The 72,089-nt window shown below is 44.3% G+C and overlaps 1 protein-coding gene across 4 annotated transcripts; it reads right to left on the bottom strand.

The window, feature by feature from the left end:
* Nucleotides 1–1,966: 1,966 nt before the first annotated feature.
* Nucleotides 1,967–51,571, bottom strand: LOC147617255 (DEAD-box ATP-dependent RNA helicase 8-like). 4 transcript variants are annotated; one of them, XR_015262405.1, is made up of 12 exons: nucleotides 51,443–51,519; nucleotides 51,073–51,230; nucleotides 41,345–41,579; nucleotides 41,047–41,107; nucleotides 40,662–40,896; nucleotides 39,615–39,853; nucleotides 4,154–4,405; nucleotides 3,874–4,054; nucleotides 3,612–3,700; nucleotides 3,451–3,524; nucleotides 3,013–3,363; nucleotides 1,967–2,481 (listed from the first exon to the last, which is right to left on the bottom strand). XR_015262405.1 is itself a non-coding variant. In XM_086776887.1 (11 exons), exons 2-10 carry the CDS (start codon nucleotides 41,497–41,499, stop codon nucleotides 3,285–3,287), a joined length of 1,365 nt encoding a protein of 454 aa, XP_086633013.1. In that variant the 5' UTR covers nucleotides 41,500–41,579; nucleotides 51,443–51,571; the 3' UTR covers nucleotides 2,158–2,481; nucleotides 3,272–3,284. The 4 variants fall into 4 exon arrangements, 1 of the variants encoding a protein (XP_086633013.1); XR_015262404.1 differs by lacking the exon at nucleotides 51,073–51,230 and having other exon boundaries at nucleotides 51,443–51,571; XR_015262406.1 differs by lacking the exon at nucleotides 51,443–51,519 and having other exon boundaries at nucleotides 51,186–51,230.
* Between the last annotated feature and the right edge of the window lie 20,518 nt (nucleotides 51,572–72,089).

Here is a 72,089-nt window from a genome sequence, read left to right on the forward strand (position 1 = left end):
ACCAAATTTGCTTTCTAGAGCGCTCTATTTTGCAAGTCTTCAACTCCAATACACCTTCAAGAGAACATTGAATACACCAACAATATCTTCATCTTTTATAGGATTTGTCATTTGGAACTCGACCAATTTGCAAGTCTTAACTCCATGTATTTGTCATCTTCATTTCTCTCTTTATGTGTGAACCTTAAGCTTTTAAGCTATGTAAGCAAAATTTTATTATCTTCGATTATTAACACCAACTTCTTTTTAATCTAAAAGCCATCTATTTTGCTTAGTGATGAGAACCGATCTATGAAAAGTAAACACACCCTCTTGGAATGGAAGTTTCCAATGTCCATTTTGGAACAAGAATAGTGCTCTTGATGGAAACACTAAGATTCACAACAAAAAAACTCGTTTATGCAATTTTATATCCAACTTCCACCATTGAGGATTCAATACTATGCTCTATGGTGCATTAATGCTATATGTTCCCTCGGGAAGGGGAAAGGTGGGAATGATAGGTGGGGTGTGTGTGTGTGTGTGTGTGTGTGTGTGTTGGGGGAGGGGGAGTGTGTTTGTTAGGAGATGGGGGCATTTGAGCAACCTATGGGAAGCTCAAAGCACTGAGAAACTTACTAAGCTAGGGAAAGGTAAACTTAACCCGACACTTAAAAAGAGAAACTCAGTTGGTGGCTAACGGATTTGTTGCATAAGCATGTCCAAAATAGTGATGAAAACCAAGAAACCTTGTAACCTCGACCTCGACCATGACTATACGACAGCCATTACCAAGGCCTATATCAGATTTGTGAAAGCCATAGGCAACACATGCATCCAAGCTTGCCTTCCCATAGTTCAGACATTTTCTCCACTTGCTTATCTATGAAAGCTCTTGACGCTTACCTTTAGAAGTCTTCTTGATGACATGCAACCAAAAAAAAGTTGCATTCATCCATATCAATCACTTGACCATGTACAACTCTTAAGCATAATGTTTTTTGGCTGGCCATTAACCTTTACAACTATCCACATAAGAGTAACACTTTCATAGTGCACAATACACACGAGTGAGCTGTTTTTGTCTTGTTTTCTTACCCAGTCTGTGTACCTTAAATGCACATTTATGGCACTTTTAATTCAAATAAAAACTATAGACATTTTTCTCAACATGATCTAGGAATCAATGCCCAAATATGGTCTAAATGCCATAATAAAGTATGCCTAAAACATCCCAAAACTGATAACAAGTCTCCCTACCAATTAAACAATAAATAATCGCTAGGTTCTGACCGCTGCCACCAAATTCTGCAATTTATGGTGTAGTCCATCATTGCAAAGACCAGTTTTTTCCATTTTTTTCCGTGTACATGCATAACAAAAAGCAAAAATTTGGGCATATAGAAGTTCAGTATTTATAAGAAGGGTAAAGTTAAAAATGCATTATTTTGTGCATAGACAAGTCAACATTTACAGGGGCAAACAAAAAAAATGATTTTCTAAACAGGTAGAAGTTTTGGAACAAAGGTAAAAGTGGCAACCTCCAATCTGAGCTAAGCCTCAAATTGAATAAAATTTGATCCCTTCAAGTCTAATACATAGTAAGCCTTACATTCTAGCCTCCACGAGACATCGACCCCTTCAAGCCTTACATTCTAGCCTCCACGAGACACCTCAGCTCTACATCTTAACCTACAGTTGATCTGCACGTAATTTCGATCCTCACAAGCAACCCTTAGCTCCAATTCCCTACCATTGAGCTCCTTAGATTTGCTACCACGAACCTTCTAAGCCGAGGAAAATGCAACCCGGAACCACACTAACATTAACACCACAGCTACAACTTACATTATTGATCTAAATTAAAGTCGATATGACCTCGAAACACTCTCATTATTTGGCATCTGCTAAACCCACGACCCCCTCATAAATATCCCTTCTCATAAATGGATGCTTAGGAGGGTTTGAATCTGCACCATCAAAGATAGGTCTAATACAATCAAATTGACTGTAGTAATATGCTTTAGTCTACACACCAGCTATTTCAACATGCATCAAAATGGCTTTAACCGTGTTTGTGTACAACGTGCACAACACTTACCAAACACATCACCCAGCATTGTGTGCACACTAGAAAGCTGCAGTGTTTGGCATAGCATGCACATGCAAGACACCAACTGGAAAAGACAGTTTCATGCCATGTCAACTAACAAAGTTAATCGTCCGTGCATAAAGATAGCGTGATCATTGTTCTTGCTTTAGCATAAATCACCAGAAACACCAGAGCAATGGAAACACATGATAGTTCATTTGTCTGCCAGCTTCTCTGCCAAGCAAAGAATCTCCATTCCTGCAGTGGCGACACTCGCATCTTGTATACACCAGTGGCGACACTTGCATCTTGTATACACCAATGCTTTTCACCAACATGGAGCCTTGCCTTGCAAGGTGGAGTGCATGTGAGCAAGAATTTTTTAAATGCCCCCAGTATATGATACACAACTGCAATCAACAGAAAGAACCAGCCTCACAATGTATTCGCTAAGTGCATGTATGCTGGAAACTTCATGCAAGAAGCAATATAAGAAACTATACATACATGCAAGCACGCATGCATACATACATGCAAGCACGCATGCATACATCCATGCATGTATGCATGTATTCATGTGTGTTTCTGTATGTATGCATGACTGCATACATGCAACCATATATCCATGCATACATAAATGCATGATTCAAGACATGCAGGAGGATGAATTTGATGCACAATGGATGACCCATTCTGCATGGTGCATCCTCCTTGTGCATCAAGGCCGAACAAAAGATGTTTGGCACAAGACCTTCCATACAAGTCTCCAGCCTACACCTTCACAAATGTAGGATACATAATAGTCACACAAGCACGTGTGTGTGTGTGGGGCCGCGCCGGGGGGGGGGGGGGGGGGGGGGGGGGGGGGGGGGGGTGGTTTTGGGTTGGATGGGGGGGTGGGCAGGGCATGCATGAGAGAGAGAGAGAGAGAGAGAACTCACACGAAGCCTTGATATTCCTTTCTTAGGCGAGGAAATACGATACCACCGAAATAACCTGAAATCCTGGCTATATGTCCTTTGGAAAAGAAAAAGAAAAGATGGAAACTCTTAAAGCAACTAGGCAACTCAAACTTTCTACGTCAGCTACTTCCCATGTAACTCAACTTTCAACCCATGCCGAGGAGTTCTTCATACAATGTACATAACTATTGAGCCAAAGTGTGCAAACCCTAGTCACAACCCTGCAGCCCTCCCTTACACCAAAAAAGGGCTCATTGACAGTATATCGCCTGATCAATTTGAGGTGGTATAGGCTTAATCTCGGTACCCAATTCTTGCTCAATCCTGTATCTGCAATTTATTAAAAAATATTTATGTAACTGCAGAGTAAATTGCAAAGCATCCCAAAAAAACTCCAGGGTGGAAACTTAATCTTACAAGTTGAAACGGTCCTCATAGGTGATTAGATTGACGGCTAGTCCAAGATGTCCAAACCTTCCAGAACGTCCGACCTGCATACAAATTCTTATGTGAAATCTCATCCAATCGGCAAAAGAGTATCCTATGCTTGCAACTACCATGATATCAAGGTGGTTTACCCGGTGAAGATAGGTCTCCGAATTTTTCGGGAAGTCAAAGTTGATAACCACATTAACAGCTTGAATGTCTATGCCCCTAGTAAAAAGATCTGCATATAGAAACATCAACCTGTCATTTACACATGTAGCTTCAACTAGTGATGAGAGATAAGTATAGAGCACACAAACCCTACCCCCTCCCTCCCTCCCCCCTTTCTCCTCCTCCTCTCCCCACCCGACTCCCTTCCCATCGTGTCCTTAGGGGGAGGGGGGAGGAGACAACCTGAACAAACAAGGTTCCGGCATGCGCCGTTCCGGAAGTCGTGAAAAACCCTATTTCGGTGTGACTGTACCATCTTTGCATGAATGTAAAAGCAAGAATATCCAAGCTCCGTTATCTTCTTCGCAAGAAGCTCTACACGATTGACGGAGTTGCAGAATATGATGGACTGATTTATCTGAAGCTGCAAGATGAAAAACAGACGACACTATTACCAAAGGAAAAGACACACAAGAATAGATTAAGGTAGCAAGATCAAATCAAAGCTGTCTCCATTACATACCTTAGAGAACAGAGTGTTAAGGCAATGCACTTTTTGCCTTTCCTCCACAAAAGCGTAATATTGAGTAATGCCCTTCAATGTCAACTCATCCATTAGATTGATGACATACGGCTTTTGAAGAAACTTATCCTTGAAGGACTTCACTGTCACAGGGAATGTTGCTGAAAACAGTAAGATTTGCCGATTCCGTGGAAGGAACCCGATAAGCTGCTCAACAAGAGGTTGAAACTCTGGAGAGAGAAGTTTGTCTGCCTGTAATTTATAAACAGTTGTCTACGTGAGAAATAATCTCTCTCAGGATACCCCATACAGGTACACCGATTTGTCTCATAGGCCGAGTTCAGTCTTTTGGAAGACGTTAATAAAATCTCTCTCTCTCTCTCTCTCTCTCTCTCTCTCTCTCTCTCTCTCTCTTTGTGTCACCTGAGCCTATTCGAACCTGTGTCGCCTCTCTCTCTTCCAACCTGTGTCGCCTCCCTCTCCTCCTCTCTTCGAACCTGTGTCGCCTCCTCCTCTCTTCAAACATGTGCCGCCGCCTCCTCTCTTCGAACCTGTGCCGCCTCTCTTCGAACCTGTGCCGCCGCCTTCTCTCTCTTCGAACCTGTGCCTCCTCTCTCTTTGCTGCCCCCTCTTCCTTTCTCTCTCTTCGCTGTCCACCCTGTGCCTCCTCTCTCCTCCTCTTGTCGCCTGTACCTGCCTCCCCACTTGCAGCTGGCCACCTATGGGGGCCACCAGCTGAGGACCAGAATCAGTACTAGAAAGGGGACCCCTTCAGTCCAACATGGACGAAGAGGAGATTGTCACCGAACTCAGAGGAGCCGCTGATGCTGCATTTCATACACCGGTAAAGTCCCCTTCTGTTAAGAAATTTTATGTGAGAAAAGGTAGGGAATGGACACTGGGCAAGTATTCATCCGGGAGAACCGGTCATCCTGACGGGGCGCGGCCTATGGGACCTTGAAGTTATCGGTGTGGAATTGCAACGGAGCCCTACGGGTAGATGTAGGGTACTTCGAGGACACTTTCAAAGGCCAGGATACTGCCATGTATACAGAGACACACCAATGTGCAGGGAGTAAATTACCAGAGGTTCCTGGGTATAGATGGGAATCAGTATGTCGACCCCAACCACGCATAGCAGGGGGACCAGAGGAAGTGGGGGTACTGTTAAGGGAGGACTTACGGGAGGCAGTACATGTGATGCATAGAGGTGCAGACGCAGGCTACATGTGGATCAAAGTGAGCACAAATAGACCTCGGGACATTTACATTGCAGTATGCTACTTCCCACCGGCACATTCCAGATACGCTACGCCGGGAGAATCACCATATATGACGCTGTACGAGGACATCATGAGGTTTGTGAGCTTGGGAGATGTACTACTAACGGGGGACTTTAATGCACGTACAGGCCAGGAACAATCAGCTCTCTATGCTACGGATGAACCCATGTACCGCGAGGTAGCAGCAGACGAGATAGCGATGCAGAGATCTGCCCAGGACACAGGAGAGGTGACACAATATGGGAGACACTTCCTAGCTTTGGGGAGTGTACATGGGCTAGTTATCTATAATGGCCTATCCCCTTGGCTAGGTTCAGATGCTCTCACATGCTGGAATAAAAAGGGAGGAGCTAGTACAGTGGATTACCTGATGGGCTCACCTACCTTGATACGTGATATACAGGATCTCTCCATTTCGGGCAGTCCCATTGGGATAGCAGCAGACCATGCATATTTGACATTTTCTGTGACTTGGTGGATATGTTAGAGGCACACCACCCTCTAGCCATACCAGATACCCAAGATATCACTTTACTCGGGAGACCTCTAGGGTATATGGCAGTGCAGTATATGATGGTCTGTTCGCTCTTGGCCCGAGCAGTCCACTTGATGAGCTTACGAAAGAGTTGGCAGATGTATTACATGGTTCAGCAGCATACGCTTTCCCGTATACCCCCCCTCTTTCTACCCCTCCTCGCCATACGGCCCCACAGAATGGTTGGTACGATGATAAATGTCGCGAGACTCGTGACTGCTTCCAGCGGGAGATCACCCTTGGCATCCACACACACAGACAGGCTAGAACGCTCTTCAAACGCCTTGTGCGGAAGAAGAAGCGGGATTACCTGGCCAAGCTTGAGATGGAGATATACCAGCTATTTTTGGGGCAGAACAGCAAGAGGGCGTGGAAGATGTTCCATGAGCGACAACCACCCACACCTATCACAGCACCTGAGGCATGGCATGAATATGCAAGAACTTTATATGAAGTACCAGGGCAGCCCCCCATCCCTCATCCGTCAGCGACTCACCCAGATCATAGTACTTTGTCACCATTCGGATGGTTTTGGATGCTATTGACAGACTACGTAATGGAAGAGCCCAAGACCAGGATGGTTTGGTGGCAGAACATTTTTCACATGCCAGAGATGTATTGGCACCACTGCTAGTACACATGTTTAACAGGGCCATTTGCGAAGGTTTCCCAGATAGTTGGTCGGCACATACTATTGTACCTCTATTTAAAAGTGGTGACCCCATGATACCAGGGAACTACAGGACCATCATGATTGGCCATTGCTTGGCCAAGATATTCGGATCTAGTTTGGATCGAGAGCTGAGTAGATGGGCTGAGACACATGGACTCAGAGCACCTGGGCACGCAGGTTTCAGACGACGTTTCACTACTTTGGATCGAACCTTGGGAAGACTAAGATTATGGTCTTCAATACCGCACAGGCCTGGGTGACTAGATCCAACCATCAGTTCACTTTTAGAGGTGAATTAGTGGAGTACACTAGATCATATGTGTACCTAGGAGTCACATTCACAGCGGACCACAGTTCTCTATGAGGCAGGCAGCAGAGGCTAGATTGGCACGTGGATATGCAGCCCTAGGGGCACTAGAGAGACAATGTGCCTACATTCAATTTCAAGAGCCGCGCACCAAACTCTGGTTGTTTGACACATTGGTCACACCTACACTCTTATATGGCTCACCCATATGGGGACCCAGCCTCTACCACACGAGGAGGGAGCCGCTTGTCGACCAGGTCGGACCAGAGAGAGATTTCTATGATGGATGGCAGGTACTAGAGAAACCACTAGTGACTATGATCGCACGCATGATTCGGAGCAAACCATCAGTACCTCATGAGATTGTCAAAGCAGAGATAGGAGCCGCACCAGTGGTTACCGAAGCCCTGTTCCAGTCATCAGTGACATTTTTGCAAAGGATATGGGAGCTTTCCAGACAGAGATACCCACACCTAGCACTTATCTCTTCCAAGCAGTTAGCACCAGACGGCGATACATGATGTTGGTACACCCAGATGTGTACCTGGCTGAGATTACATGGCATGACGATTGATGCACTCCCTCCATTTGATTATAGCCTGGACTGCCCTTCTTGGACGTTAGTTGCTCTGAGCGGAATAGGGTGATCAAGATGGACATCGTGAGGCTAGATGCAGAAAGGACATGGTCCAGCCCCCCCCTACCACTAGGCACGAAGATGGCCCACTATCGGGACCATTTTCTACATCTCTCCCCCGATGGCTTTGTGACACGGTCGACATACATGGACACCCATCTCTCAAATGACATTCGTAGTGCCATTGGACAAATCCGCACTTCATCACATCAACTGAGGGTAGAGACTCGCAGATACAAGGGGATGAAGCCAGGAGACCACATTTGTTAGCTATGTCACCAAGAAGTGGAGTCAGAGGAGCACTACATATGCCGATGTACTGTGTACTATGAGATACGAGGGAGTCCATTACGACATGTGATGGAGTTTGAGGATCAGAGGTGTTTAGGGATTTTCTTATTGGAGCTCAAACGCCATCGAGAGGCTCTCCTACAAGCCAGGACAGCACACCAGGATGCACCCTGCCAGCGAGCCATGACAGATTTTTTCAGGGCCAGGACCACCACGGCAGATACGACCAAGACTTCCACTACCCCCTCGACGAGCCAGACGTCCCATAGACGTCCTTCAAGAGGAGTCACCCTTGACAGAGCCATAGCACTTTGTCGAGCGAGACGCCCATGCTTACCAGGACCTCGTCCACGGCCACTTCATCACCGGTGGATTAGAGCCATCATCACCCGCCACAGGAGATGACTGCCCCGCCACTTTAGTTTCTCTATCTTACAGCACCCCAAGAGAGAAATACTGAGATGAGAAGATTACACCAGTCTTATGCTAGTTGTAGATATTATACACTTTTGTTGTACCTCAGTAGGAGTATTTTCCTTTCATAGTTGTTTAGGACTGTTTCAGTCCTTTTTGTCTTCCTTTTGATGAGACACCATCAGCTGTGTACTATGTTTTGGTCTCATAGGGCCCTTTGGCCTTCACAAACGTTAATCTCTCTCTATCTCTCTCTCTCTCTCTCTCTCTCTCTCTCTTTGTGCATGGATCATGATGGGGCAGATACACGTTTCATCTTATCGTCTAGGAGAGCAGATAGTATTTTAAGTTTACAGTAGTGATGTGTGAACTAGGAGTAATAATTCTCCACACGGGGCACTTTCTACCTTTGTATATCAAAAGGTTTTTCCCCTCGTGTGTGAACACACCCTTATGGTGTGTTAGTGACCTTCAAATGTTACATCTTGTACTTTGTACCTTATCTCATTCTCTCATTATTGTGTGTGCATTGTGCAAGCTCACTCTCACTCTCTTTGTTCACTGTGAAATCTATGCTTCATTGCTAAACGTAAATCTATCCCTAAACCCAACATTGGTATCACGGCAAACGATTCAGCCTGCCCTGTTTGAGCCATGCGCAGCAGCCCAAATTTTTCCATACACATGCGCGAGCCCATACTTGTCTGTACATCCTCAAGTGGCATCCATACAGTCGCCTTACCTTGCTGTCCGTACCGCCCATACTGCCTATGTAGCATTTCCATACACCACCATGCCTCCATCCATACACCTACACCTTTGTCCGTTGTAACATGCAACCAGTATGATTTTCTTAGACTTCGACTGGAACCATGTTTCCACTTGTGGAGGAGAATTTGCTCGGACTTGATAACCTCTAGACTCTGCTTCGTCAACCACTTCCGGCTTCTGCTCATCCGGAACCTCTTGCAAAGATGATCCAACACAAGGCTTCAACCATGAGACATGGAAGACATCATGTATAGTCCAATTGTCTAGTAACTTCAGCTTCACGGAAACATCATTGAGCTTCTTTACAATAGGAAATGGACCAAACCTTTGGAAAGAGAGCTTGGGACAAAGATTGCCCACTTGCTTTAACTGTTGCTCCATGATTCGAAAAATATCCAAGCTCCCTCCTTGTAGTTGACATCTCGTCTAGACTTGTTGGCTTGCGTGGTGTAGGCTTCCAAAGCATGATGTAGGCTTCCTGTGCTTTGGCTAGGCGTGCCTTCACGGACTCAATAATCTTTGAAAATGTTTACATGGTCTTGTTGGCCTCAATAATCTCTGAAAATGTTTACATGGTCTTGTTGGCCTCCAATGATAGCGAGACCATCCTCGTAAATAGTGACCGAATGCTGCCTCATAAGGAGTCCTACCAATAATGGATAAATGAGTGTCGTTTAAGAAGCCTGCACCAAAGGAAGATACCGATTTCAACTCCTTTTCATGACAATATGATTTGAGAACATCAAAGGCCAACTAATTATAAATTTCTATCTGACCATCTGTTTGTGGACGAAATGCACTAGACAGCTGCAACTTAGTCCCAAATTTATCAAATAATGCTCTACAAAAATGTGAAGTAAACTTGGGATCTCCGTCTGAAGTAATTGTCCGAGGTAAACCACAAACGGGGTAGCAAAGTCGAATAAACAAGCACGCAATATCTTCTGATGTGCCTGCTTGCATGGAATGAGCATCCAAAACTTATTGAACCGGACAACAATGGTCATACACTCTGTTCCCATAGCTTGGAAGAGGGCCTATGAAGTTCATGCTAATATCCTTAAAAGGTCCCTCAGAAACAGGTAAAGACTGAAGCAACCCAACCTGCTTCGAATATGGATAATGGAACCTTCACTTTTTGGCAAATGTGGCATGCCTATTATACTGGTAGACGTCCCTTCTCATCTTTGGCCAATAGAATAACTGCTCCAACGGTAGTGCAGTCGCCTTGTCTGTGCTGCCTTTCGATCTCAGCTGGGCCACCTAAATCTGTAGCCCCACTCTGAAGAGCCCATCTGTCATGCAGCTTCCATCACTCGGCTCCGTCCATCTGAAGTACACTCTGCTCGTTGCCTTGTCCTTGCTACACACATGCACTTACGGCAACTCTCGCTTCACATTCTGTGCCATGTGTCATGCACCACCACTGTCTACCCAGCATGCCTTTTTTTTCGTCTACCTCGCCGACGACTCTTCTCTCTGGGCTACTCTCAAAACCCAGCCCTATTGGCCTTCCACCCCACGAAACCCTTCCACTCCAATGGCCATATCTTCTAATGCTCCCTTCGCTGGCTAGCCCGGCTTGCACACACTTGCACCTCATGTTCGCCTCTCCTGACTGTAGTCTCGCCTTCTTCCACCATCAACTCCACATTGTGTAGTAGACGGTGGCTAGCATGCTTCCACATCAGCTACTATATCAAAACTACATTATCAACAACACGTGTACCTGCACATATCACATCAGCAATCAATTTGGGGCATTTCAAAAATCAATCAAAAATCATCTAATTGAAGTCCCTCCATATACGAGAAATTGGGGGACAAAAACTGCCTAATTGAAGTCTCTGCAAGAGAAAAAAATTGGGCCTTTTTTAATTCGAAGCCTTCATCGTCGTTTTGAAGTCCCCATAGTCCATTGGGCAAAGTTGATGACTGATCTGTTGTGCCATCAATTCTCAACGGGAGAAGTCCTTCAAACATGTTAAGTGGGCCTGAAGGTGGCTGTCCAAAAAATTCAGCCAATGGTTGGTCTGAATTTTCAACAAACACATCTCTGCTGTCCAAAATCCTTTGTGTGGAAGGATTAAAGAGACGGCATCCTTTACCAGTGCTTTAACCCACAAATATGCACTTAGCTGCTTTGTCATCAAGCTTACCTCGCAATTGCTGAGGTACATGTGCATAAGCTATACATCCAAAAACTCTAAAGTGTTCAACTTTAGGTTTCCTTTCATGCTAGGCCTCATATGGCGTTATGGTTTTCAATGCTTTGGTAGGTGTAGCACACATTATTGCATCCATCCATAATTTGTGAGACAAGCCTTTGCCTTTAACCATGCCTCTAGCCATTTCCATCAAAGACCTGTTCTTTCTCTCAGCAACACCATTTTGCTGAGAAGAATATGGCATCGTGCATTGATGCTTTATGCCCTTTTCTGCCATAAAAGCTATGAAAGCAATGGACATGTATTCCACCCCTTGATCTGTATGGAGGGGAGGGTCTGCACTTTGCAACCTGTTTGATTTTCAGCTTGTGCCACAAAATGCTGAAAACATGCAAATAAATCAAATTTTGGATACACCCAAGTAAATCCGTAGTAGTCATCGATAAAGGTTACAAAGTATAGATGCTTTCCAATAGGTGGGGTCCGCATAGGACCACACACATCACTATGCACAAGTTGTAATTTCTAGACAGCCCTTGTTGATCCATCTTTTGGGAATGCATTTCTGTGCATTTTACCCAATATGCACCCTTCACACACATGTTTTGGTGGCAGTTATACATGAGGCATGTCTGGTACCATTTGATGCCTTTGCAATAGCATCAATATGCCATAATTCACATGCCCAAACCTGGCATGCCACAATTCTGCCTCTTGCATGGAAGATGTAAGAGTGGTAACCACATGAGCATCATGCTCTCTCCTGTCAAGCTGATATAACCCATGGTACAATGTGCCGAAAGTAACCAATGCATAGCCACCTTCACAGTCTTTCACTGTGCATTTGTCGTCCTCAAAGTTCACTGCATATCCTCTTTTTGCAAAAGAGGAGACGGAGAGCAAGTTCTTCTTAATCCTTGGCACATACAATATGTTGGGGTAAAGGCATTATGCCCACCCTTAGAGTGTGTACTAGCCCATAAGTTTTATAGTACATAGTACACTTAGTACTTCTAATGTACTAAGTGCGCTATGTGTACTAGTGCAAATATACATGTGTGACAGGGGAGTCACACACTCATACTGTGAGTTGACTTATCCCCACATGTCTCTCTCTCTCTCTCTCTCTTCATTTTGGCCTTTTGAAGACGTTAATATATCATTTCATTTCATTTCATTTTCTCTCTCTCTCTCTCTCTCTCTCTCTCTCTCTCTCTCTCTCTCTCTTCTTCTCTGTGTGTGTCTCCCACATGAAACCCTAACTCTCTCCCTTCAACTGGTATCAGAGCTGGCAGGTTGAGGATTGGTGTGTTGCTTCTGCTGAAGCTTCAATGCACGATTGGAGCTGTTGATCCTGAGGAACTACCGTTTGCTACCCTTCAACCCCTGCGTGTGCTGTACGGACCTGCGTGTGGGGTCGCCTGGGTGTGCTGCGTGTGCAGAACTGGTCACCTGTGTGCAGAACTGGCCACGAGTTGCAGCAAGCCGTTGGGCGTAAGACGCCTGGCCACAAGAGGGAGTGATTGTAGCGCTGGCCACTAGGCGGAGGTGGCGGCAACAAACAGGGCCTGGCCACAAGGCGTAACAAAAGGGCACGTTTACGTGTCCCCGTGGAGGTCCCGTCGCGTGTAGCACTGGCCACTAGGCGGAGGCGGCGGCAACAAACAAGCCTGGCCACCGCAAGGCGTAGCAACGCACACCACAACGGGCCAAGCTGGGCGAGCACAACCCGCCACCATCTGTGTGCAGTCCGCCAACTTCGGTGAGAGCAGGTGCCTCCGATAGTGCCTCTATCACAGAAGGCTGCTGCTCCGCCCGCCGCCGCATCTGGTTCCGTCCGCTCTGGGAGCTGCCCACATGTCTGTGTGGCCCAACTGTACCTCCGCGATGTCAACTGTACTGCGCAATTGATCCCAAGCCCCGTACCTGTTCAACCGACAGCTCCTCGTGCTCGCCCACCTGCACGAACATGAATACAGCATCAGCACACGAGTCATCTAATACAAAGTCTCCCTTTTTCCTGCAACAGAAATCAAAAATTATCTGAGGTATTTGCTTCAATTTTGGGATTTGTTTGTCCATTATCATCAATTGAGCAGGTACAGGTCCTAATGGCTCAGATTTGAGCACAATTGGCAACAATTGGGTGACATTGGTCACATTCCGGGTCAATTTGCAAGAAATTGGGTGTCAACATTTGGGGCTTTTGATGTAATTGTGCCATTGGGCATTCATACATGCTGTATGTTGTGAGCAATCTCACATTCGGGGCCAAATTGCAGGAAATTGGAGTGCACATCAAAGGGCTTTTGTGCCAATTGGGTTGATTTGCATGCAGGCACTGGCATTTGATGCTTTGGGCAATGTGTTGATGCCTGTCAAGCACTCAATGTGCCATTAAATCAAGGGGCTTTTATGTATTGGATGTATATGTGGCCAGGGGGAAGCATTGTGAAGACTCTCGATGCCTTCATGTGCATTAATGTACCATTCATGATCAGAAATTGATCTTGAATCAAGGGTTTTCAAGATTTTGTGCTTGTTGAGCTTGGCAAAGCAGCAAGGAAGACTTTCATGCCTTGAACCCTCAGTAATCCACTTGCAGTCAAGGGGCTTTTGCTCAATTTCTGTCCGGGACTGTTGTATGCACTGGTGGGGACTGTCAAGGTCTGATTTTCACTCATTTGGACAGCCAAGAGAGCATTTATTGCTGCTGTACTTGTTGGTATAGATTTGGTACAACTTTATACAAGTTTTGGCATGGCTGTACATTGATTTGAGTGAGGAAAAGCTTCATTTTCAGCTGCTGTACTTGCCGGTACAGATTTGGTACATCATTGGTGAGCACTTAGTAATGTTGTACAGTATTTTGGAAGGGGAACAGAGCACATCTAAGGTGCTGTCATAAATCTGCAGCAACAAGATTTTGGTGATTTTATCACATTCAGAGGGAGGATAGTTGCATTCGTACTTCCGCAGTGGGAGATAAACTTTGGGAGAACAACTGTTAGCACTTTGTGTGCTTTTGGTGCAGTGTTTGCACATCTTGCAGGGAGTCAGGCATTGACTGTGGCAAAGGTTGCATATTGCTATGGCAACAGGTGAGAGCTCTTCATTGCTTCACATCAAGAAGCTTGAAGGCTCACATAATTATGACATTTGGCAAACCCAGTGCTATAATGTGTTGCTCCAGAAGAAGCAACACAAGCCCATCAAAGAAAGGGGTGTAATGCCCGCTTCTCTTACTGCTGAAGAATGGGAAGATATGGATGAGCTAGCAAGATCCACCATCATGTTGTCTGTGTCAGACACTTTACTTTTCAGCATACGTGAAGAGAAGACAGCTTGGGGAATGTGGCAAAGATTGCAGGACTTGTATGCCCAACAAAGTGTCACAAGCAAAGTGTATTGATTGAAGAAACTCATAGGTCTTCAAATGAAGGAAGGGGCGTCTATGACAACCCATCTAAATGAGTTCAATGGTGTTGTCAGCCAGGTCATCAATCAAAAGTTGGCAATGGACGATGAGTTCAAAGCCACCTTTCTCTTATGCACTTTGCCAGAGAGTTGGGACACATTCAGGACAGCCACTAGCAATTCAAATGCTATGCTGTCATATGCAGATGTGGAGGGTGCTCTCCTTCAAGAGGAGATGAACAGGAAGAACAACTCTGTTGGAAAGTCCAATGCAATGAATGCACGTGGGAGATCCCAGCAAAGGGGTAACAGCCAAGAACGGGGAAGGAGCAAGTCCCGCTCCAAAAAGGACTTGGAATGCCATTATTGTGGCAAGAAGGGACATTTCAAAAAGCAATGCTACAAATGGAAGAATGATCAAAAGGAAAAGGGCAAAGGAAAAGACAAAGACAAAGATGAAGCCAAAGATGCAAAGCCAAAGGGCAAAAGTGGAGTCAAGATTGAAGAAGTCAATGTGTCACATGCAGGTGACAGTGAGGATGAAGTCCTATTCACGTCTTCACTTGATGCCCATTCACTCCTTGCAGGAGATGGTCATGGTATGCACTCGTGGATCATTGACTCACGTGCCTCCTTTCATGTCACAGGTTGCAGAGACTTGTTTGTCAGGTATACTGCTGGCAATGAAGGAGTAGTTTAGTTGGGTGACAACCATGCATGCCAGATTCTTGGCAGAGGTGATGTGAGGCTTGTGTTTTCAGATGGCTCACAGCTTATGCTCCATGATGTCAGGCATGTGCCTGAGATCAAGAAGAACCTGCTTTCTATTGGACAGCTTGATGATACTGATTATGTTACCACATTTGGTCGTGGAAAGTGGAAGATTAGTAAGGGCTCACTGGTTGTTGCCAGAGGCTCTAAGGTGGACACTCTTTACTTCATGCATGCTGGTGTTTGTCACCATGCTAATGTAAATGCAACCGAGCTGCCGGAAATCTCTGTGGGGCATAGCCGGTTGGGACACATGAGTGTCAAAGGAATGGAGCAATTGTCTTGTTTTGGTTACTTGCCTTCTCTAAAGTTCTCAAGTTTTCAGTTTTGTGAGCATTGTATATATGGCAGGCAACTCCAGTGCCCCACAAGAAAGCTCTTGGACAGAAAGATGCTCAGTTAGAGCTTGTGCATACAGATGTATGTGAGATGCCTCAGCTTTCTTTGGGAGGGGCTAAATATTTTGTGTCTTTTATTGATGATGCCACACACAAGGTGTGGGTTTATCCTCTTCGTTTGAAGAGTGATACATTCTCACTGTTTGAGAAGTTTGTTGCTCATGTTGAGAATCAAACTGGCAAAACACTGAAGGCTTTGCGTTCCGACAATAGTGGAGAGTATATGTCCAAACAGTTTCAGGACTTTTGTGATGCTAAAGGCATCAAGAGGGAGCTCTCTACTCCTTAGGATCCTCCACAAAACGGGACAGCAGAAAGGATAAACAGGACCATTCAGGAGAAGGTCCATTCTATGTTGTCACATGCTGCGTTACCTCATGGTTTTTGGGCTGAAGCTGTTATGACAACCGTTCATCTTATAAACAGGTCACCTAACACGAGGCTTGGTGGGAAAGTGCCAGAGGAAGTATGGACAGGGAAGCCTCCGTCATACAAGCACTTGAGAGTGTTTGGTTGCATTGCGTACATGCACATACACAGGGAAATACGCACCAAACTTGATCCTAAGTCTCACAAATGCATATTCCTAGGATATGGTGACAGAGGTGAAATGGGGTATAGAACTTTGGGATCCCGTGAATAGAAAGATTATACGCAGCAATGATGTCATTTTGATGAAACATGCATGTATAAGGAGCCTGCAAGGCAACAGGAGCCTGGCAGAGTCATCTTTGATGATGATGGACATCATGGACAACAACCAAGGGCTGTAAATCAGCCATTACAGCATCAAAATCAGCCCTTAAATGGTGCTGAAAATGGTCCAAACGGACAACCAAAGATGGCAGAAGATATCCCTATGGATATCCCACAGTTGAGGAGATACCGGGCATGATCTTTCAACCTTATGGCATGGAACAGGAGCCACCAATAGGTGATATGCAGGCTGGACAGCAACCTGCAAATGATGGTCATTGGGTACGGAGGTCCACAAGACACTCCAGACCCTCTGACAGGTTTGTTCCAGGGGTTGACTACTTGATGCTCACTGACTGTGGAGAGCCCTCTTGTTATAAGGAGGCTTTACAGAGGGCAGACAATTGGAAGTAGCCGTTTCTGCCCGTTGGAAGTAGCCGTTTTCTGCCCGTTTTTTTGGTTGTTTTCCTTCATCACTCTTGAGTCCTTCTATAAAAGCCTCAAGGACCAAGCCTCTCCTCCATCTACTCCAAGCCTCTCCTCCACCACCCTCCATCTACTCCAAGCCTCAAGCACCAAGCCCCTACTCCAAGCCTCTCCTCCACCCTCCTCCACCCTCCTCCAAGCTCCTTCCATCCCACTTGAGCCTCTACTCCAAGTTCTCTTCCTCCAAGCTCTTCCCATACTTCATCTTCTCTACGCTCTCTCCTCTACTCCACGCTTTAGCCCTTCTCTTATCCATCATGCCTCGGGAGAAGCATGAGGCTTTTGATTTGCATTGCCTCAATGTGGAGAAGGACACCAAGAAGTCCAACTCCCATCATTGGACATGCCGATATTGCGGCAAGTCATACACCAGTGGAACAACAAGGCTTCTCCAGCACCTTTCGAAGATTGGGGGACAAGTTGCCCCATGCAAGGAGATTCCGCAAAGCATTGCCGATGACATTCGTGGAAGATGAGCGGCGGCTCAAATTCAAGTAGAGGAGCATCATCAACACGCGCACCAGCACCACCACCGGCACCACCATCGGCACATGATGAAGCGGCCACCGGCTCTTTCATTGGTGTATCTTCCACTGCCACTTCCACGGATGCACGGTCCGCCTCCGCACCGGGCAAAAGGCAAAGGGTGGTGGAGCGTGAAGGGGTGCAACCCTCTCTCCACCAAGTCACGGGTAGTGTGAGAGGTTCGGTTGCACTCCTTAAGGAGCGGCAACGCCTTGCGGAGATAGAGATTGCTCGCACCATTATTGAATGCAATCTTGCCTTCAATGTACTCCAAAAGGAGCAATGGAAGAAGATGGTGACGGCAATCGCAAATGTGGGCCCATGTGAGGGGTGGATGGGGGTCTCTTACATGGCTATGCGCACGAGGAAGATTGATGAAGAGAAGGAGAGAATTGATCAAGCCCTTGACCCGATTCGAGCCGCATGGACGAAGTATGGATGTTCTATTCTCACAGATGGATGGAGTGATCAAAGAAAGCGTAGCATTATCAACATCCTTGTGTCTTGCCCGCTTGGCACATACTTCTTGCGTGCGGTTGACACCGAGAGAAGGGGGAGAAAGACTACCGGGAGTTTCATCTACCGCCATATTAGGCAAGCGATCATAGAGGTAAGCATTATTTTACTTAAGTGTGGCTGATTTTGTCATTTGTGCAAAGCCCTCAACTCATATGATTTATCAACCATGTAGGTTGGGGCTCAAAACGTGGTGCAAGTCATCACCGACAATGCATCAAATTGTCGACGCATGGGCCGCTTGCTTGAGGAGGAATTCCCCACCATTGTGTGGACTCCATGTGCGAGTCATTGCATTGACTTACTCATGGAGGATGTGGCGAAGCTCGGCTGGGTGAAGAGGATTGTGCAACAAGCTACATCTATTGTCAACTTCTTCATGCTAAAGGTGAAGGTGCTTGCTATGTTTCGTGAGCATAGCAAGCTTGACTTGAAGAAGCCATCGGCCACCCGCTTTGCCTACATGTGGCTGGTTTTGGAGCGTCTATACGATGTGAGGCCCGCCCTTCGCCAGACAGTTGTTTCCACCATGTGGAACGATTGGGATGAGCACGTCACTGAAGAGGCCAAAGCCATGCAACGCTTTTGCCTAGAGGAGAGATTTTGGACTAGAGTCCGAGCAATTGTCATTGTTATGACTCCATTCTATAGGCTCTTGCGGATGACAGATTGCGAGGGGTCCACCATGGGCCTTCTTGTCCACTTCTTTAGAGCTGCCCTTGTGGAGTTGGAGGCTTGCACAGACATTACATCTGAGGAGCGAGCACAAATCATGGAGATTGCACAGAAGAGATGGAGGTGGATGCACAAACCAATCCACGGGTTTGCAGCATTGGTACATCCAGCCTACAAGTCTCCAGTAGTTTGCACCGATAGGGAGCTTCGACAAGATCGGGATGCATATATGCTTCGAGCTGTGCCAGTTGATGAGCACAATGCCTTTCTAGAGGAGTTGGGCTGCTATGTTGATCAGAGAGGTCAAACCTCCTTTTCGTCTCCCACTTGCTGGAGGAGGGAGTCACTTGTGAAGCCCCTTTTTTGGTGGGACAATTTTGGGTATGGACTAGAGCATCTCCAACCCATAGCCTTAAGGGTCCTAGCCCAGGATTGTTCTTCGGGTGCATGTGAGAGGAACTGGAGTTCCTATTCTCTCATACACACGAGGATACGCAATCGACTGAGCACACGACAGTTGGAGCGGTTGGTCTACTGCCGCACTAACTTGCGCATGATGCAGGGCATTCTTAGTATGGGTAGTCCCAAGCAAGTAAGTGACAAGTCTAGACTCTAACTTGTCATGACTCATAACTTTTAAGTTTTGTGTACACTGTACAGACTCTAACTTTTGTGCCTTAATGTGTAGGTCAATGTTGACACTTTCACGTTGACGAGTGAAAACTTTGCAAGTGTCAATCAACAACATGATGAGGAGGAGGAGGCAATCTTCATGGAGCTCTATAGTGAGCTTGTGGCAGCAGATACTCACAGCACCAGGAGTCAGCATAGACGGGGCCGAGCAGTTGGAGTTCATAGGCCTCCGCCTTCGACATCGGCAAAGGGTGGCCTTCGCACATATGTGAGGCGGGGATCCTCGAGCTCCAATCCCCGCCTTCATGATGATATTCCATTGCCCCCTCATGATGATACCCCACTGCCTAGAGAGCCCTTGTTTGATGATGATGGCAACCTACTTAGCGAGAATGATCCCCAGAGTGTCTCGTCCACCTTCGAAGAGTCCTCTTCAGAGAACTCTCTTGATGGACACTCTAGTAGTGATCATGTTGATCATGCAGATGTTGGTGATGATGTAGACTTTTGATATGTTATAGCTCTCTAGGCATTGGGCATCTATCTCCTTCTAGCCCATCGATGATGTATTGTAGTATGTAGTATCATGTATGTACGCATGTTGGCGATCGCCCATGCCATGAGTTTTTGGCCTATCCTTTTGTAGCAATTTTGTACTCTAATGGCATGATGACATTATGTTCATGGTTCTACTATTTTGTAACTTCTTGTCTACAATTTTTAAGTTTAGGAAGTATTTTTTTTAAAAAAACGTACTAATATCGTACCGTACCTCAAAAATTTTTAAGGTACCAATTAGTACCGTATTTTATCGTACCGTACCGTATCGTACCTTTCGTACTAACTAACCATGCCGAAAACCAATCACCCTCACCCTCTGCAAGGTGCAACCTCTGAAATCCTCCATGGGATGCTCTGATCTCTCTAATCTGCCATGTAATCCAATAGAAAAAGTGAGCAGACAATTGTCCTCATCTGCTCCATAGACCGCCACGAGAATATTGTGTCTGGTGAACACGCCTAGCCATATCGAGGGGGTCGGGTCTGGAATTGGAGTCAGCCACTCCGGAGGAATAGCTGAATCAATGTCAATGCTGAGCTTGTCTCTACCCCGGATCCCTGTCAAGCCTCTCTCCTGCTCCTCTTGAGGTAACTGCCTATGTGCAACCCAATCTCCAAGAGACCTGGCCGGTCCCATGCTCAAGGCGCCCCAAGATATGCACGGTTGGGCCCCTAGCATGTGGCCACTGGGTAAACGGATCAAGGGGTTCCAGATCAAAGGCTGCCGAACCTACTCCTCTAAGGCCACTGGAACAATCTGTCTGAGGGCTGGCCTAAGATGATCCCAAGCACGAAGTAGATTGGCTGCGAATCTATCCTCAAAGGCAGGACTAAAACCACAGGCTCACATCTCTGTGAAGATCCATCTAGTGCTCTACAGCCACGGGCCTCCAAGGCTCGGAGTGCGGGCTGAAATCCGGGCCAAGAGGAAATCCTTCAAGGCTCACCACCGGGTTGGAGTCCTCTGACAATCAACTTGCCCAACAGGGCACGGTTCTGTATAGCTAGATCAATGAGACCTAGCCCCCCTCTGCTACGTGGCTGAATGATCACTCTCCATGCCAAGGTCTCTGCTACGTGGCTGAATGATCACTCTCCATGCCACCTTGGCCCTGGCTGGCCTCCCATCACTTCCGGCCCACAAGAAGTTCCGGATTAAACGTTGTACCTGGCCAATACAAGCCCGAGAAAAGGCCCAACACGAGGTGATGTACCATGGTGGCAAGCAGTACCTGGTTCGCCACCACCACTCTACCTACAAGGGATAGCCTCGCCGAGCTCCAATATAGAAGCTTCTTCCGAATACTCAGAAGAAGCGGAGCGAGCTGCTGCTCAGGAGAGATATCAATGCCAACCTGGCAGCCGAGGTATCGAACTGGAGTGCCCCTCGAGATCCACTGGAAAGCCTCAACTGGTCACCAAGTCGGGGTGGGTGCTGAGCCTACCCAAAAACCACATGACTTGTGCCAGTTGATCTGCGCTCCTGATGCATGGCAGAAAATCTCCATCGCCTTCGCGAATCTGTGGATATTCCCAGTATCTCCAGCAAGATAGGCTGTTGTGTCATCTACAAACTCTGAGTCCAGCAGCTCCTCCTACGTGCGGAGGGGAAGGCGCAATCCCTAAAGTCCAGTCTCCAGGGGGGAGAGAAAACTACTCATGGCCTCGACGACAAATAGAAAGAGGTACGGTGCTAGAGGACAGCCCAATCGAACCGAGCGAGAAAGGGGGAATCTATCGCCTCGGGCTCCTTGAATGAGAACCTGGCTATGAGATGCTGAATAAAGTCCTGAGACTCCGCGAATCCACTCCATGGGGAATCCCATCCGGCTCATAGTGCCCTCTCGAAAGCTCCAATCCACCCTATCATCAACTTTCTCAAAGTCAAGGAGTAGCACAATGAGGTCCTACTGCGCATCTTGGCTGACGTTGTCGCCTCCCAAAAGGTAAAGATGTTGTCCAGAATACTCCAATCCTGAACAAACCCAGTCTGAGTGTCATGGATCAAGTCTGGGAGGGAAGGCTAAAGTCGCATGTTGATGGCCTTTGCCAAAATCTTGTAGGCCGTCCCTAGAAGGGTATTGGGTCTCCACTGCCGGATCTCCAATCTATCACCACCCTGCTTGGGAATCAAATGTATCAAGCCCTCTGTGAGCCTCTCTGGCATGGCACCTGTGAGCATAATCTCATTGAAGGCAGCGCGAAGGCCATCTTCCATGAGGTCCCAATCGCAAAGAAAGAAAGAAGCAGAAGGCCCATCCGCCCCTAGACATTTGCCCCTGGGAAATGCCTTCACCGCCTCCGCCAGCTCCTCTAGAGTGAAAGGGGTCAATAAGAAAGACCGAAGGGAGGGGGAAACCACCTCTCTCATGTGTCTCCAGACTCTCTCGCGCGCATCCATCACCTGGGGGGATTATGGGGCACCATAGGAAGAGACCGGAAGAAATCCGTGGTGATGGCTCTCACCTGTGGGGGATCGGAAACAATAACTCCATCCTGGCCACGTAGCCTGCGAATACCGTCTCTCCTCCTGTGAGGGCCGGCTATCTCAAAGAAGTCTCCAATAACTTTGTCACCGGCTTGAGTCCAGAATGAGGCCCTGGCACGGTATCTATACTCCACCCTCCTCTCCTCAATGGACCGAATCTCCATGCGGGCAGCTGCAATCTGACTCTCAATCCACGGGCTGTCCAGGAAACTCTCCTGAAGACGCTGTAAAGAGGCTAGGCCCCTCCTCATACTCCTCTCCTGCTCCCGAAATCCCTCCAATCTCCTCCGGGCTGCCTCCTGTAAGAAAATACTGACCTCCCCAAGGCCCTCATCCAAAGTGCACGTTGCAGATCCTGAGGAAAAGTCTAGACCCGCCCATATCTGCTCAATCCGGCTACAAATCTCAGAACCTGTCCAGCTGAGAGAGGTTGGGGCTAGTGCTCCGCCTATCCGATCAAGCAAAGCTGAAGCCTAAGACTCCCAAGGCTGCGCCCAAACTCTGGAAGATGCCAAGGGTCCTATCCCCTAAGAATCAGTATCATCTCCTCCCATGCAGAGTACTACACCCCTGAGACAGTGGCCATGCCACCTCCAAGTCTGTCCTTTGCTGCCTCTATCATGTTGAAGTCACCGCCCATGCACCAAAAATCAGCCTGGGGAAGGGCCTGTCGGACAGTGCCCCAAAAGATAGCTCTACCTGCAGCCGCATTCGGGGCATAAATGTTGAAGAAGCCAATGCTATCCTCTCCAATCAAAATGGTAACCCACTGAGCACGTCCTGGAACTATGACCCCGGATCCTGTCAACAGACGGCAGAAGCTGCTCATTGAAAGAGAGAGACACTCCTCCCTACGTCCCTGAAGGGTCGAAGAATGGAGACCAAAAAGTATGACTCCTGCCTGGTAGAATCTTCCCGCAGCTGCAGGTACGCCCCTCAGTAAGATGGTGCTCCTGAAGGAAAAGAACATCGATAGATCCCCCCACCATAGCTCGATGCAGCTCTCCTCTAAGGACACCTCGTCTCTGAAAGCACTGAGGCCCCCCTAAGCCCTAAATGTTCCATGAGACAATCCTCATGTCAATCTCTGTGTGAGGCGGAACTACCGGAACTGCCCTCCACTCGAAGAGTCTTGGGCGCAGGCTTAGACGGGGAATAGTCACAATCTGTCCTAGTGCGGAGTCGCGCCAAGTGGGCATGGATCCTGCCCTCCACGTATTGCCACTCTGCCCGAGCACGCGAGTGTGCATACTCCGTGCTCCATCGATCACAATGGAGGTATCTATAAGAAGGGGGGAGAGGTACTGCGAGAGAGGTATGCATAACACAAAAAGCAGCACCTCCAAGCTGGAGGTCACCATCTCCCCTCCTTGGTCTCGGTGTGCTAATCCACCAAGCTCCATCCTGGCCAAAGGCCATAGATGAGTAAGAACGTCTGTGATCCGGAGATCCTATAGATGATGTGATAGCTCAACCGCCTGATCCTGTATGGTAGCGGCCACCGACTCTGGATCCCACTCTATCTCCAGAGTTGGGCTCAAGGGGAAAGAGAAGATCATCACGCCATTCTCTGGCATAGAGGGTCTAGAGTGGTGGAAGACCACACATACCCGAATAGGGGCTACGGTCTCCTCAAACTTGTCTGTCCCTTCCATCGGAAGACATCGGAAGAAACTATAATCCCTGGTTGCCCCAAGATCCTGGGGGCCCCACCTGGAGACTCAGGTGGGAAAGCCCTCACTGGTGAGGCCGCAATGGTCATCTCCACCGGCCCTGAGAAACGATGAATCAGGCGATGAACAGTACTCGCCGGCCGTCTCCTCTCCGGGTCGGGGGGGCTGCAGGGGGCCGACGGAAATGCTCTGGAGAAGCGCAAGGAGGGGGGGGATCGTAGGCACGGAGAAACAGGAAGGGGCAAATGGAGTGACTGCGGGAAGTGTAACTTGGTTGAACACAATGCTAATCAATACACTTAAATACACTAAGATTTGATGGACACTTGCTCAAAATACAAGAAGTAAATTGCTGAATTGACAAGAGACACACAATGAGCCGGGACGGCCGACCCCTCCCTAAAATAAAGTATATTGATCTTGGGAGAATCAAGTACATAGTGTCATGGGCATTTCTAACCAGATTTCCATACCAATGCATATGAATACAGTACAAGTGGTTGTCGATGTAGACTTGCAACCCACACTACCCTCTCAAGTGCCCATGTTCCCTACCATCTGCTCTCTATTGTTCCACCAACACATGGTAGCAACAATCTGCAAGAGAGCACATAGGACAATAGAACACTACACAGGGTATGTGATCTTGTAATCCGACTCCTCCCTCCTGCTACTTGCTCCCATATTTAAGCATAAAAGCTTACCAATATCAAGTAGAGTCGATGACAGCGGAAGTCTTCGCGCGATGGAAGTCCTTGGAGTGTTGAGATCTTTGCTTTGTCGACTTTCTTCGCGACAAAAGTCTTCAAGAGGATGGAGGGAACCTTGGGAAAGCTTCCTCTATGGTTCAACTTGAGAAAGGAAGGCTGAAATTAGGGTTTTCAGCAAAAAGACCAAAAATTACAACAAAAATGAGAGCTGTTTTGCTGAATTTCAGTCATTGGGAGTGAGTAGGAGAGTGATTAGCGCTTGGAAACACTCTTGGAAGCTTGGAAAACACCCTAGCAAGTTGGGTATGGCTATGGAGAGCTTGGAAATGGAGAGAAATGGTGGAAAAACAGAGTTTTCAGCCTCCAAAAATCTTCATGAAGAGAAAACACGAAGTTTCTCTTAATAAGTAAGTGAATTGGGGTCCAATCAGGTGAAGGGACATGGGGAGATGCCCATTTATGAGTAAAAGGGGAGGATCAGGTCCTGGACATTGAGTCTTGTCCGCCTCGGGACTTCAGTGAGTGTGAACTTGGAAGCGGTCATAATTTATAAGTGACTTTTGGGCGCCCAAACTTTAATGAAGTGGGAACGCACTCACTTATAAATATTGGCGAAGGGCTAAGGGCTATTTGAGCCTGGGTAATACTTACCACCTGTTCACATGCCACACAACCATGTCAGCAGACAGTTTCACACGCACGGTTCACGGGCGACGGACGTCCCCTTACCCAGAACTACACATTGGTCAAGCAAGCATGAAAACTGCATGCAATTTCAATTTCAAGCAAGCACATAAAGATGCTATGCAATGCAGCATTGGTATGGACAACCCCCGTTCATGAGACTATACCAAAATAGACGTGCTCCAGGCAAGTACACGAGGTACCAGACCCAATGGAACACCAATCCACCAAGCATTTCCGGGCATGTACACGGAGGCACAAGTAACAACGAAAAGCCAAGTCCACAGTATCACATGAGTGGCATCAATCCCCAGCATAAACAACTGCCCCATGGACACCAGTCCAATGTACATACATGATAAGAAAGCACGGGTGAACCAATTGGGTGGCCAAATGGTGACAGGAAGAGTCGGAGGCGAGGGTGGGGGAGGGGGGGAGGCGACGGGGGAGGAAGCGAGGGGGAGTGGGAAGGTAGAGAGGCTGGAGAGGGATGTTGCTGAGAGGTATCCATCGGACAAGAAGGTTGCTGGGGAAGGCTCGATGAAGCGAGGGTGGGGTCAACCTGCCCCACTGGGCACTGAAGGCCAGAGGAGAAGTCATGACGAGAAATCGGCTGCCATCTTGGGCGGGGGGCAGGGGGACCCTCTCCGTGACTGTAGGGGACCCACTGTCTGCAGAGGCGAGACCCGGGTGCTGTGATAAGTGCTTGAAACGGTTCTCTAACCGAACCGAATCCTCCTACATGTTGCCATCCTAGCGCGCACGGCGGCGACGCTCAGCTCTGGTGCTCGGCTGGCGACTAGGGCGGGGGCCAACCGTCTGCCACTCTTCGGCTGATGGGTCATCCATGGTCGGAGCCTGGTGCTCCGCAGCCTGGGAACCTACTCCTCCCTCGGCCCCCTAATGAGGATCTGAGTGGGAAGTAGGAGGGGGAACCACCGGGGCGGTCACCTAGTCTGATGCCGAGGGCAAACTCTGGCCAGATGACCCATCTGTTCTGCAAATAAAGCATTGGCCTGGAAGGCCAGAATACTCCACTCACTGCATAATGGGATCGCCCCGAAGACTAGAAATAGATATCATGCGAGGCACAGAATCCGGCAAGGCAATACAAATGCGGAGAGATGGAATCCCGACTGCTCGTGCAAGGGCTAAGGCAGCGGCAGGGGGGGGGGGGGGGGGGGGGGGGGGGGGGGATTCCATCACTCTCCCGATAGCACCACCAATCACTGGGAGAAGAGGAAGATATTCCTTCCCAAGGCCTGGAAAGAAAATTGTTACGGGAAAGCCTGAAACTCCAGCTAATGGGTCAGATTCTGGGTCGAAGCCATGCTGCCACCGTGCAAAGAAGGCCTTGGCCGTACGTAGTGCAATGGGGCTCAGCTACATGACAAGATCAGACGCCGCTAGTGAGTCGAACTCAACCTAGTAGTAGCTGTGCCCCATAGGATGAATATCTGCGATCTTTACTGGCGCACCTAGGAGTCTAGCTTGAAGAAGATCTATGAGTTGGCCACACGCGGGCCAGCTACCGACAATCTTGCATACCAGAGTGGAGGCCTCTAGGGATGCGACAATTGTAGCGAGAAGTTGCAAGTCCACTTCGGAAAACGAAAGGCAGGTAACGGCAGCCTCGGTCGGGGAGACGGAGCAGCTGCCATGGAGTCCTGGGGGCGAAGACCAACAGAGGCCAAAACTTGCCGAGACAATGAAGAAATATCCACAACCTGAGGGCGCAGTCGAAGGAACAAGGACGGGCTAGAGATGGTGGAGAAGAGAGGAAAGGGAGGGGCGGAGGGCGCAAAAAGGAAAAGTAAAGAAAAAGAAAAAAGAAAAAAGAGAAAAGAAAAAGAAAAGAAAGAAAAAAGAAAAAAGAAAAGAAAGAAAAAAGAAAAAAGAAAAAGAAAAGAAAGAAAAAAGGAAAGAAAAGAAGAAGGAGGAAAAATAAATAAATAAATAAGAAAGAAAGAAAGAAAGAAAGAAAGAAAGAAAAGAAAAGAAAAGAAAAGAAAAGAGAAGGAAAAAGGAAAAGAAAAAGAAAAGAAAAGGAAAAGAAAAAAAGAGAAGAAAAGGAAAGAAAGAAAGAAAGAAAAAGAAAAAAGGCGGTGAAGGGAAGGGGGTGGAAAAAGAAAAAGGCAACAAAGGGCAAGCTAAGGGAGAGGAAGCGGGGGGGGGGGGTTGGGGGGGGTTGGAGGGAGGGAGGGAGGGGCAAGCGAACCTAAACGGAGAGGGTGGCGGAAAAGAATAGAAAAGAGGGAGGGGGGGTGCGAGGCGTAGGCAGAACCACAAGAGGGGAGGGTAGAGTAGGTCACACTACGGCGAGTCGTCGTAATATTAGGTAACTGATTTTATTACTTTTTTTGGGGCTTTTGTGCATACCTTGCTTCATTGCAAGATTCAAGTGCAGGCAACCGTGTAGGACAGCATTAGGGTGCAAGATTCAGGAAACATTTGGGGATTTGTTAGATTTCAGGGATTTTCAAAAATTGCACAATTGCATTTACAGGACAGAGAAAATTGGGGCTTTCGTAAAATCATTGCTTAATCGCAAAATTGAAGCTCATTGGGTACACAGATTTTTGGGGCTTTTATCAATTATGTGCAATTGACACATAAATTAGCCCATTGGTGCTCAGAAATTTTGGGATTTTCAGCATTGCAGCTTGAAATTTAGGGCAAAACATTTGCACAAGACATTGTGGTTGCCTGGGATTACACTCCAGTGCATTTTGGATTTTGCCTACAGGTGCTTTTTATAGCATATTTGGTTGCACGTGTTTGCATATCTCTTGGTGAAGAGATTTGAGCAAATGGCTGGAAATACGATCAACATATTCGGGGTTTTGTCCCAAGAGGACAAATTGGATGGCAGTAATTACTCCCTATGGAGTTTCATGGTTCGAAATCTACTTGTGGCCAAAGGATTATGGGGTTATGTGTCAGGTGAAGATGTACGCCCTGTTGACATAGCACCTAACACACTTGGCCGTGGTGCTCAACAAGCAACAACACCCACTCCTCCCTCACAGGAGCAAAAAAGATGGGATACTCGAGATGCCCAAGCGATGACTTTGATTGCTTTGTCAGTAAAGCGATCAATCATAACGCATATTCAGGACCTCACGACAAGCTTGGGATGTACTTCAAACCATGTATCAGGCAAAGAATGAGACCAGGGTTGCATTTCTCAAGAAAAAGCTTGAGAACTTGGACATGAATGAAGGTGATAGTATGGCTGATCATCTTACGAAGATCCGGGATCTTCGAGAGCAGCTGCTCAACATTGATGAGGTCGTTTCCAAAAAGGAGTTAAACACTATCATCTTTGCCGGAAACCTACTTGAATTTCCACACATCACTCACTCTATCTATGCGGGGTAACCCTGAACCAATCTTGTTTGAAGAGTTGGTTGGTTTGTTGCTATAGGAGGAGCAAAATCGGAAGAACAAAGTAGCATATGTCTTGAAAATGAACATTTTTCAGGATTTTTCAGGATTTTTCCAAATATGCAAGCATCATTCTCTCAAAAAAAAAATCCAATGATATCAATAGCATTTTTCCCAAGCTATTTTGATAGCATACATCAGTCCAAGGGCTTCCAGCATGCGTGGTGATGGGGCTTTTGCTGCCCAAGACAAGGGCAAGGGAAAAGTCAAACACAGTTTTCAGCCAAAGGCTGATTCTTCGGGACCGCCTTCACGAAAGGCTAAAAATGATACAGGCAAGCCCAAAAAGAAGGGCAAATGTCCCTACTGCAAGAAGCCAGGTCATTACTTGAAAGAGTGCAGAAAGAGGCTTACAAAGGAGAAAAACGAAAGCGGCATGGCTGTAGATTCTTCTTCATCACCTACAGGAAAAGATGATGCATCAGTAAATCTTGTGCAGGATGAGTGGACTTTCATCACTTTCAGTTATGATGCATCTTTGGAGCATATGTCTCTCAGTGTCAATGAAACACACGACACAGGGGGTATTTTGATAGTGGCGCTTCTAAACACACCACCTCTCGGAGGGATTTGTTTAAGAAGCTTATGGCTGCCCCAGAAGGCAAACGGGTAACATGTGCAAACAATTCTTCTTCTCCAGTTCAGGGTATTGGTGAGGTGATCCTCTCAACAGCAGATGGTGCAGACTTATATCTTTCAAATGTATTGTATGTGCCGGGGATTAAGAAGAACTTGTTATCCATCTCGTCTTTTACTAAAAGAGGATATGTAGTCAACTTTGAGAACGACAGATGCTCAATGAAAGACCGTGAAGGTGGCTATGCATTGGTCACTTCCGGCACATTGTACCATGGGTTATATCAACTTGACATGTTTGATAGGAGAGAGCATGATGCTCATGTGGTTACCACTCTTACACCTACCAAGCATGAGGTAGAATTGTGGCATGCCAGGTTTGGGCATGTGAATTATGGCAGTTTGATGCTATTGCAAAGGCATAATATGGTACAAGATATGCCTCATGTAGAGCTGCCACACCAAAACATGTATGTGAAGGGTGCATTTTGGGTAAGATGGACAAAAATGTATTCCCAAAAGATGGATCAACAAGGGCTGTCCGAAAATTACAGCTTGTGCACAGTGATGTATGTGGTCCTATGCGGAAACCATCTTTTGAAAAGCATCTATACTTTGTAACCTTTATCGATGACTACTCCAGATTTGCATGGGTGTATCCCTTGAAGGCCAAATCTAATGTATTTGCATGTTTTTAGCATTTTCTGGCACAAGCTGAAAATCAAACAGGTTGCAAAGTGTAGACCCTCCATACAGATTGAGAGGGGAATACATGTCCATTGCTTTCAAAGCATTTATGGCAGAGAAAGGCATAAAGCATCAATGCATGATGCCATATTCTCCTTAGCAAAATGGTGTTGTTGAGAGAAAGAACAAGTCTTTGATGGAAATGGCTAGATGAATGGTTAAAGGCAAAGGATGGCCTCATAAATTCTGGATGGAAGCAATAATGTGTGCTACACATGTGTTGAACAGATGCCCTACCAAAGCATTGTAAACCATCACGCCATATGAGGCCTCGCATGAAAGGAAACCTAAAGTTGATCACTTTAGAGTTTTTGGATGTATATCATATGCACATGTACCTCAACAAATGAGAGGTAAGCTTGATGACAAAGCTACTAAGTGCATATTTGTGGGTTATAGCAGTGGCAGTAAAGGCTACCGTCTCTTTAATCCTTCCACACAAAAGATTTTGGATAGCAGAGATGTTGTATTTGCTGAAAATTCAAACCAGCCATTGGCTGAATTTTTTGGACATAGCATGTTTGAAGGACTTCTCCCATTGGGAATTGATGGCTCTTCACATCAGCCATCAACTTTGTCAAATGGACAGCATTTGGGTACTCCAAATCAGCCCATGAATGAGCTCATTACACCTCAAGAGCGGACAGCAACGGAGGAGGCTAGAGTTGTGCCTCGTTGGCTGCTCCATACTTTACAAGAGAGCAAACTTGTAGCTCCACTTGGTAGCAGGACACGGGCTGGTTCACGTAATGCAAGAGAACACGCAGATGTTGCTTGCATGAGTACACTTTGTGATGTAGATGAGCCAGATTCATTCGAAGAGGCTCATGAGGATGAGCATTGGATGCAAGCCATGCAAAATGAGATGGATTCTATCCATAAAAACAGCACTTGGGATTTGGTAGACTTGCCTACTGGCAAGAAGCCCATTGGCATAAAGTGGGTTTACAAGCTAAAAAGAAAGTCTGATGGTACCATTGACAGGTACAAGGCCAGGCTAGTAGCCAAAGTATGCAAGCTTCGAAAAGTACTTTATGGTCTCAAACAAGCTCCTCGAGCTTGGTATGAGAAGATCCATACTTATTTGACCACGCAAGGATTTTGCAATAGTCCAACGGAGAGCACCCTCTATGTGAAAGAGGATCATGGTACTTTGATTATGCTCATTCTTTATGTGGATGACATGTTGCTAACTGGGAATGGCATGGATAAACTTTCAGCATTCAAAGCTAAATTGCATTCATCATTTGAGATGACAGATTGGGATTGTTGCATTATTATTTGGGCATACAATTTGTGCAGACAGATGTTGGGATTTATGTACACCAAACAAAGTACATTCAAAAGCTGTTGCACAAATTCGGGTTTCAAGATTGTAAGCCCATCTCCACTCCGATGGAGCCAGAGCTGAGCCAGGGCTGAATTTAAGCATGCATGATGTTGGAGAGCCTTTTGATATGAGTGTTTACAGCCAAGCAGTGGGTTGCCTCATATATTTATGCAACACACGCCTAGATATTTAGTTTGGGGTTTCCAAGTGTAGCAAATTTATACATAGCCCAGGTACAAAGCATTGGCAAGCAATCGGATCTTCCGCTATCTTCAAGGCTTCCTGGATCTTGCGTTGGTATATCCCAGGGGGAGCAGCTTGCAGTTACATGCTTACAGTGATTCAGATTGGGCTGGTGACTATGATACATGACAGTCCACCAGTTGAGTACAGGGCAGCCTTTACAGCCACAGTAGATTGTCTATGGTTGAGGAGATTGATGACTGATCTTCGTGAGTGCCAACAGACACCCACCACCATACTCACTAACAGTCAGAGTGATATAGCTGTGGCATGAAAAACAGTGTTTCATGCACGCACTTAAGCACATAGAGATTCATTATCACTATGTCAGAGAGAGGATTCATGAAGGGGAGATCACATTATCTTACTGCTCTACACAAGACAATGTTGCAGATCTGTTCACGAAGGCGTTGCCTCGAGAGAAGTTTGAAGCTTTCCGCAAAGCTTTAGGCTTACTCTCCAAGGACACTTTTCTCCCTTTGGGTTTCTACCCTCAGATATTAGGTGTTAAAGGACACCACACTTATTTTATTGTATTATGATATTATGGAGTCAACTCCTTTGCTCCACACATCTTGTATCTATCTACTTTGTGTAGCAATCACCATCTCTCTCTCTTTTGAGAGCTTGTTGCTATATACATGTGTGTGTGTGTGTGTGTGTTCTCTGTTTCTCTGAAACCCTAATCACCCAACATCGTGCACAGTCGCCGGATGGGGACTATGCGAACAGCAGGCTGTGATACAAATGTTAGCGCAGATTAGGGTTAGGGTTGCACACAGAGACACAGAGAATCAATAGGTAGCAAGTACAAAGTGGATGGTGATTGATACTCACACACCAGATATCCAAGGGGAAAACCCCAAAGGGAGAAAAGAGCCCTTGGTTAGCCCATGTTCACATGTGGCACTACTCATAGCATATATGCTAATAATCAAGGAGGGAGCAACAATGGACCACTTGGTGTATCACAGGGAGTTGGCATGTACCATAGTTGGGCTAGGACTTTGGGATACCGGAGAGGGTGTGGGTGTACCAAGAGAGTAATCTAGTGGCGCAACACGTACTGTAAAGAAGGAAGGTGACCTCTCTGGGTAAAGACCTATCTTGTGGAAGAGGATTTGGCCCACCGGTATGGAGAGGCCCATGTACGGGTATCATTGCAGAAGGAACGTGTAATGATGCAAGTGAGCCTCGGCAATAGTCACCACAAATATCCACACGTCGAATTGGTGAAACTAGGAGGTCGGTGTGGCTACTTGACCTCTGGGCACAGGTACGGGAGAAGGCATTGGAATAATCGCCGGAGAAGGTGCCCGAGGAGGAGAGTCTTGGAGGTAGCTGAACTCGTAAATCTCTTCGGCCATAAGCCACCACATCAAAGGGGTTCACTGAAAGATTGCTCCCGAGGTATGTTGTGACCAAAAGAGAGTGAAACTGAATTGTTTGTGTTTGAAGGATCCCGGCTACTGTAGGTACTCCAAGCGCAAGGCACGAAGCAAAGGCTGTAAATGATGAAGAATCGTAACCTCTGCATTTTGGAGGAAAGTCATTACATGTGCAGGCAGTAAGTGATCACCACTGAGAGAGCATGTGCAGAAAGAGAGAGAGGGGGGATGGGGGGGGGGGGCACGCTGAATCGCTGGCAGATGAGCCACGAATTAATACACAAAGGGCTGGCCATTTGTTCTTGCATGTGCGCAAGTGGCCAACGTTGGTTTTTTTTTCTTTGTTGATACCCTGATAACGACGGTGGACTGGGTGCTTCGTTTTTTGTTTTGTTTTTTATGTTGTTTAGGGGCTGGCCGTTAGCAGCATGGCTGGGCGTTGGGTTTGCATTTTTTTTGGTTCTTTTTTTAATGATGTGCACGCTAGCCATGCTGGTTTGGCTCGGTAGTATAGGCCAGCTAAAGTGTGAGGCCGTAATGCTTTGTTCGAAGCATTATTTTTAAAAAAACATCAAAAGGCATGTCTTTCACAGAAAGGTGCTGACTTTCAAACGGCCGATTCAGCCAAAAGGGGCACGATGCATGTGCGTGGAAGACAGAAGAAGATCCTAAGCAGGCATTGTTCAAGGCTAGAGACACCCGGTGAGGCTACAACTTGCCATCTCTCTTTTTTTTGTGTTGTAGAAAATTGGGGAAATTCAAAAATCAGGTAAAATTGGGCAAAGGGACCAAAATTGAATGAGGCATGCTCTCCCGCTCTTCCATACAAACCCTGCTAAGGCTTTTTTGGATTAAGGCTGACTGATTTTTAGGGTTAGGGTTTGGCTATGGGCATCCTACAAGTTGGAGTTTGTTTGCTCTGATACCACTATGAGGACTTCACAGCCTATTAGTAATTTATAAGACATAATTAAAGATATAAAGTGCTTTTGTTCCCAAAGATACCTTCTAGCTTGTTCTCGCCATTGATTTGAAGTCGATATGATGTATGAGTGAATCTACAAGTCCAAGGCTGATGATGGCGATTGCCCGTTGATTGTGTTGCCTCCAGGTTTTCAACTCCGGTCCCTACGTTGAACGAGCATAATCTCCCATAGTCCTTCCCTCATCAAAACTAACTGCATCTTGGTCTGCCATGTCAAAAACCCAGTTCTCGAGAACTTGTCCATAAGGTAGATGCTTGATGAAGTGGCCCAATCCATTTTGGAGAGCGTACAAGAGCTAGAAGCAAAAGCACGCCGGAAAAGACTTTGCAAAGGAGGAGAATTAGGGGGTGTGGAGAGAAGAGACGGAGAGGGCTATCCTTTGTGGTGGAGAAGCCCTTCTCTAGAGTCAGGTGGCTTTGGGGCGGCAGTGCTTTAGGCGACAGACAGTAGGCTCTGATACCACTTGTGGGCTGTTACGGTTAGCAAAACAATTGCTATGGAGGCTTAAAAGGATACATGGTGATGAGTGTACTAAAGCGAGAAAGTGAGAGATCTAACAAACTGAACACAGAGGGGCTCACTGATTGCACAACTCAATGGTACTTTGATTAATGATATTGAGCTTCAAAGAGTAAAATGCTTTTATGTACATTGATACCAAACCCAATCTCCTTCCTCAAAAGTAAGAGTTCTTCTATGTTTGTCAATTGCTTTCTTCTGTTTGGCTTGAGTGGCTTGCCATAAATGATCTCAAATGGAGCTTTACCTGTAGAAGTGTGTATTGTGTTATTGTAAGCATATTCTACCAATGGTGGGTATGGACAATGGCCCAAATCCATCTCGGAAGACGTAATGAAAGCACCCCCGGATCTCGTAGTACACTAGGTATCGACATATGTAGTGCTCCTCAGTCTCTAGCTCCAGCTGACAGAGCTGGCAAATCCGATCCTCAAGGGCAAGGGAGAAGGCTCCATATCGACCGGTCTCTATCCTCGGTTAATGTGAAGACGTGCGGATCTGGCCAATAGCACATCTGACTCCATGAGAGAGGTGAATGTCCTTGTACCTCGGGCGGACAACAAAACCATCACGGGATAAGTGGAGAAGATGCTCTCGGTAGAAAGCCATCTTCGTCCCTAGTGGCTCGGCCAATGTGATCCATCATGATGATCTTGTTGAGCTCACTCTGGCTCAACTCCAGGAAGGGGGAGTCCAGGCTGTACTATAAAGGTGGAAGGTGGCCCATATGCATACCATGTAGTTGTAACCATGTGCTAGTCTGGGCATACCAGCACTCCATGTCGCCCTATGATGCGAGGTGTCTGGACGACTCTAGTGTGAGTCTAGAGTATCTATGCCTTGAGAGGCTCCATAGCCTATGTATGAAAGTGACAGTCTGGAAGAGGGCCTCGGCTACGATCGGTGGGGATCCCATCTCTACCCGGACTATCTCACATGGTACTGATGATTTACTTCTGATCATGCCGGAGATCATCATCACTAGTGGTCTCTCCATCTACTCCCACCCATCATAAAACTCCCCTCCACTCGAGGCTGGTTGCTCTGTTGTAGATCCACTCATAGTTGTTTCTCGTACTAGTAAGAGCCCATTCGTACCGTACGGTTCGTACAGTTTCATACGTTCCCCCCCTCCCCCCACCTTGAGAAAAAAATTCCCAATGCTAAAAAAAATATAGAAATCCTACTCAACAAAGATCCCAAATGCCTGCAATACTTCGCAACTTTCGTGTGCACTCAATATTCCATATGGGGTTACTGAGAGACCTAAAAAATCTGGCAAGGTAGACTGGTAGTGTACACTTGATTGGTAGGATGAGAGAATCTTGCTATTACATCACTTGGAGATCCCTGGCATAGGTAGCCTAGACAATCAGATCCTCAAGTTATGTACGAGGGAGAAGATTTGGACATGGCCATTTTGATCTAGAGAGGAGTCCCTAAACCTATCACCCTAGATGCACTGCTCGTATTTGTGCAAGGATGGTCCCTTAGTCATAAACGCTACACTGGGAGACCTTTTGTATTGCATTACGGGAGACTCCTGGCCGAGCCTCTATCACAAGCGGAGGAGTGGATCCATAGTTGTCACGGTACGAAAATACGATACCGTACGGGAATTTTTGGTACGATATGAAATTTTTGGATACCGTATGATAAAATATCGTTTTTTTTTTAACACTTACAAACTATGGAGCTTCAAGCTTGAATGTGAGGGAAGGTTGGGGGGGGAGGAGTCCCCAGATGGGAGCGCCGTACAAAAGCACTGGTGTAACCAACGTGTCAAATAACCAGAGCTTCGTCTGAGGCTCATGAAACTGGATGTGTGCACACTGGCTCTCCAGGGCTCTGAGTGCAGCATATCCGCTAGTCAATCTGTCCTCCGCTGCCCTCCTCATGGTAAAGCACAGCCAGCAAAAGTGACCCCCAGGAAGACATATCTCTTGACTCTTTGTACTCTCCCCACCATAGGTGAACTCAGGCAGCCGATCAGCCCACTGCTGAGAGGTGTTAAACACCATTACCTTGGTCTTCCCAAGGTTCACTGTAAGGTCCCTATCCTGGCAGAAGGTCCGTAATGCATCCAAGTGTCTCTGCAACCCCTCTGGTGTATCTGAGGTAAGTACAATGCCGTCGACATAGAGCAACAGAGGGATCAACACTCCTCCCAAGCCAGCTCCAGGGCCTCCTAGTCTGTCAATGTAGTCACAGATCTCATCAATGTATAGCCTGAAGAGTGTGGGTGATACCGGGCAACCCTGCTTCACCCCAATAGTGCTGGTGATCTCCTCTAACATCCCGCCTCGAGCCCGGACCCGGCCTTTGACTGACTCATTCAATGCTAAGACTCCCCATCTCATCTCAGCGGGCACCCCCATGTCCTGTAGCCTCTGCATCAACCTCCCGTGTGGTACTGTCAAATGCCTTGCGGAAATCCACAAAGCAACAATATACTCTCCTCCCATGAGCTCTGCCCTCCTCGATGATGGCCCGAAGCGTGAAGATGTGATCCAGGGTAGAGTATCCCCTCCTGAACCCTGCCTGTCCATGTGCCCGATGCTGATGTGTCTCTGCCCATTTGCTCAACTCATGCTCTAGTACCGATCCATAGAGCTTGGCTAGCACGTGGCCAACCATGATGGTCCTATAGTTACTCGGAACCGTAGGATCACCCGCTTTCAGGATCGGTACTAGAGTATTCGCTGACCAACTGGCAAGAAAACCTTCGCAAAGGGCCTGATTGAACAGGTGGACTAAGAGTGGCGCAAGCACGTCCCTCGCATGCGAAAGGTGCTCTGCCACTAATCCATTGTGATCCTGGGTTCAGCCATTCTGCAACCTGTCAATGGAGTCGCGGATCATGCCGATATAGAAGGTGGAGGAGGTGAGTCGGCTCTCTGGTGGTCGGGGGAGAGGTGGTTGTCTGGGTATCTGGTAGAGCGAGGTACCACAAGCATGCCATGTCTCCGATGATGTAATAGGTGTTTGGGCTCTGGGTGTCTGGAAAACTTGCCACGCCTCCTTGCTGTCCTGTCCCAAGAAAAGATGGTACAACTCATGCTCCAACTTCGCCAGGTAGGCTCGCTTCTTCCTCCGCACGAGGCAGCGAAAGATCACACGCACCTGGCAATGTGTACAGATCCCTTGTGGTTCCTCTTGGATGAGGCAGGCACGGGTTTCCCGGCATTCATCATCGTACCAGCCTTTCTGTGGGACATTCTTGCTCGGAAGTGTGACGAATGGCCAAGTGTGAGGGAAGTACATGGCAGTTGACGTGTGGAAGAATTAAGACGAGACAACGGTCACCACCTAGGCTCCTCTATAGAGAAAGGACCAGGGGACTGCATAGCGATCTAGCCAGCAGGATGTGTTAAAAGACCATGACCTTAATTTTGCCGAGGTTGACCGTGAGGTCTCTCTCATCACAAAATCTCTCCTATGCATCAAGATGTCTCTGTAACCCCTCTGCAGAATCGGAAATCAGGACTATGTCGTCTGCATATAGCAAGATGGGTACCACCATCTGAGCCAAACATGAGCCTGTCCCCTCCAAATCTGTTCACAAAGGATGTGCTCTCATCTAAATACAGCCGAGACAGTGTAGGAGATAGCAGGCAATCCTGCAAGACACCTGTGGATGTCTCCTGAGAGCCCTCCTGGTGCCCAGACTCTACCAATCACGGTCTCATGTTAGGCCATCACTTCCCATACTACATCCGATGGAAACCGAAGCTCCTGTAGTAGGTCCAGAAGTTGGAATCTAGGGACCATGGGTTCTTGTTTGTGTTGGAGGTCGTGAGAAACTTCTTCGTGGTTGAGGATACAAGTCTATATTGAGGGAGATGGAGGAGATGCTGAATGGAAGTTTGGGGATGACAAGGTGCTCAGTTAGAGGGGGAAGAGGAGAGAGATCTTTTGTTTGACAAAGGTGCCTGCAACAAATCATCAAAATTCAAGGGCCTTTGCCTGAGCTCTCTCTCTGTGTCTCTGTGTCTCTGTGTCTCTCTCTGTCTCTTCTCTCCATGCTACCATTGAGGAGGCGAGGGTGCAGAAGGAACATGTATATTGCTGTTTTGTGGATTTTCGAAAGGCCTTTGACTCAAAGCACAAGCAGGCTACCCTTCCAGACCGGGTAGGATATGCCAAATCCCCCCCCTCCCCCCTCTTTTGAATGAGGACCTGGTTATGCACAAAGGCATAAAGAGTGCAACATCTCAGGTCCAAGAGGGAAGAAACCCATGTGCAGCATGGTGCCCTTGAGGAAGCCCCATAAGCCACTTCAAAATCTAGACGAACGGTAAACTCCCTGTAGTTGTGCATGGGAGGTGGCTTCCCCAACATGACTTTCATCTGCATGATCTCATTAAAGGCAGTGCAGATACCTCCCTTCATTGGCTACCAATAAGCCACAAAGAAACCCACTCAGAGGCCCTTATTCCCAATACACTTTCTGGATAGGCTAACCCACAGGGCCTCTAGACATACCTCACCAGAAAAGTCCTGCTCGAAGAAGGCAGCTCTCACGGCTGGATTCTTGAATCTAGAGGGCCTCTAATGGCCTTCTTGAAGGCTGCTCTCGAAGGTTGGTAAGCATCTGTCTTGTATGCGGCCAAAACTCCAGATACACCTCTCTAAGCTCCTAAACTAAAAAATTCTGCAATTTGTTGCTCCTCAGACTCTAAGACAGCAAAGTGACCACACTGCTTTCTTAATCTTCAGAAATCCTCATCCTTTGATGAGGGTGACGGGGACAGGGTGCTCACCCTGGGACTGTGTCAGACCCCAGATCCCCTGGCCGCCCATAGCACAACACAACAAGAGCAAACTTCAAAAGCACCAAATAGGACCACTTGCTTGCAAAAACAACAAAAAAACAATAGGTCCAAAAACAGGAGTACACACAATAATCATACCTCATCCATCACCAGCATTGTACACTCACTCAAATTGCACACCCCTTTCTTGGTCAAGTCTAGAACCCTTCCAGGAGTACCCACAAGAATGTGGACTGGTTGATACAGCCGCATGATATCATCCTTCAAGCTTGTCCCACCTGTTGTAACCATGACCTGAATGCTCAAATGTTTGGCAAGCTCTTTACACACTTGTGATGTTTGCAAAGCTAGCTCCCGGGTGGGTACTAGCAGGAGGACTGCAAGCGAAGATTTAGTTTTTAGAAAAGAGGGTAGTTCATATTCCCAATAAAAACATTGCAAAGGTTTGATCGAAATTTTGAAACACAAAAACACTCATGCATACACATGCTTATGCACTCGCACTCACAAATGCATACCCATATTCATACATATGCATATGTACATACATGCATGCATACATATGCATATGCATACACATTCACATTCACATGCATATGAATTCATAAATACATGCATACATACACGACAATGTAATGAGTGTATGTATATTATGTATATATTATATGCATCGGTACATACAATTGAGTATATAGGTGTGTGTGCGCGCACACGCACACGTGCTTACATTTGTCATATGTATTTAAGTATATATGTAAGTAAGTAAGAAAGTGATAAGTGAGTATGATGCATGTATGTATACATACATACATACATACATGTATACATGCATATGTACTTACATACATGTATACATACATATGTACTTACTATACACATATACATATATCTATAAATGTATGTATGTATGTACGCATGTATACATGCGAACATACATACATAAATGTATGTATAAGTATGTATATATGTATGCATGTATACATACATACATGCATACGTACGTAGTTACATACATATGTGCATTCTCACATGCATACATATATACGTATATACATAAATGTATGTATGTATGTGTATATATATGTACGTATGTTACATACATACATACATACATGCCACACTAATGTACTCATGCTTCATGACAAATGTTGCAACTCAATACCATCAAACCATTTGAACGCTCACCTTGAATCACATTTTTGCTTGGATCTGTCTTCTCAATAGCTGGAATACAAAAAGCTGCAGTTTTCCCAGTTCCATTCTTAGCTCTTGCTAGTATATCACTTCCTGTCAAAGCAATGGGTATGCTTTCCTCTTGGATAGGAGAGGGCCTCTCAAACCCTTTCTCATAAATTCCCATGAGCAACTCACGCTTTAAAAAGTAATCCTCAAACTCATTGCCCTTTGTAGCCGTCACATCCTGCATCACCAAAAGAGCTTTTAGCCCCCTTACGGTGGGTCCTTGCTATTGCACCATGCTGCCCAGAAGAGGGAATGAATGCACACACGTCGACACCTTTAACAAAACTGAAAATGTAATAATAGGAAGAAAGCAAGTAAAAGGCCAAACCTCTGTCCTGTAGCGTGAATCCTGAGGAGGTAATCTGATTTGTGATTTCCAATCTTGCAAACTGGAAGGAAAAAAGAGGCCATGAGAGGAAGATAGCCCTTTTACAAAATCATTGAAAACTTACTTTATGACTTTCATATCCTCTAAGAGGAGAAGTTTGGAAGGTTTTCAGGCAGCCCCAAAACAGACCCAGTTAGGCACCCAGGACCAGTCAGAGCCTACAGATAGGGCTCCTACTCCCCCATTTCAACTCAAGAATGAACTCCCACAAAACATCACTTAATACAAGAAAACTGACCTCAAACTTGTCTGCCCTTGTGCCTGAGCATTTGATGTACTTGGATTTGATTGAGGCTTCAATGCCATGGTAGTCATGTTATGCCCATGGCTTGCTCCTTTTGGTCTGAGCTCATATGGAGTACGCACTGGACGGTTATGTGTGTCCCCGTACATTGGGTTACTTACTTGGGCTCTCGTAGCAATTCAAGAGTATCTCCTAATACAGGCGCCACTGCAGCAATTTTCAAAAGTACCTGCAAAATCCAAACCTGACATGCTAAGGCTAGCATTATAGAGTAAATGCTAATAAATTGCAACTAATTCTTCACAGAAAAGCATTCGAGGACATACAAAAATCAGTCCTCACATTATCTGACATACTACGGTTTTGTGAGCAGCTTGAACACACTAGCAAAGAGGTCAGTGCAATGGCATTCCCTCCACACAGGCTAAGGGAGGCTCTTTTATCAGTAAAGATTCTACCATTTTTGCCTGCCAAAGAGCCCAAAGAGGAGCACCCAGGTTGCAGCCAGACCTAACAGGAAAATAGCATCCTGCCCCCTTATTGAGTGCCTCGCAGTTTGCTATTGGGTGCCCCTTCAACCAACCCTTCCTTGTGCTGCAACCTTGAGCGTACATCAACCTGATCCTGTCTATGAAACTAAACCTATGATGTGGCATAATGAGATGGTGTTGAGATTCGTTTGTCTTTATTTTTTGCAGGAATGTTTTGACAATTATGGCAAGGTCACAGCCCTCCAGAGTAGGATATGCCAAATATACAAATGAGCTTAATGAGGACAAGCAAGACTAGAGGCGTAAGGTCTATCTGTCTAGGGTGCAGGTGAGTACACAAAAAAGATAGCAACAAAAGACTTTAGAGAAGACACTTGCACAAACAGAAGCGTAACTCTACTATTGTACTGCATTATGCGATGCACCTATACTATACAATCAAAATTAGCAGCCTTTGAATATGCTCCCCACACGCTGCTCAAGGAGGAGGCCAGTGAAACTACACCGACTAGGTGTGAACATCCTTGAGCACCATCTTGTGAACAATATGCTCGTCAACACTAAAATAAACTAGCCACAATACACATAATCTGAAACCGGCCTCTGGTAGTAACCAAAGTGCGGTAGACTAGCAGTCATCCAACCAATTGTAGTCCAGCCAATAAAACAATTATATGGGAGCTAGAGTGCTCCAACACATGAAAGAGAACGACACCTGTTGGCCCCAAAGCTTGGCGCCCCTTTCGGTATTTCTTTATTCAATTTCAATGGAAAAGTTTAAATGATTACAACATGGCCATTCATGGCTCGTATGTCTACAAGTCCAATCTGCCAATCCTCTGGACACCACTAACAAAATCCCAAAGACCTTTTACCACAAGCATATTTTTCAGCATAAAACTCCACAAAGAGTAGTTCGTGCCGTCCAATTTGTCTTCCTTAGACAAATACGTGAATACATCACTCTGCTGTTGATTTGCCATTATGCCAATGCACAATGTTGTACCTGTGTATCAAAAAACCCAATAGCAAGAACCCTGAAAGCAACTGTACTCCACTGAATACAGTTAACCCAAATATGCCTGCACTCTCAATCCTCTGAATGTGCAACACAATGCACCACTGACTGAGTAGAACAGCAAAAATGGCTTACACAGTGCCAAAATGCCCAAAAATTGCCCAAAGTTACTGTACCCAAAACCTTGCAAGAAACCTGTAGAGTTTTCTTTGCAAGAAAGTCTGCATGTATCTGCCAGAAGATTTTCACAGAGAAAATAAAAATGCCCAAAATTCAAAATATGTAGTGCTTACCACTACTGTACTGAGCAGTTTATGGTATTTCTAATGAACAACTGTACTGTGCAGGTACACAACAGCTACAGTCGAGGTATTGTACGGAAGCAGGTACGGAAGCAGTACGGAAGCCGGTGTGCAGGTACATTGACTGTACGGCTGCAGTCGTGGTTTGTACGGAGCACTGTACGGAACATGCGACCAGAGCAGGCGACCAGATCAGGGCGACCAGGTACACAACAGGTACAATAGGGAAACAAGTACTATCAACTAGTACTGTACGGAGCTGGGCGACTGTACCTGCAGCTAACGGATACAGTACAGAACAGGCGATAACCTGTACCTGTGGTGCAGCTGGTGGCGGGTACCACTACGGACAGAATATAGAGCAGATACTCGCGCAGGGCAGTCGTACAGAACAGTACAGTAGACCATGTGGAGCAGTACGAGCAGGGCAAGGCAGGCCAACCTGGAAGCTCTGATACCAAATGAAGGCTTTCAGCTGTTAGGGTTAGGGTTTTGGAGGTACTGCAAACACAAACGTGGGGAAGCAAAGAGAGAACACGACTCTTGTTGTGTATTCAGTTGATAATGTGAAGTACAATAGCCACATAATAAAGTGACCTAAAAGAAGTGTTCACATGTCCGGTCATAAAATGTGTTGTGTGGACAAAACACTTATAAACTGTTTATAAGTGAAACTAAGCTAAACTGGGGGAAAAAACCTCCACTAACTGAAGTAAAAAGTGTCCCAGTAATCTACTGATGATCACTAGTACTCCTATGGGTGCATACACAGCATAAAACCCAACAAAATTCATGAGGGCAACATGTTTGTTAATTATGCTCTTATGTATACAATTATTAATGGTCCTTCTCATCCCACTCTATAGACGAGGCTCTTTCACATTTGCCTTGGCGTCATGCTATGCAGGCAGAGCTGGATGCTATCGAACGGAATGGCACTTGGATTTTGGTGCCTCGGCCTCTGCAGCATAAGGTGATTGGTGTGCGTTGGATTTTCAAATCAAAGTTCCGAGCTGATGGCAGCTTGGACAAGCACAAGGCGAGGTTGGTTGCCAAGGATTATGCTCACCGCCCTGGTGTCGACTTTGATGAGACCTTCGCTCCCACGATCCGGATGACTACCATTCGTATTGTTCTTGCACTTGCAGGACATCATAGATGGCCTGTTTTCCAGATGGACGTCAAGTCAGCTTTCCTGAATGGAGAGCTTACACAGGAGGTTTATATTGATCAGCCGCCAGGATTTGTTGTTCCAAGCAAACAGGATCATGTGTACCGGCTGAAGAAAGCTTTATATGGTCTAAAGCAGGCTCCGCGGGCTTGTTACCAGCAGGTTGATGAGTTCTTTTAGAAGCTCGGCCTGCGCCATTCTCATGCGGATTCGAACCTTTATATCCTCCTTGAGAGGGGGTTGATTGTTATCATTGTGGTCTATGTTGATGGCCTCATCTTTACAGGTTCTTATTCTGTGCGGATCCGTTCTGTTATGGATGCTTTGGACACAGAGTTTGAGATGACGGATCTTGGCCTCTTGCATTATTTTTTTGGCTTTGAGATTTGGCAGACCTCGAAGGGCATTTTCTTCTCTCAACAGATGTTGGAATTAGGGTTGCAGGAAAGCACACAAAGCTTGGAGAAGAAGAAGCAAGAATGCACACAACACAAAGTGTATTAGATTGTGTCAATGTACAAAAGATAAGTTAGCCCTAGAATAATGGGCGTATATACAAGCCGGGGGAAAAAACCTCCTAAAGAGGGAAAAAGTGCCCCGGCGGTCCTAAGTGTGTTCACACACATCACTGCCTATATATATGGCAACAAATCCCCCTTGGGAGTGATGGTGTGAACGAGAGCTGACACTCATGTATAGGGGAGTGCCATGCCCGAAGTAGATCAATCCACAAAGGGGAGCAAGCCCAAAGCTTTGCGGAAAGCTTCGAACTTCTCACGAGGAAGCGCCTTTGTGAAAAGATCGGCGAGGTTGTCCTGTGTTGGCATATAGGCCAAGCTGATCTCTCCTACTGAAAGTCTCTCCCTAACATAGTGATAATGCACCTCAATGTGCTTTGTGCGAGCATGAAAAACTGGGTTTCTCGCAACTGCCAATGCACTCTGACTGTCGGTGAAGATAGAGGTGGCAGACTCCTGTCCAACACCCAAGTCAGCCATAAGCCGTCTGAGCCACACACACTCAACCGTAGCTGTGAAAGCTGTCCTGTACTCAGCTTCACAACTCGAAGTGGCCACAGTAGGTTGATTCTTGCTCAACCAAGATATGCATGAGCTACCGAGCATGAAACAAAAACCACTTGTGGACACTCTTGTGTCATAGCAACCAGCCCAATCTGAGTCCGAAAAAGCATGTAAATCTGGCAGCAACGATCCCCCCTTGGGATAAAACAACCCAAGATGTATGGTGCCACTCAAGTAGCGAAAGATGCGTTTAACTGCCTTCCAATGCTGAGACCCAAGGCTATGCATAAACCTGCTCACCTGTGAGATTGCAAACTGAATGTCCGGCCTCGTAATGTATACATAAATGAGGCAACCAACAGCTGTCTGATAGAGTGTGACATCAAAGTGATCTCCAGCATCATGAAGACTCAACTTCAAACCTGTCTCCATTGCAGTAGCAATAGGCTTGCAGTCTTCAAGGCCAAATCTCCGCAACAATGTCTCAATATACTTTGTCTGACACAAAGCAATACCTCCATCACACTACTTAAATTGTATCCCCAAATAATGATGCAAATGCCCCAAATCTGACATCTCAAAAGAGGCATTCAAATCAGCAATATGACTCTCCTTTGGTCCTGTGAGCAGCATGTCATCGACATAGAGAGCAATGATTCGATGTACACCATCCACACGTTTAACATACAAAGTGCTTTCTGTTGGACTATTCTGAAACCCATATGCAGTCAAATATGCATGTATCTTTTCATACCAAGCTCGTGGAGCTTGCTTTAAACCATATAAAGCCTTTTTCAACCTGCACACTTTGTTTTCCTGCCCTCTTTGAACAAAACCACGAGGCTGCGATACATACACCTCCTCATGCAAATCTCCATTTAAGAACGCAGTCTTTATGTCCAACTGATGTACATTCCAACCATTATGAGCTGCCAATGCACAAATGCTACGAATGGTAGTCATACGACAAGTGGGAGCAAAGGTCTCATCAAAATCAATGCCCTTTTCTTGAGCATAACCCTTTGCAACAAGTCTAGCCTTATAGCGATCAACACTGCCATCTAGCTTTCGTTTCAACTTAAAAACCCACTTACATCCAATGGCCTTTTTACCAATAGGCAAATCACACAAAGACCATGTACCATTCTTCATTATAGCATCATATTCACTTTGCATTGCAGCCAACCAATTTTCTGATTTTTGTGCCTCATCAAATGAAAGAGGTTCTTCCTCTTCACACATACTAGACACAGCCAAAGCATAGCAATCTGATGCATAAGAGGCATGCTGAAAACCTGAACGAGTACGACTAGATATAGGTGCATCAATTTTACTATCACGCAAGGTTTGCACCAGCCATTTAGGCATACCTCTAGCCTGCTCATTTTCAGCCCTATCCTCAGAAATTACATCCTGTAAATCTGCATCAGAAATAGGCTGATCTATGATGTCGTTTAAAATCTGCATAGACTGAATATTTGCCTCATTAGGACTTACATTTGAATTCTCACCTGTAAACAGAGGCAACAATGTATCAAATACATCCCGCGAGGTCACACTTGTCTCTTTGGTACATGATAACGAAGGCTGCACAGCATCTTCCACAAAAACAACATCTCGACTAATCAAGATACGCTTTGACTGCGGATGATACAATCTGTAACCTTTGCTCTCAGCACTGTAACCAACAAAAATGCATTTGACAGCCTTATCATCCAATTTTCTGCGTTGTTGCACAGGCACTAAAGCATAGGCCAAGCAACCAAAGACACACAAGTGACCAATAGAAGGCTTCTTGCCATGCCAAGCTTCGTATGGAGTAATAGACTGCAAGGCCTTAGTGGGACACCTATTGAGTACATATGCAGCACACATGACAGCCTCAAGCCAAAACGCATGTGGCAAAGCTTGGCTCTTGACCATACATCATGCCATCTCCATAAGTGATCTGTTTTTCCTCTCAGCAATACCATTTTGCTGAGGAGTATACGGCACTGTACATTGGTGTTTTATCCCACGACTAGCCAGAAATGCATCAAACTCTTTAGACAAGTACTCCCTCCCCTCAATCAGAACGGAGGGTGCCCACAGTAAAATTGGATACATTTTTAACCATAAGAAAAAACTGTTTGAAGCACAAAAACACTTCGGACTTTGCCTTTAGTGGATATACTCATGCATGCCTTGAGTAATCATCAATGAAAGTCACGAAGTACAAGTGTTTACCAAATGATGGAGTTTGCATAGGCCCACATACATCACTATGTACAAGTTGCAATTTGCGAGTGGCCCGCACAGAACCATCCTTTGGAAACGCAGAACGCTGCATTTTGCCCAAAATACAGCCTTCACAAACATGTTTTAATGGTGCCTCAAGAGGGAGCAATGAAGCAACCATATCAAATTTCTGCAAACGCAGCAAACTAGCAAAGTTCAGATGACCAAAACGAGCATGCCATAGTTTTGCATCTGAAACTGCCTTTTCATCAGAAACTGCATTTGCTGAATCTTCCACACACTTGTCATAAGAATTGAGCCTATACAGCCCACGAAACAAGGTGCCAGATGCAATAATCGTATCACCAGAAGTCAAATCATGAACAATACATCTGTCATCCATAAATTTGACTACAAATCCAAGTCTAGCAAGCGCAGAGACAGACAATAGATTCTTCTTTATCCCTGGCACATACAAAGCATCTGAAAGTGTGAAAGCACTGTCATTTGCAGCAATAAGCATAATTTTACCAATGCCTTTCACTGGGTAAGAAGATTATTGGCACATGTGACAGTATTCCCATTCGGGACAGCCTCAAGAGAAGTGAACATATCACAATGCGAGGTAATGTGCTTTGTAGCACCTCTGTCAAAATACCATACATGAGAGTCAACAGCAACTGCCAAACATGCATCATGTACAGATGGGTCATACTGACAATACACGCTAAACGCCCATTCTGTATCCTGCACAACATTTGCAGAATCTGCATTTGTAGAAGCATCCGCTATTGTGACTGCATTTGACTCTTTCTTCTTTGCCTCTTTAGCCTTTAGCTTAGGGCAATTCTTAATGACATGATCATTTGCCTTACAATAGTTGCACCTGGTCTTTTTCTTGCCTTTATCAAGAGCCTTCTCAGACTTATTGTTGCTACCTATGGAAGGAGAAGAAGTTACAGACCTACTAATAGAAGAAGAAACAATGGAAGGGACTGCCTTACCACTTCTTCTCTGCTGCTGCTGGACAGCAATAAATGCTTGATCAACTGCACGCTGCCTGGCCCTGTTTTGCCTGGACTGCGCTTCTTGCAAGAGCTTGTTGACTAAAGTATTATACTTGACAGCATCAGGTCTGCCCTCAGTAAAAAGTCTCCACGTGGAAGCAAAAGTCTGATATGTCTCAGGTAAAACATCAAGAACAGTCTGCACAAGAGAATGATCAGGAATAATCTCACCTGCAGAAATCAACTGTTCTTTGAGATCTTTAATATCAGTAAGAAACACATTCATGTCATCATCTTCCTGCATAATCTTCAATTCTAGCTCTTTTTACAGGTAAGCGATTTTTGCCTCGTTACGACCTGCATACAAACCAGCTAGAATATCCCAAGTCGGAATTTTAATTAAATGATTAATTTATCCCTCATAAGAATTCGTGACTAGTTTTGAATTCAGTTAAGCAAAATACTCAATGAATGAAATTCAATAAAGTAGTAATTGAAATATTACCCTTCAAGAAATACTTCAGGAAGAACCTCTCCAGACTCAAACTCTAAATCAGACTATGACCAAGACGTAACTCCTTCGTCAGTTTCAAGAATAGACGATGTGACCAGTTCAGTAATCCACACACTCAAATCACCCACCAAATCTGAAACTAAGTTGAGACCTTTGATTTTGATCTGAGGATCAAGATTACAGAATTCAAGAAATTTTGCTTCGGAATCCAGACCTGTGATCTAGAAGTATTGGGATATAAATTTAAGAAATACCAATTGTATTCAAAAGAAATTCAAAACTGAAAACTTGCATAGAAACCCTGTTTTCTTAAAGGACTGTCTTACGCCACAATGCTGGAGGAAGCATTTGGTATATGTGTTTTTCTAAGGGAAGTTCGGTTGCAACAGCTGACAGGGAGTGTTCAAAGGACGGCTCACACGGCAAAAACCTGCCCAGGTCTTGACCAACCTGAGTATGGTGTAAAATGGTGTGCTTCCGGTACGATGGGCGAGGGCCGACAAAGCGGTCCTGAGTGAAGTGCCATGACACCTAAGGAAGATCCTGAAGGATAAATTATTGTTATCTGTTACTTGATCTCGTTGTTGACCTGCTGGTCTCAACCGAGAGTCCAGAGTGATACTGTTTTATGAGAAACAAGGATTGAATGAAAATTTTGAGTTATGACATCTGTAACCAGTAATTGTTTGTCAATGGATTGTTTTATAAATTAAAGTTTAAAGAAGAGTGTGTGAGTATCTGTATTCTAAAGCAAAAGTTAAGAAAGGCTTTCAATTATGGGTGGGTGAGTACTTGTCTGGTTCTACTATTCCAGTGGTTGGGCGGTGGCTAACCCATGGACCGGATGGGGTTAGGCTGGAATCAGTAGAGTTTTAATAATAAAATTGATTAATAAGAATACGCTTAGAACTCGAGTAGTTAATTAAAATCCTGAAGACTTTTCTAAAGAATAAATCAACGGCTGTGCCTGATTTAATTAGGAAAAAAGCGTTGGTTCCTTCAAAGTTAAGTTTGTAATAGTTTTCCTTATATCTAGTCTTATCAAATGAAGGTAGTTCAGTATCTTGATCTCGTTAAAAGAATTCTTTAAGAAAATAAAAATGGTGGAATCGTCCCCGCTTTTCGGGCATGGGAAATTTTCTCGGTTTCGATTTTCGGAATGACCACCAGCTTAGTCTCGTGCCCGGACATTCGAGAGTGAGGCCCCGAGTGAGAAACCCTGCCCCACGCAAGAGGAAGCTACTTCCGCTGCTGCTGCTACCATCCGAGAACCCGGTGCGCAGAGGGGACAGTGGGATCTCACATCTTTTCCAACATTTACCTCTAAATACTTTTTTATTCATTTACCTACACCTTGGTCTTCATCTTCCTTTGCCATTAGATCATGCCCTTTCAAAACATGGCATCCCCAAGCCTCTGCTTGGCACCACCCAAAAACAGCTGCCTGCCCACCTTTTACAGGAGCTGTCCTTTCAAAGATTGAGAGCCAACCTGGTTGTTGTCCAGCCAGGCCTCCCTTTCGTAGGGTATGCAAAAGCTGCTAGGTCTCCCCACAAACCTACCCCTTCCTAGCCACCCATGCTGCCATACGAAGTGCAGGCAATATTGAAGGGATCTACTGGTGATACTGCTCGAGACCTGACTGTTCCTGCAAAAACCTACTCCCAATCCTGATGTTCTATTACCACATTTTCAGGATACATTCGCTTTCTAATTTAGCTTGTCCACAGATAGACTGTGCATCCAATTTGCACAGGCATTGACAGTGCGCTCTCGTGTCTTCTGGCACATGGAATTTTCTGGACTTCCAACCCAGTGCTTGTATGCCACCGGATGAGACACCTTGCGTGGCTATGTCACCAGCAGGTGCCAACAGACATATGCTGCCCTACCGCAGCACCGCTGGAGGGCACCCTCCTCCACCACATTTAAATCAGAAAAAGAGGCTTTTATCAGAGATCAGCAGCACAAAGGCAGCACCTTGAATTGTTCCAAATCATGGGTTTGCTTCTGCAAGGCGCTCTCTCAATACATGGACGTTCGGCTGCCTCGAGTTTTACCCATGATGGGCAGTCGTTGTTGGAGAATCTTACCAATCGGATCGGGTAATGATCCACCAAAGCTTGATTGGAGAAACTCTGTCCAAGAAAAGGTGGGTTTCAATATTTTTTTTCTGTTGGGTTCATAGATCATGTCTTCGTGTCAAGCAGAAAAGAGCAGAGAGCGAAACCCTAATTTTCCTTTTTGCACAGAGGAAGACGATAACAAATTATGCGGGGAATTGTAAACACTGGAAAATGATGCAAAGAAAACACGAAACAGAGAGAAAACCTAAGATGGGGGAACCAACCTTCGAGAGAATCCATCGATATAGCCAGACCTTGCCAGAGAGTGCAAAGCATTCCCTCTCTTGATTGGAAACAAAATATTCCAAATTCCAAATTAGCTTTAATAACGTATATAAAATTCTCTACAGTAAATCAAATAATAATAATATGAGAGAGCATCTCTCAAGGCACTCATAAAGCCTTGGTATATATACTTAGGTAACATACTTCATACTTTGGACTCCATCATTCATCAAGCTACTTTTCTAAGGTTTCAATTCAATTTGGCTCCATCGGCTCTCAATTGCAATTACTTCAAGCATGATGTGCTTCACTCACATGGGCCTTTGGTGTTTGGACCTTCCGGTGTCGTGAATTTTGGTCAATTGAAAATTTTGGCTAGCGTTTGAAAGGGTGCTAGCACCTCTTCATACTCGCACATTTTGTGTGCCCTTATATTGGTGTGCCAAACTAGGTTGAAGACTTAGAAGAGATGCACATGTTTGTGGTTCTCAAGCTTGCATGAAATTTAACTGGGGGAGGAAGAAATGGCATGAGCAAGGCAACTCGTTGAGGAGGAATGGTATGTAAATACATGCTATATACAAGCCACAAGTGGCTTAGGTAAATCCAACTCGTTGAGGAGGAATGGTATGCAAATACATGCAAATACATGCTATATACAAGCCAAGTGGCTTAGGTAAATCCAAGTGTTCTATTCAGTCTCTATTTGAGGCTCCATTTACCATAGGTTTGGTAGCATGTAAACTCTTTGTAATGCTCAACAACCCCAAGGGTTCAAACATTGGTGCCAAACTAGAGATGCAAGTGTTTATGTTTTGTCAAGCTTGCATATGAAAATTCAAGTGGGGGAGGAAGCAATAGCATGTGTTAGGTAACTCTTGAGAGGAGAAATGGTATGCATGTGCATGCTACACAAGCCAAGTGGCTTTGGGGAAAGAAGTGTTCTCTTTGTAATAAGGTTCAAACGTGGCAACCTTTGTAGGGGTTCAAACATGGCAGCCTTTGTTATATTCTTGTACACCATAAGAAGTGTTTCATTATCTTTAAGGGACTATAGCCATTTCTACTTCTCCATTCCCCAACACTCCAACAACTCTTTCTTGTTATGTGCTATCTTGTTATCCATTCAACCTATGCAAGACCCCTAGAGGGATTTTGTTGTGTCACTAACTTCTTGCTGTACCCCTTCTAATTGAAGTTGTTTATTTGCACTCTTTATGAATTTCATACATCTTCTCACATGCTAACCTCTCCTTGGATTTGATTGGTTGATTGGTTGATTGAGGTTAAGGCATACCTTGTTTCTTTTCCATCTCGAGTTTCCAATCTCGAGTTTCCAATTTCAAGCTTTGACACATCTCTTTGCCCAACCATGACTTTCATCTAATCTTTCTAGTTCACCTTCAAAAGCTTCTTCCTCTTTTCTTCATCATTGGCTTTGGTTCGCGACTCTTTTTACCTTATTGATATTTGCTGTTTTTTGCCTCTTTTGAATGGATAAGGGGTCCAAGTTACCCAATTAGTGTTAATGACAGTGGCTTTAGTGTGCTCACACTCATGTAATGGTCCTTAAAGAGATGTTATACACCACAATTATGGGCATAATGGGTAGGACAATCTTTGAAGGGTTTAAGTCAAACGCTTTGCAATTACCACCACTACATATGCTCTTCCATTATCCTTTTTTATTATGAACTATGATGCTCCATAGATTGACACAAAATCCCATGTTTATTTTTGTGTAATATAAAACCTTATCTCATGTATTGTCTCCTTGTCCATCACCAACTTCATACTATCATATTGTCATTCATGTTAGAAATATAAGCCCAACTTGTCCCTTAGCCCATAAAACAAGTGTGCATAGGATGAAGTGTTATCCTGAGCTCAAATCAAAGCATGTAGCATCACTCCATCCATCCACATGTCAAGGGGCATCCCTACATCAAAGGGGTTGTGGAGCATCTTTAGGAGAAGCATCTAGCTCATCTACATCATCCGTGATGTCATCTAGGATTGGATCCAAAGGCTATATAAAGCCCATGTGTAGCACTCACATTGTGAATGAAGCAATGCAGTTATTTTTCATATTATGAATAGCTCAAATCTCTTCCCACCTTGATTTCTTTCATGGTATCAGATTCAATTATGTTTCCACGGCCCTCGGTAAGTTATTTTATTAGTTACTTAGCATATTAATTAAGTTTTTAATCACCCACCATTTTAGTGGAGCCAAAATAGGCTTTTTCCAAAATTGTACCCACCTGCATTGGAGGACTTCCACTGCCTTCTACAAGGTAAATCGCGGCACATTTTCTTCACAAGATATCTCTCTCTGCTCAGGGCACAGGTCGCCATCATCTCAATTTATCAGATTCGCTGCTACACAACCCGGCATTACTATTTCCCCCAAATTGTCGCTTATGAGAAGGCGGCTGCTCTGCAGAGCCTTGTTCTCTCTCCACAAAAGGAATTGCAACAATTCCTCTGAGCCACACATGCACCCCAATGTGCTCTAGCTTCCCCTAAAATGGCTTGCCAAATGGTGCAGCCAATCTCCAATGTGCCCAGTTGATTTGCAAGGGGGGTTCTACTGCAGTTTTTCTACATAAGCATTTTAATGCTTGGTGGTAATGATCTTGCTTAATCCTTTTTTAATGATCATAATAATGTTATCTCATGCACAAAAGGTCTTTGATTAAGCATTATCACATCTCTATCCACGTAGATAATATGTGTGTATGTGTGGTTATGAAGCTTAAATGCCACCTCTTGTAAAGGGATTATAGACACTGCCCTGAGTATATCTTCTCAGTGGGGTTGTTGCCATATATATATAGGCAGTGATGTGTGTGAACACATTTAGGACCACCGGGGCACTTTTTCCTTCTTTAGGAGGTTTTTTTCCCCGGCTTGTATATACGTCCATCCTTCTAAGGCTAACTAATCTTTTGTACATTGACACAATCTAATACATTGTGTGTTGTGTGCATTCTTGCTTCTTCTTCTCCAAGCTTTGTGTGCTTTCCTGCAACCCTAATTCCAACAATTGGTATCAGAGCAGGCATCGGCTCACAGGGCTACACCGCCAGCATCCTCCGACTCACGTTCTCCGATTGAGGTGAGCTTTCACGAGCGCTTGCAAGTCCCTATACCCTACAAATATGCCCGTAGGGCCTTGCGTTCTCAGAAATCGCATCTGAGGTCGTTTCAGGCTCCGTTTTTGCATTTCAAGTTCTGCACAGGTGTTTTCGTCATTTTGTGCAGAAATTTTGACAGTGCAATTTTCTGCAAAACAGGCATACGTATTCTATTGTGGACCGTGCTACATAGCACGAGTTGTTCTCTGTTCAGTCTTTGCTTCATTACAGGTAGCTTTTGCATCAGTTTCAGTCAGTGGCCATGGTTGATAACAACAATGATGTATTTCGCATGTTGTCTGCTGAAGACAAACTGGATGGAGATAGCAACTACCCACTTTGGGCATACATGATGCAGCATGTTTTGGTTGCAAAAGGAGTGTGGAACATTGTGCAGGGTATGGATGTACGTCCAGGTTCTGTGGATGTAGGATCTGTTGAGGATGTTGCAGGTTCTAGCAGCTCTACTGTTGCTGCTGTTTTATCCACTGCTGAACAAGCTCGTTGGGATGGTAAAGATGCGCAGGCTCATGCCTTGATTGCACTTTCTGTCAAACGTAACATCACCCCACATATTCGTTCAGCTAAAATAGCAAAACAGGCTTGGGATATTCTAGTTGGTTTGTATGCAGGTCGTAACGAGGTAAAAATCGCTTACCTGCGTAAAGAGCTAGAATTGAAGATTATGCAAGAAGATGATGACATGAATGTTTTTCTTGCTGAGATTAAAGATCTCAAAGAACAGTTGATTTCTACAGGTGAGATTATTCTTGATCATTCTCTTGTGCAGACTATTCTTGATGCTTTACTTGAGACATATCAGACTTTTGCTTCCACGTGGAGACTTCTTAATGAGGACAAACCTGATGCTGTTAAGTATGATACTTTAGTCAACAAGCTCTTGCAAAAAGCGCAGTCCAGGCAAAACAGGGCCAGGCAGCGTGCAGTTGATCAAGCATTTATTGCTGCCCAGCAGCAGCAGAGAAGAAGTGGTAAGGTAGCCCAGCAGCAGAGAAGAAGTGGTAAGGTAGCCCCCTCCACTGTTTCTTCTCCTATTAGTAGGTCTGCAACTTCTTCTCCTTCCATAGGTAGCAATAATAAGTCTGAGAAGGCTCTTGATAAAGGCAAGAAAAAGACCAAGTGCAACTATTATAAGGCAAATGATCATGTCATTAAGAATTGCCCTAAGCTAAAGGCTGAAGAGGCAAAGAAGAAAGAGTAAAATGCAGCCACAATAGTGGATGCTTCTACAAATGCAGATTCTGCAAATGTTGTGCAGGATACAGAATGGGCGTTTAGCGTGTATTGCCAGTATGACCCATCTGTACATGATGTATGTTTGGCAGTTTCTGTTGACTCTCATGTATGGTATTTTGACAGTGGTGCTACAAAGCACATTACCTCGTATCGTGATATGTTCACTTCTCTTGAGGCTGTCCCTAATGGGAATACTGTCACATGTGTCAATAATGCTTCTTACCCAGTGAAGGGCGTTGGTAAAATTATGCTTACTACTGCAAATGGCAGCGCTTTCACACTTTCAGATGCTTTGTAAGTGCCAGGGATAAAGAAGAATCTATTGTCTGTCTCTACGCTTGCTAGACTTGGATTTGTAGTCAAATTTGTGGATGACAGATGTACTGTTCATGATTTGACTTCTGGTGATACGATTATTGCATCTGGCACCTTGTTTCGTGGGCTGTATAGGCTCAATTCTTATGACAAGTGTGTGGAAGATTCAGCAAATGCAGTTTCTGATGAAAAGGCAGTTTCAGATGCAAAACTATGGCATGCTCGTTTTGGTCATCTGAACTTTGCTAGTTTGCTGCGTTTGCAGAAATTTGATATGGTTGCTTCATTGCCCCCTCTTGAGGCACCATTGAAACATGTTTGTGAAGGCTGTATTTTGGGCAAAATGCAGCATTCTGCGTTTCCAAAGGATGGTTCTGTGCGGGCCACTCGCAAATTGCAACTTGTACATAGTGATGTATGTGGGCCTATGCAAACTCCGTCATTTGGTAAACACTTGTACTTCGTGACTTTCATTGATGATTACTCAAGGCATGCATGGGTATATCCACTAAAGGCATGCATGGGTATATCCACTAAAGGCAAAGTCCGAAGTGTTTTTGTGCTTCAAACAGTTTTTTCTTATGGTTGAAAATGTATCCAATTGTACTGTGGGCACCCTCCATTCTGATCGAGGGGGGGAGTACTTGTCTAAAGAGTTTGATGCATTTCTGGCTAGTCGTGGGATAAAACACCAATGTACAGTGCCGTATACCCCTCAGCAAAATGGTGTTGTTGAGAGAAAAAACAGGTCACTTATGGAGATGGCACGATGTATGGTCAAGAGCCAAGCTTTGCCACATGCGTTTTGGCTTGAGGCTGTCATGTGTGCTGCATATGTACTCAACAGGTGTCCCACTAAGGCCTTGCAGTCTATTACTCCATATACGAAGCCTGGCATGGCAGGAAGCCTTCTATTGGTCACTTGCGTGTCTTTGGTTGCTTGGCCTATGCTTAGTACTTGTGCAACAACGCAGAAAATTGGATGATAAGGCTATCAAATGCATTTTTGTTGGTTACAGTGCTGAGAGCAAGGGTTACAGGTTGTATCATCCGCAGTCAAAGCGTATCTTGATTAGTCGAGATGTTGTTTTTGTGGAAGATGCTGTGCAGTCCTTGTTATCATGTACCAAAGAGACAGGTGTGAGCTCACGGGATGTATTTGATACATTGTTGCCTCTGTTTACAGGTGAGAATTCAAATGTAAGTCCTAATGAGGCAAATATTCAGCCTATGCAGATTTCAAACGACATCATAGATCAGCCTATTTCTGATGCAGATTTACAGGATGTAATTTCTGAGGATAGGGCTGAAAATGAGCAAGCTAGAGGTATGCCAAAATGGCTGGTGCAAACCTTGCGTGATAGTAAGATTGATGTACCTAGGACTAGTCGTACTCGTTCAGGTTTTCAGCATGCCTCTTATACATCAGATTGTTATGCTTTGGCTATGTCTAGTATGTGTGAAGAGGAAGAACCTCTTTCATTTGATGAGGCACAAAATTCAGAAAATTGGTTGGCTGCAATGCAAAGTGAATATGATGCTATAATGAAGAATGGTACATGGTCTTTGTGTGATTTGCCTATTGGTAAAAAGGCCATTGGATGTAAGTGGGTTTTTAAGTTGAAACGAAAGCTAGATGGCAGTGTTGATCGCTATAAGGCTAGGCTTGTTGCAAAGGGTTATGCTCAAGAAAAGGGCATTGATTTTGATGAGACCTTTGCTCCCACTTGTCGTATGACTACCATTCGTAGCATTTGTGCATTGGCAGCTCATAATGGTTGGAATGTACATCAGTTGGACATAAAGACTGCGTTCTTAAATGGAGATTTGCATGAGGAGGTGTATGTATCGCAACCTCGTGGTTTTGTTCAAAGAGGGCAAGAAAACAAAGTGTGCAGGTTGAAAAAGGCTTTATATGGTTTAAAGCAAGCTCCATGAGCTTGGTATGAAAAGATACATGCATATTTGACTGCACATGGGTTTCAGAATAGTCCAACAGAAAGCACTTTGTATGTTAAACGTGTGGATGGTGTACATCTAATCATTGCTCTCTATGTCGATGACATGCTACTCATAGGACCAAATGAGAGTCATATTGCTGATTTTAAGGCTGATTTGAATGCCTCTTTTGAGATGTCAGATTTGGGGCATTTGCATCATTATTTGGGGATACAATTTAAGCAGTGTGATGGAGGTATTGCTTTGTGTCAGACAAACTATATTGAGACATTGTTGCGGAGATTTGGCCTTGAAGACTGCAAGCCTATTGCTACTCCAATGGAGACAGGTTTGAAGTTGAGTCTTCATGATGCTGGAAATCACTTTGATGTCACACTCTATCAGACAGCTGTTGGTTGCCTCATTTATGTATGCATTACGAGGCCGGACATTCAGTTTGTAGTCTCACAGGTGAGTAGATTTATACATAGCCCAGGGTCTCAGCATTGGAAGGCAGTTAAACGCATCTTTCGCTACTTGAGTGGCACCATACATCTTGGGTTGTTTTATCCCAAGAGGGGATCGTTGCCGCCAGATTTACATGCTTTTTCGGACTCAGATTGGGCTGGTTGCTATGACACAAGAGTGTCCACAAAGTGGTTTTTGTTTCATGCTCGGTAGCTCATGCATATCTTGGTTGAGCAAGAAGCAACCTACTGTGGCCACTTCTAGTTGTGAAGCTGAGTACAGGGTAGCTTTCACAGCTACGGTTGAGTGTGTGTGGCTCAGACGGCTTATGGCTAACTTGGGTGTTGGACAGGAGTCTGCCACCTCTATCTTCACTGACAGTCAGAGTGCATTGGCAGTTGCGAGAAACCCAGTTTTTCATGCTCGCACAAAGCACATTGAGGTGCATTATCACTATGTCAGGGAGAGACTCTTAGCAGGAGAGATCAGCTTGGTCTATGTGCCAACACAGGACAACCTCGCCGATCTTTTCACAAAGGCGCTTCCTCGTGAGAAGTTCGAAGCTTTCCGCAAAGCTTTGGGCTTGCTCCCCTTTGTGGACTGATCTACTTCGGGCATGGCACTCCCCTATACATGAGTGCCAGCTCTCGTTCACACTATCACTCCCAGGGGGGATTTGTTGCCATATATATATAGGCAGTGATGTGTGTGAACACACTTAGGATCGCCGGGGCACTTTTTTCCTCTTTAGGAGGTTTTTCCCCCGACTTGTATATACGCCCATCCTTCTAGGGCTAACTAATCTTTTGTACATTGACACAATCTAATACATTGTGTGTTGTGTGCATTCTTGCTTCTTCTTCTCCAAGCTTTGTGTGCTTTCCTGCAACCCTAATTCCAACAGCAGGGGTAAGACCTCCCTATCTATGGCATCCCACATCAATCATGGCTCCTAATTCTAAGTGTCCTGATAAGTTCAATGACATAGGGTTTCACACTTGGCAAAAACGGTCCAAGGGCATTTAATGAGAAAGAAATTATGGAGCTTAGTCAAACCACAAGACTAGAACCACCACTGTTGCTTTACAAGCAAAGGATGAACAAGGTTTAGGGATAATAATCACAGCGTTAGATCATAATTTTATACATTATATAGATGATGTTGACACTGCGGCTCAAGCTTGGGAAACACTTGAGAAAATTTTTGGTGCTAAAGCAAAGCATTCTAAGATTAGTCTTAAAATGCAACTCTATGGGCTCACAATAGAGGCAAATGAAGGAGTGGCTTCACTCATTAATAGGTTAAAGAGTCTTATGACTCAACTTGTGTATGTCCAATCTCCTATACCTAATGAAGATGCTGTTGACATCTTATTGAAGACTATGCCTTCGAAATTTGATCAACTTGTCACTGTGCTTAAAGAGAAGGATCCTATTCCTTCTTTGGAAAGTGTGATAAACTCTTTGCAGGAAGAAGAAAAAAATAAATCAAACACTTCCAAGAAGGTGCCTATGTGATCTCCACCAACAACAACAAGAAGAAATGTGTAACTTGTGGGAGGACTGATCACCAAACAAAGGATTGCTTCACCAACAACCCTTGTGTGCATTGTGGAAAGACAATTCATCCATCACAAAGATGCTACCTCAAGGACAAGAAGAAAGAGAAGGTCAACACTGCTGAAGAAAATCACTTTGTAGAAGTCTCCAGTACCTGGAGATGATGATGATTCCTATGCTTTGTAAAAAGGTTGTCATTGTCCACTATTGTGTGGTAAAAGAGCCTTAGTTGTTTTGTTCCCTTGTTGTTTGTAAAGAGTACTCAAACCTTGTTATTGTATGGTTGAGACTCTAATGTATCAAGGGGGGATGTTGTTAGGCTCAAAACTTTTACTAGAGTGTCAAGTTTGGCTTAAGGGGGGTGTTAGAAATATAAACCCAACTTGTCCCTTAAGTGTTATCCTAAGCTTAAATCAAAGTATGTAGCATCACTCCACATGTCAAGGGGCATCCCTACATCAAAGGGGTCATGGAGCATCTTTAGGAGAAGCATCTAGCTCATCTACATCATTAGTGATGTCATCCAGGGCTGGATCCAAAGGCTATATACAGCCCATGTAGCACTCACATTATGAATGAAGCAATGGAGTTATTTTTCATATTATGAATGGCTCAAATCTCTTCCCACCTTGATTTCTTTCAATTCAAACCATTAGCCTAGGTTTTAAGGTTGTGAGAAGGAATGGGTTGCAGGATTGGATTAGGTTATTAAGGATGTGAGAAGAAATGGGTTGTTGTAAGTTAGGGTACATGCCCCTAGGGCCAGTATAAGGCTTTCGCCAATTTATTCCCTCACCTATTTGTTGCAGTGTTCATAGAAAACCCGCAAACCCTTACAATGCACCTGCAAATTTCATGATCTCACTTATAAATTTTATTTTTACAATTTTAAAGATAGACAATATTTTAAGCATTTTAGTTATATTTTAGTAAAAAAACCTGTAAATATTGAATAAAAAACTTATAAACTTTAAAATTGAAAATTTTTAGATCTGACAAGAAAAATATTCTCCGTGAACACTTAGCACCATACATATAATGAGAAATGTTGTGGGTGACCCCACAGTTACACCATATGTTGCTTGTTTTAGCACCATACATATAATGAGAAATTTACCCCCACAACTAGCAATAGAATATAAGCGGTAAGATGCTTTAACGTGTGTGATTCCCATCATACATGGAACATTAAGCATAATCCCATTATGGTTGTAGAGGCGAGATGTTGCTAGTGACATAACTTTTACTATTACTTCCAAATAAGGTTGAAGCATAATCAATAATGGCTGTAGAGGTGAGATGTTGCTAGTGACATATCTTTTACTATTACTTCCAAATAAGGTTGAAGCGACGTAATCCTTTTTCCTTCTAATTAAGATGCCATAGCGGGTTGCTATCCTTGTGCTTAATGACTCTTTTGAAGCACTTGTTGAAGTACTGACCCTTCCTAGGCTTCATAGCATTGTATATCATTGTTTGATTTATCCTTGAGACTAGTATCATTTTATCCTTTCGCAATCTGGCCTAAGTAGTAATACCTTCATTGTTCCTTTACTTGATTTACTTTAACTGTGGGAATAATTAATATCAAAAACATATTTTCACATAATTACACAAGAATAAATGTCAAGTCTATATGTGTATGGCTAAAACTATGAGCTCATTATCATTCTCATTGTGCTCTCCTAATTCTTTTATTCTAGTCCAATTTCTCTTATAAATGCTACTAGAATCCTAGCACTTAATTCTACTTTAGACTCATGTGCACATAGAGTTATGTTAACCTACACATCTCGTGCACACTTTTGATTACAACCTTAACATGATGTCTTAGATTACAAACTTATCTTGTGATCTTATCGTTAGGTATGAACTTTGGTTTGGTGTTACATGAAAGGTCTTAATTTATGACCCCTTAGAGCACATGTCTTAGAGTAGTATGGATCACACTAGTGTTTACACATGGAGAAGAAAAGCTAGTATTTATGAAGACTTTTGGATTCATTCGATAAGCATTAATGTTGAGAATCGATTTACAACAAAGAAAAAGAGTCATTCAAAAATGTGATCTAGCATCCAAGGAATCAACAATTTGTGATTTACGATAGTCTAGCATCCCACGAATCTGTGTTGAAGCATGTAATGCCTCCTAGATCTGTATCTGTTCGGTGGAGCATCATAATGCTTTGGGTCGGGGGGACATATTGGATGCAAAATAGATCAATCTCAATCATTGAGGACCCCTCTAGGGTAGAGGACCGAACCACCAGTGACTCTAATGTGGGGGATGCATAATGACTGAAGAAATCTATAATGGCCCTCTTGAAAGTATCATGTCTAGTTTGTGCATCTCGATACATTGTCTCAATAATGCATCCGAATTGTTAGGATCTTTTCAACCAAGTATTTATGTAATCTCACAAATTAATTCAAGCTCAAGCTTTCCACTTTACTTCACAAAATAAAACATAAGGTAAAAAGCATGAAAGACAAATGAGTGGACAATATAAATAACAAAATATGACACATCACCATCATAAACAAATAAATTGTTAAATTGGCTTTCACATGCTGTACACAATCCACCATTCGTACACCTCCTTAATCAAAACCCTTGTACTGTGCAATATCATAGTTAAAGATTGTACACAACTCATTACTGTGCAACATTACAATCAAAGACCATGCACAACTCATTACCTATAACTCACAAACATTCCCATGCTAGTTCAATAATTAATTTAATTCACATCAATCAATCCCAACATGTTCATGAGACATAGGCACAAACATAATATAAAAAATGAAATACCAAATACTAAGATGTTAGCATAAACACATGGGAATCCTTCCACACATGGAAATCACATCCACCCCTGCTGATCAACTAGTTGGTATATAAATACCATTATCACATGTCTTGTCAGTATTTTCAAACATGGAAATCACCCAAAAGACCAACTCAACAAATATGGCCAGTTCACATAAGCATCCCCATTGAGAATTAAAGAAAAATGTCCACATGGTTGGACCATGTAACATTCCCTCTTGTTTTGGGACTGCAACTAATCTCAGGTGCATGTTTGATAAATGAGTGTAATGAAGTTCAATAATATAAAAAAATGTAAACAAATGTTTTTTTTTCTTACAAGAGCCATTACACCATTAAGTCAAAATATCCCAATAATGTCATTATAATTTTTAAACAATGTTAAACAAATTACATTTCAAACATATGAAGCTAGAATGCTTTATTTATTTAAAATCATCTAGTTGTGGCTAATAGATTGGCAAAGAGTCTCATGAAAGCTATGATGGGATAACATGCATGGTTCCATTGAGTATGCAATTTTGCGGTATTGATTTTGTTTTGTCCCTTAATTTAGGGATTTTGTTTGTCTTTCAAGGGATGAGACCAAAAAAAAAATGAATGGTATTCTTGCCAAAGAAAGCAAAGCCTATGCAAGCTTTTTTTGTTGTTTTGTATGGAGAAATTTGGGGGCTTCAAAGTGTCATCAAAGTGAATCTACTTATATTGAGCTATATGGCTTAATCATTGTGTGGCCAGCCAGAGATTGTGTAAGTCTTATTTTATCTCTCTCCACCTTTCCAATTATGCTCTTTTTTAGTGATTTTTTTGAGAGCAATCTGTCTTCTATATGTCAATGTGTTTAGATTGTTACAACACATCAAACGAAACCCCACAACCAAAGCATACAAAATGTGTAAAGAGCACACCTGTGCTAGGCAAGCAAGCAAAGAAGTGACAAGTATCAAGAAGAGGAAGAAAGTGCAAGAGGAAGATGATGATTGGAGTTCTCCTCAAAGAAATCCAAGTCGAGTTGCTAAGTCTTCAAAGAAAGGTGCTTCTTCAAAAACCATTAAAGAAACTAAGGAAGTAGGAGAGGTGGACGAGGGAATTGAAAAAGAAGGCGAGAATGAAGATGTTTTCATGGGTGACTCCTGCAACTCGCTTGCGATTAGAACTCCGACAGTCTTAACAGAGTGAAGGTAATTGTTAACCACTTTTTATCAAATCTTACATGTGTGTGTGTGTATTGCAGGTGGTGAAATCCACTACTTTGCCAGCTATTCCCTTGTGTAGACTTGTGCCTAACCCCTCTATATGAAGAGTGTAGTTTAGGTTCAAGAAGCTAGCAAGGAAATTTTATATGAATGGCTATGTTGCCGATAGATGTAGGTTCATTTGCTCCATCTCCTCATCCCATAATCCTGTTAGAGAAGTGACTCAAGATGATGTTATTGCATGGGATGACATATGGCGGTTGAAAAACTAGGAGTTCAAGAATATGATCAAAGGTGCAGAGTGGGAATTCATGAGCAACAAGATGTTGTACGTGTGGGATGGAAATCATTAAGTTGTGGCATAAGTGAAGGAGATTAAAAAATGTGAGTCTACTTAAATTGCCTACTTTTTTGAATGCGATCTTTTGTTTTATAAAATAGTTTTGGGACTAATTAGATTTGCACTATCTAACTGTAGCATTCAAGAATGTCGCATCAAGACATCCTTGTGTTGATGCTATCCTTATTGAATTCAATGAGGATATTAAGGGGGAGGTTCTCACAGTGTTCGCTCGCTTAAACAGGTAAGAGAATATATGTTTTAAGACTCTTTGAATTAGGAATATTCGATGTACTATGTTTCAATCTTTCATCTCATAACCGTAAATTTTGTTGCCATAGAATGAATGAAGTGGGCTATGTTTCTTCTTCCCCTTTGGACAAAGTGTGCCTCATTAGGGCACTTTGGCTGGCAAACAAAGAAACAATTATAAAGCACACTAGAGAGATGAATAAGGCATGGATGGACAAGCATGCCTTGATTCAAAAAAAGGGCTGCCCATTGTTAACCCATTCCTAGGGTTAACAAAGACTGCCATCATTATCTTACATCAAGGAGTCAAGGTACATACACCAAAGAGGCATACATTCAAGATATAAAGCAATGGTGTCTAAATCTACAACTTGGGCGGCAGGCGCCTGTAATGGTGTGACGGAGTAATTATGGTGATTCCCACTTCAAGAGCGTGTGGTAGCATGTAGGATGAAGTCCCAACTTCATGGAAATATTATGAGAGTAATCATTGTAATAAATTTAGGCCTCTTATGAGCCTAAAGTGCCTGGCCGGCCATAGTTTAAGTGTGTGAACACTTATGGCCATGTATATAAGTGAATTTCTCTCATAATATAACACACTCTCCCATTGTGCAATAGAGTCTTGCTCTTTCTAATCCTCTTGCTAATCTCTCTCTCTAATGCATGTTAGTGAGTGTGTGTGAGTGATGTGAGGTGAGAGGGGGGACGAGTACCCATAGTGCAATGGAGGCGTGACAACGCTCGCGGGAGGTGCGGTGGAATTGCTTCTCTAGGAGTTGTAGAGCTTGGAGACCTCAAGGGTTATAAGCTCGGCCATTGGAAAGATTCTCATGACAGTTTTGTGGTTCACAGCAGGTACTCTCTTGTTGGATGTGTTTCAAGGGGGGTTAGGGTGAGCCATAACACCCATCCTGGTATAATTGCGAGCTTTCGAAACTTTCCCAAATAGTATTCTAGGTAAACCTTCAATCTTTAGACACTTGCAATATATGATAAATATTTGCATATCATCCACTAATGTTGTAATTCATGAATAGTAGGATGAATACCTCGCAGCCACCCGAGATATTTACCCCCTAGTAGATAGTTTACCTGCACAAGAGTTTGAAGAGAAATGGAGAATGGCATTTAATAAAGATGAAAGAAACTGGAGGCATGCTACAAGGTGGCTGGCGGCGGTGATTGCAAACCTTGAACAAGGGAAAGGTTTCTTTGAGTAAGAAATCCTACACTATTTTCTATGTCTATTTCGTAGGTAACGATATTTTATGGTTTTAATGTTGCGGTTTAATTATGGTGTTATATTGTAAATGACTAGTGTAAGTTAATTGGAACGAGAAACTGGATTGTTTGATTGAGGATAGGCTATAGAACTTGGCAGCTTGCTCATTGCCCAAATGACCACAAAGCACAGATTTTGGATATTTTGATTGATGGCGATTTGTAGAGGTTGAAGGATTCACAAATCCCTAAAAGTATGTAATAATTACTTTTTCTATCTTCTTGATATTTACAAAGTACTCTATTTTGTTTGAATAACAATTTCAATGGCAATGGAGTGAATGCAAGTTTATTCAAGCATTGGCTTCGAAGAGAAGTCATATGGCATGGGATTGGAGCATAGGGTGTAGCCATCCTTGTAGAAATATCAAAATAGTACAAGGTAGTTTTTCCATATACATTCTTGGATGACCTCGTTGATCTTAAGAGAATGTATTTTGGGAAGCTATTCGAGAAAATGGTGGGATCTCTAAATAAACAAGGTGTGGTAGCTTCGAACCCTGATATCGTCAAGGCTACCAAGCGTGCTATGTTCAGGTGCGTAACATTTCATAAAGCATACTTACTACTTGGTTGTACTCTTATATTTGTAAACTGAACGGATATAATAATGTGTAGATGGATTTGTAAGTGGCATGTGGAGAGATCTATTGCAAATGTGCCTGCAATCTTAAAAGAACGACACAATCCAAAACATGAAAGCACTATATATACACATCAGCAACTTCAAGATCTTTGGGATGCAGAGATACACAAGAGATGCCTATTGTTCCTTGACTTTCCAAGTGGAAAATTTCCCAAGAGCAAGAAGGAGATATACACTCGGGCTTTGTAAAGCATACAATTAGATATTTCACTTTAATTTAAATATTGTTTCTTATATCTTTTCGAATGGTGAATTCTATTGTCAAGCCTAGAAGTCTACGTGACAAATCACATGTTCAAGGTAAAGGTAAAGGTCTTATGAAAGATAAAAGAGATGAAGATAAAGAGGATGATGATGATGAAGAGGATGATAATGATGATGAAGGAAAAAAAGTGCCAAAAAAATGATGCAACTAAGGGAAAGGGAAAAGGAAAGTCACTACAGGAAGAGGAAGACTCTGATACCTCTCCATCAAAATATGACGAAAGTGATTTTGATGATAGCACACGCAAGATCGAGGCAAACCCATAAATTGAAGAAGTTGGTCATGTAGCAACACAGGCAGGGCACTCTTTTACGTGTGGTCATCATTGGTATTATTGTTACATTGTTTGCATACTAACATAGATTAAGTTATGGATTCAGATAAGCTTGGCAAAGAGGTAAAGTGTCAAATGTACCATTGCGACCAATTAATCCACTTAGCATCATGCATTGCTTCGGATTTATGAGACCATCTTAGACAACAAATGGCTCTATTATTGTCATCGGTACTGTGTATCAAGTGGCAACCATTATAGCTCACACCGAGCGTTCTGGTGGCTTCTCCTCGGACACCTTGGTGAATGTGCGATGTACAACGCAAATTGGAAGGGCCTTTGGATAAGAGGTAGGCAACACTAACCATAGACGTTGCCATTGAGCATCACTTTTTGCTACAAAAAATCATCTCATACTCTTATGCAGATACATACCCTCGTTGCTGCTACCTTCATGAGCATAGTTGGACAAAACCATACACAACCTTTCTCACCTGATTATATCATTGATCCTTGCAACATGATGCACTAGGGCAGACGCCTAGATGGGAAAACATGGCGAGGTATGGAGTTAACTCCTAAATAAGGGCCTTACATTTTTTCATAGAATTAAGAGATATGTTTTCTTTGCAGGTGGATCTCAGTGTGGATATGATTTTTGGGATAGTTTGTTGAGCCATAATGTAAAGCAAGAACAAGTGTTAGTAGAGCTTTATGCTGCTGGATGTGGAGATTGTGCTATGGTAGCACAAAAATTAGGCATGAACATTGTTTGTATTGATCCCGAAGAGGATGTAGTGGAGGGTGTCTTGATGAAGATTTCATTGTATTGTAGTAAACATATTTATTTGTGAATATTCAAGTGACTGGGTCATGATCTTATTTGTAGCAATTGTTTGTGATTGTGTCATGATCTTATTTTTCATATTAAAAAAGAGAGAAAGAGGGCAAGAGCAACGCATGTTGGGGTTTTGCAATAAGACATCATTCCCCTCTGCAAAATGTTTATATACATACAAACCAATAAAGATTTGACATTTTCTGTATTGTGTGGATGAATAAGGTAGTGAAGCATCTGTAGACTTGAGGATCTATACGTAAAACATGAGTTAAGTAAGCTTTGTTGAGAAATGGGAAAGAAATATAGAGAGAGTGAGCAAAGAGAAGGACAGAAAGAGTGAGTGAGAGAGAAAGAGAGAGAGAGGGAGCGAGAGAAAAGACAAGAGAAGAGAGAGAGGGAGGATAAAGAGAGTGAGCAAAGAAAGGGGCTGAAAGAGAGAGAAGGGTAGAGAGGAAAGATAGAGAGAGGGAGGATAAAGAGAGTGAGCAAAGAAAGGGGCTGAAAGAGTGAGAGAGAAGGGTAGAGAGGAAAGATAGAGAGAGGGAGGATAAAGAGAGTGAGCAAAGAAAGGGGCTGAAAGAGTGAGAGAGAAGGGTAGAGAGGAAAGATAGAGAGAGGGAGGATAAAGAGAGTGAGCAAAGAAAGGGGCTGAAAGAGTGAGAGAGAAGGGTAGAGAGGAAAGATAGAGAGAGTAAGCAAAAAAAAAAAGACTAAAAGAGTGAGTTTGTGTGTGTGTGTGTGTGAGAGAGAGAGAGAGAGAGAGAGAGAGAGAGAGAGAGAGAGAGCAAAGAGAAGGGTAGAGAGAGAGAGGGAGGCGAGAGTGAGCAAAGAGAGAGAGAGAGAGAGAGAGAGAGAGAGAGAGAGAGAGAGAGAGAATGAGAGCCAAGAGAAGGATAGGAGATAAAAGAAGGATAGAGAGAGTTAGCAAAGAGAAGGATAGAGAGACAGAGAGAGGGATAGAGAGAAAGAGAGAGTGAGAGCCAAGAGAAGGATAGAGAAAGATAGGGGGAGGAGAGAGAGAGAGAGAGAGAGAGAGAGAGAGAGAGAGGAGGATATAGAGAGCGAGAGGGAAGGGGCATAAGAGATAAGAGAACGATAGACATGGAGAGGAGGATATAGAGAGCAAGAGAGGGTAGGCGGATAGGAGGTAAGAAAAGGATAGAGAGGGAGGGTGGGAGAGTGAAAGGGAGGGAGAGAAATGGACGGTGGTAATAGAAGAGAGATAGAATATTAGCAATGAGAGACAAGGATAAAAAGAGTGAGAGAGGGAGGGTGGGAGAGGGAAAGGGAGGGAAGAGAGAGAGGGAGGGAAGAGGGTGGGAGAGAAGGAGAGAGAGGGTGGTGTGGGCTGGGCGGTGTGGTAGGACAAGGAGAGACAGAGAGTGAAGAGGGTGGCGCGAGGAGAGAGGGAGGGTGGGAGAGTGAAAGGGAGGGAGAGAGAGGAGAGAGAGGGAGGGTGGGAGAAGGAGAGAGGAGGATATAGAGATGGATATAGCCCACACCACACTCTCTCTCCTAGAGAGTAAGAGAGGGAAAGGGAGGGAAGAGAGAGAGGGGAAGGGAAGAGGGTGGGAGGAGAGAGAGGGTTGTGTGGGCTGGGCGGTGGTGGTGGTAGCAATAGTTAGAGAGAGATTGTGCAAGTAAAGAGAGAAAGTAGCTAAGAAAAGTTCCCTCCAAAATCTCCCTTCACCAAGCTCGCTCGTTGACCATCCCCATGCACTTGTACATAGTGGGGTCCTCCAAAATCTCACCTATATTTGTAGAAAGCTTTGAGTTTTGCTCCAATGGCACTGAAATAGTATTACAGCCTATCATACCATACTTGGACAATATGCCTCTATAACAACAAAATGCCATGAGGTGATCTCACCACCTCTATACCCAAGAAATACTGGAGCTCACCCAAATCCTTTATCTCAAACTTTTGCTTTAAAAGCATCTTGACATCATGTATGTCAGCATCACTATCACCATTGATAATTAAGTTATCCACACAAATGACTAATAACATAATCTCTCTATCTGTCTTTTTCACATAAAGGAAAAAAATATACATTGGATATCTGAAATCCAATGGTAACAAGATGCTCCCTGATCTTGTTTGGCCATGCTTTGGGTGCATGCTTTAAGCATACAAGACTTTATGTAACCCATACATAAAATTTGGGTGTGTATCACTCTCATAATCTGGTGGGCTGTATTATATATACTTCTTCTTATTACAACTCACCATGCAAGAAAGCATTCTTTGCATCCATCTGATGTGTAAAGACCACTGTAGCAACAACCATAGCAATGAAAGCTCTCACGACTCACCATTCTTATGCAATCGGATTGAATGTCTACTCATAGTCAATGCCATAGGTTTGTGCATTACCCTTGGCATCCAATCTTTCCTTATACGTGCTAATTGATCTAGTCAAGTTATGTTAACTTTATACACCCATTACATCCAATTGCCTTCTTTTCCTTGGGCAAAGGCACTAACTCCCATGTTGTGCATTTACATCTAATGCTACCATCTCCACATTCATGGCATCTTTTTCTAGGTGCTTGCTCAAACAAGTGGGCTCTAACTCTTGTATAACTTTAACCATGTAAGCATAATGATGGGCTATAAATCCATCGTATCTCAACTTGTCAACATGGTATGCTTGTAGACTTGCATACAAGGGTATCCTCGTAGACTTGCATACACTTGGATGATCAAAACAAAATGCCAAGCTAGGAGTAACCACTAATAGAATGCCAAGCTACTCATCATTAAGGCTCTACTCAAAGACACTAGAGTCACCATCAACATATGATTGACTTGCTTTGACAGATTGGGCACAAAAGGTTGCATGATATAAGTGTACCTACACCCATCCTCAACACCTGCTTGACTATGGAATAACACTCTTGACTATGGACTAACACTGGGTCCACTGTTAGAGAACTCTCTAGATCCACTAAGCACGTGATGATTGTTGCTCTATATGTGGGGCAACATCATTACTTCTCACATCTACATCTTCAGTTGCCTTCATTGGTGCATACCATCTAGTCATCTCATCAAAGATAACATCTTTTCTTACTCGCACTCACAACGAGTAGTAGGGTTATAATATCTATAGCATTTCTAACTCTAAAGCATAACCAATAAAGATGCATTTCTCTGCCTTTGGTGTATATAACTTTGTTCTCACTTTGTCAAGAACATGCATATATGTAATACATCCAAATGCTTTCAAGTGGGACACATTTGGTTTTATACTTGTAAACTTCTATTCATGCATTATACTATGAACAATTGAAGTGGGGGTCATGTTCATAATATAAATAGTAGCAGTTGCTTCTTACTTTTGCCCAAAACTAATATGGCATATTCTTTTCAGACATCAAGGCACGTGCTACTTTTGTAATGTGCCTATTTTTCCTTTCTACAACACCATTCGAAGTGTGCCTGTATGTGAACTGTCTCATGATTCCCTATTTTCTCAAAAAATCATTGAATTCATTATAGGCAAATACTCTCCCCCACCATTTGATCTTAGGAATTTTATTTGCATGCCTTTGATCAAGGCTTTAAATCTCTAAAAGTGAGCAAACACCTCACTTTTCACTCATGAAACAAACCCACAGTTTCCTAGTGTGATCATAATTAATGAATGTAACATTATATTTGCAGCCTTTATAATTGTCGTAGTCTTGGTTAGTCCCCCCATACATTTGAATGTATATCTAACGACCTTGCACTGATGTGCTTTACATGTGGGAAATCATGTTTGGCATGCTTCACATACTTTATGCATATCATTAATCTTAAATTTTGGTAGTAAACCTATAATAATATTTTGGGCCAACATAGACTTCAGCCCCGCTATATATTCACATGACCAATGCGCTTGTACCATATGTCAATAAGCTACAATGACACATGTCCCATGTGCAAACATGGCTACCTTCTTCTCAGGCATGTTTACATCTAAAGTAAACATCTTGCCATTTTTGTTGCCCTTTGTAACCAAGTGGCACTAATTTTTGAAGTCTTTCATAAA

Source organism: Cibotium barometz, chromosome 37 (genome assembly GCF_041138505.1).
Source record: "Cibotium barometz isolate CiBa-2024 chromosome 37, ASM4113850v1, whole genome shotgun sequence".
In the NCBI taxonomy this organism is placed as follows: domain Eukaryota; kingdom Viridiplantae; phylum Streptophyta; class Polypodiopsida; order Cyatheales; family Cibotiaceae; genus Cibotium; species Cibotium barometz.

Bases quoted from the DNA above. Each gene is read 5' to 3' on its own strand.
- LOC147617255 (XM_086776887.1), bottom strand. From the start codon at position 41,499: ATGTACGGGGACACACATAACCGTCCAGTGCGTACTCCATATGAGCTC. The intron at 39,854-40,661 runs GTGAGCGTTCAA...CTTCGCTTGCAG, and splicing joins AAGCAAAAATGTGATTCAAG to TCCTCCTGCTAGTACCCACC. The intron at 4,406-39,614 runs GTATGATTATTG...TATAAATTACAG, and splicing joins CAATGCTGGTGATGGATGAG to GCAGACAAACTTCTCTCTCC.